This window comes from Nematostella vectensis, chromosome 6 (genome assembly GCF_932526225.1).
Source record: "Nematostella vectensis chromosome 6, jaNemVect1.1, whole genome shotgun sequence".
NCBI lineage: Eukaryota > Metazoa > Cnidaria > Anthozoa > Actiniaria > Edwardsiidae > Nematostella > Nematostella vectensis.
This window is the reverse complement of record NC_064039.1, coordinates 16,288,493-16,360,581: the sequence shown is the minus strand read 5'-3', so window position 1 is coordinate 16,360,581 and position 72,089 is coordinate 16,288,493. Positions and strand designations below refer to the sequence as shown.

The following is a 72,089-nucleotide window of genomic DNA, read 5'->3' as shown; positions in this document are numbered from 1 at the left end:
TCCTCATCTTGCATTCAAGGCCCTAAAGAAAAATAGAGACATGTTTTAGCCGCATCAGAAATGAGTCACTTTGTCTATGAAACAGCTAAACTATAGTTTTCTTAAGGGGTCAAAACCTTCCACTAGCTAATAGCATTCCTGAAAACAAAGGGAGACAGGGTCTCCTTCACCAGATGAGTGGGTCACGATAATGGAATGTGTTTTACCATACCCTGAGAGACCCTGTTTCAGCTTAAGCTTTCATAGGTATCGTCGATGGGCATGGTTGATAGCTTTTACTCCACCTCCTTCCTCCACGTCTCTAAGAGATAATTAAACGTGTGGATCTAGAAAAAAAAACATCTTGTCGGGAATGATTGCAAGGTCTTTGCTAATTACGCTTGTACCTGGTCAAAATGGCCAGAAGCAGTTAAGCAGAGTAAGTATTGCCTTTCTAGCAATGGTAAGCGATGTGGGTGATGTCTCCAATATTCTTAAAAACTAGTTCAAGCGGAAAAAAAAGTAAAGCAAGTCGAGAAACCTATCTATGGATAAAAAAAACTCTCCATCACATAATGAAGTTGTGATAGCATTGAGAAACGCATGTTTATGTATACAATGCTTGTTTGATTGCATAATAAGGCGATGCGTCAGGTTGGCATTTCGTTGTTTGGCCTCGTGAGGGCTAGGAAGGAGAAACATCTATGCTAAATATCTTATTGCCCAAACAAAACGGCTAGGAGGCAGAAAGATGGCTTATGCACTGACCAGCATTGAGAAGAATGGAAGGAAAAAGGAAGAAACAAGAATGGAACAAAGAATACATTACACATTTGGTAATAAAAAGAAAAAGATTAACACAGAAATAAAACACTTGATACCGGTGATTGTTTGAAGTGTAAATAATGGATTTATCAGATAGATTTAACAAAATAATATATTTGTTTAAAAAAGGTTGCTTGATCCTATCAATTCCTAAACGCAGAAGCGGCATACAATGCAGTTATATCTTCAGAGCGTTCATACCTGTACCACATGCGGCAGACAAATGGTTTCTGATACAACATTCGCTTTACTCGTGGAAGTGGGTGAACAATATCGCCATCCGAGTCCCTGCAAGAGAAAAATAAGATAACGGTTACAGAGTGTCAATCAACCACTCATTTGTTACTTTTTACATTTGAAGATAATGACAAAAGCCGAAGATCCCCACTCATATGACATCAATTTATCAAGGACAAAGTCTCCAAAGTCCTGATAAAAGAAGGATATCTGCTAATAAGAACACCTCGTTATCAAGGCCAGTCTCCAAAGTCCTGATAAAAGTAGGATTTCTGCTAATAAGAGCACCCCGTTATCAAGGACAGTCTCCAAAGTCCTGATAAAAGAAGGATTTCTGCTAATAAGAACACCTCGTTATCAAGGCCAGTCTCCAATGTCCTGATAAACTGACATTCTTTTAATCAAGAACAGTCTTGAAACTCCTGATAAAGGAAGATTTCATACATTTTCGTTCAGTCTTAACGCATTTTAAAGAAGGTCAGCCTGTTAAGGTAACGTTTCACCTTCACAACCGTGTAATAAAATATAATGCGCGAAACAAATTTTTGGTAATAACAAAAACCTGCACATACTTAGATTCGTAATATTAAGCATATACTTTTTGAAGCTATTTGCCCATGCTCTAAATAGCTTCTAAGTCGTCGTGAATCGTGGCTAGCTGGCTGGCTTTGCTTCCCAAGTGACCTTTGGACCCTAAATGTACTCGGTACCACCCCTCCCCTGAACGAAGCTCATGAAAAAATCAAACTCGTGCCCCGGTATAACACGAACTTTTCATGCTCGATCGAGACTTTTCTATATCCATGCTACAACTGCAAACCCAACCTCGTCCCCAGGGGTCCCCATTTCCAAGGTAGACTGACACTAGAGTATTTACCGAATCTAACATGGCCGACAGATTGGTGAAATGAGGCATGGAATCTGACAATGAAGGGCCGTTATTATCACTCCCATTCCCAAATTTGAGCGTATAACGCCACTACCGACTGAATCCAGCAAACTTCCCTGGAAACAATTTGACTTGATTCTAGAACTCCTATACGAAGTTAAGAGACTCGACCGAAGTATGTATTGATCCTCTTAAGACTGACATTACTCTGTGAGTAACATCGCCATATTTTATCTGTGTGCAGGCTAAACACTTCTGTTAGATAATAGGAATATTATGGTTGCTTCTCTCAAAAAGGAACTTCAAAGGTTTTTAAAATAATAGTTTTGTCCTTTTAGTTTGATTTATACTGATATGGTTAAGTACATATGATATGATTTTGTCATTTATTCATTATTTTTTATTTCTCAAAATGAGCATATGTTTCAATCTACTAATCAATACCAGCTTCCTTAAAACGTGGATCTCTCTATCTAATTTCAGAAATCTTAGTAAAAAGGCAGTCTAGGTATACTCCCCTGTACTTATAAAGATCAACCAATAAAACATTATCAGCCAGCCATTTTAGTTTGTTATTGGTGTAACTAGACAGACTACAGACTAAAAACTGTAGAAATCCAGGTGGTCTGTGTAGACCTGGTGGAGGAAAGGGCCAAAGCTTGAAACATAAGCGAAACTTGTTTTCACAGAGGCATGCAACATGATATGTAAGCTGTGGTATAATGCAACATGAATTTAAAGTGACTTTCAAAATTATAGGGCGGCACAAGCCCCCTGTGCCCCACCCCCTGCCGAAGGGGAGGGGAGGGAGGAAAAGATCCTGGAAGGTGTGAAGAGAACTTGCTAGTGAACTGGTTTAAGGACACAATTGTCAGGTTCCTCTAAAGGGTCAATTTTAGAAACCATTCAGCATCACACCTGCTCGAGCGACTCAAATGGATAGTGGATGTGACACTTTTAAATAAAACCAAGGGAAAATTACAGATCACGTAAAAAAAATTATCAAAAAACATTCGCTATTTTCTACTGTAATTATTAAGAAAACAAAAAAGATCTACAGTTTTAATTAAAAAAACTATGTGGTCATTTTGAGGATATTTGTTAGAAATAGTTTGCATGCATGGTTGTGAAAATAACAACACATCTCATAACACATTTTTTTTCTGTATGGCTCAAACAAGCAATAAGCAACTGAAGTAATATTGCAAATAGCTTCACGCACGCACTGCGTACCTATGTTTTTCTAAAGGGATTTGTTTTTAGTTAGGGCACAGGTAACCCAAGCATTCGGTTTGTATTCTAGTACGCAAGAGAATTTGTATATACCAGACGGGTGCTGAAAGGGAAACGAGTGAGTAAAATGGGCCCATAATACTTAGGGGAAATCACAAAGAGAAAAGAATATGATGTCTATTTTTTTTAATTTTTTTTTTTTTTACCACTATACAAATTCTCTTGCGTACTAGAATACAAACCGAGTGCTTGGGTTACCTGTGGTTAGGGGCCGAAATACGCAGAACCCTGTCTTTAGCGAAAATGTAAGTACAATAACCGCGCGCCTTGATTAAAGTAAAGTCTTATTTCGGGGGTTAGGGGCCGAAATACGCAGAACCCTGTCTTTAGCGAAAATGTAAGTACAATAACCGCGCGCCTTGATTAAAGTAAAGTCTAATTTCCATCAGCACATGCTCATCTTCAAAAGGATATCTTACTTTATCCATATCGTATTCCACCGAAGAGCTATTTTATTTTAAAGTTGCCGTATGTGAGAGGATAAAAAAAAATGTCACGCATGCGCAGTTGTCAAAGCGCGAATTCGAGCATGGCGGATTTCACGATTGTTGGCCGGAATTTGGCTATTTTTATGCCGATAAAAAGCAAATTAAAACATAAAGAACTAATATTTCCTATGTGATTTAACTAAGAAACGCCTTGGAAGGATTCAAAAGGCAATCTGCTACCGATTCGCTGAACATTTTCCGGATTTTCTGCTATCAATGAGAAGAATGACAGCAACATGGCGTAAAAACAAGCATGAAGACATTGTTCCGTAAAGAAAATCATCTAGATCAGCTTAACTGTTCTTATGAGATCACTCTGAAAATAGTTTAACTTCATTATAGCATGCCGCGCGCGTAGCTCCATAGGCATAGAAAATATGGTATAGGTATGCGACTTGGTTTTTGTGGTCACCGCGCGGGTACCCTGTGGTGTCACTCGCTAGCCAGTCAGTCAGTCAGCCGCGCGACTCCCAGGCCCCACTCGGCCCCGAAATGGCGACTGAATACAAGCACGGAGCAAGAGGAAAGGTTCTTGTCGATTATGCGATGATTATTTATTTTGCCTCAAATTGTGTGACTTAAGGATAAAGTCAACTAGAGGAGATCTACTGACATTCATTCACGCCAAGATTTATCTGGTTTTAGCTAGTAAATTTAAGCAAGTAACAGAGCGAGCACAACCACAAGAAAGCGATCAAAAAAACAATGCAAGGTGAGTTTCGGACGACGATTTGTATTGTCTATTGAGGATATGACAGTTATTGGGCTTTTGTTGCCCTTTTTGTTTGCTTTAAGAATGCGAGTACTTATTTAGTAATCAAATTATTTGAGCATAACAGCTTTTGTTTTGGCATTCTTCGTTTTTATCTATATTCTTGGATGTGTTGAATAAAATACAATACACCAAAAACTGGGATTCGACTCTGCCAAATTTTCGACTTTAATAAGACTTCTTCAGGGCAGATTGATTGTTTTGAGATATTTCATAAAGGCTAACCAATATCGTGTTGCATTTGTCAAATACTGCTAAAAAGAATACCGTTCTTGTATTTATATCCTGTGCTCTTAGTCCTAAGAAGATACATATCCTTAGAAGAATCCCCTGATGAGTGGGCAACCACGAAACAGACCTGTAGGGAAACCTATGTAGTTTGTATTTTTCTCAAACCAACACTATACACCGCTCTACTTTCGAGTATTGAGCACTTTCTATGAAAGCCTTCAACCATCATTTTATCCTTAGAAGATACAGCAACTTATTCAACTTACAAGAGAAATTTTCCTTACCGAGGATAAAAAAAGATCAACCCCTATCGTCAATATGTATTGTTGTTATTGTCTGCATCTTGCATCTCATGTGTTTATTTTTTTCTAATAGTTGTGGAAAATTAGTTAGATTATAAATGGCTTGATCAAAAGATTGTTTTGAAAAATATAATAAATAATTGTTTTCACTCTTTCATGAACCAGGAACTACCTGAGGGCCAAGATGAATGCTAAAGACTGGAAGACATGGGAATTAAAAACCATGTCTTGAAGAGAATAGTAGGGAGTTCTTATTCACTAGTCATTTGGTACCCCACATCCATGGTTCCAGGAAAGGGTGGGGGATTAGACTTTTTTCAAAGCATTTTTCCAAGTTAAGAGTAAAAAAACAGCCAGTACCACCACCCCTCTTGACATATTCTGGTTAAAAAGTGGCCTAAAACCCCACATTAACCCCTGGCTTCTGCTGGACCATGAGGGAGGGGGCTCAAATGACTAGTTCATTACTATGTGATTCAGCAGTACACACTCAATATGTTTTTTTTAGAACAAGATACTTATATAATATAAAACTAAAAACAAACTTTTGCTTTTTAAATAATAAATCTGTAAAGAAAACAGTTTTTTATCAACCTAAAGATAATGGGAAAGGGGATATTTTTTAGGAAAGTACTGAATATAATTATCATATAATTATTATTGTTATATTTTCTTTTCAAACATTTAAAAAAGAGTCATATTTCTTCCTTTTACTTCTCCTATTTTTATGCAATTGATGCTATTTGCTATTTCCCCTCTACACAAAAAATAAATAAATGAACAAATTTGATTTTTAAATTAGAAATTTTCATTTAGTACTTTCACTTATATCTTTTTTAGGATTTCCTTTCCAAGTCAGTCTCTTTCCCATTACATTTATTTTAGAAGTTTAGTTTTATTTTACTGGAATGGATGGATCCAGGGTTTATAAAAACACCAAAATATAATGCTTTACTGGATGTATATTTGTAGATATTAATTCCCATGAGGATGGGAAATCACCACATGGAAACTTCAGTATTGCATCTCATCTAAAACTGTGTCTGACACTATATAATATCTTTGGAATCTTGTTTAATCCATTACTTGTTCTTAAGGACAAAGCTTGTTGGAATGTAGCTTTACAAATGTACATTAATGGGACTTTTATGAGGGGAAGGGTTTTTTTAGGACAAGATACTTATACTATATAACACTAAGCAACAACCATGTTCTTTTTCAATAATAGAATTTGAATGCTATGTTCACATAGCTTGGATAGCATAGGCTTGGCCTCTTTAGAGGCCTGTGGTTGTGGAAGGGTTAAGATAATGGAAAAGGGGAAATGTCAATAATTATTTTCATTATTCTCATATTTTTTTCATCAAACCTTTCAAGTTGAGTCGGTTTCCTTTATTTCTCCTCTCCCGTCGACTATTTTTTTAGTCAATTGATATTCTTTGCTGTTTCCTCTCTACCCCAAATATAGATCAATGAAAGAGTTTGGTTTGAAATTAGAAGTTAGCATTTTAGCACTGTCAGTGATGTCTTAGATGTATTTTTTTAGGGTTTGCTTCCAAAATCAATCGGTTTTTTCTCTATTGCATTCATTTTGGAGTAGGTCACCAACAACAAGGCCACTATATGGTAAAGGGTGGGTGCACCAATATGTAATGCATTGAAGGAGATACATTTGTGGATTTTAATTTCCAGAAATTTTTCTGAATATTCAGTCCAATAAAGGAGAGAATCACCACTAAATTGATACCTTCAAATTACAGTATGGCATTTAAACAGTCTAAATATATTATCTGGAATCTTTGAAATGCTGTTACATCCATGACATATTCTGCACAAGGGCAAAGCTTGTCGGAGTATTGGTTTGATTATAAGAATATTCCTAATGGAACTTCTATGGTGGGGAAATAAGAATTTACCATTAGACTTTTGACAACTTTGACAGCCATATTTACACCAGGAATTGTGTTTGTTAACTTTGATGTACTGCATAATTTAAATTATTGAATAGGGCCTGCATCCATTTGGTTGGTCCAATAAATCTCAGTAAAGAGCAGGATCCTAGATCCCCCCAAAATACTTCGATCAGTCAATACAAAAGGTGTTCAATGCTGGCTCCGCTTTTAGGCAGTGCCTAAATCTATATATTAGCTTAATTACTGACTAGATACTACGGCTATGGAATTTTTTCCTCACCTGTTGGTATCAGATTTTGAAGTGAACAGCGGGTGAGATTTCCGGAACCAGCCGAGGTACATTTCCTTCACATTCCGCTGTGCAAGATACAAAATAGCAAAAGCCATTACTAACAACGTAACTAGATGTTAAAACTACATCATGGGATATCGATTACATACAGAAAACATTGATCAGATACGCAAATGTGTCAATTACATTCGGAAAATATAGATTGTACCAAATTCGGTATTAGCCACTAGTGCTCTTCTATCAGTAAAGTCCGTTCGGGTATTAAATGTTGGATCTAACCTCACCTCGATGAACTTCCCAGATTCTACCGCCCACTTGGCTTGCATGTGTACTGGAAGGCGCATGACAATCTTTTGCGCAGATCATTTGAGCTTTTTGACGACCCTTTGACGACTTGGTTGATTAACGATCTTTTGATCACATTACATAGATCAAAGTTTTCTTCTAAAATCTTTTTTGCAGCTTTATAGACTTGTTCCTCTGGGAGAATCACACAGTTCTCTATAGCTTCTTTCGCCCTTTCCTGGTACGAACTGTAGCTAGCATAAGTGACGCGTTTATTTACAACTAACGGTACTGAAACAAACCAAACCAGTTTGACTAAAACGTGAAGAGATCGAGAGAAGGGAGATTACAAGAAAAATGAAACCAATATTACCTTAACGGTAGCGTACTCCTCTGAGCGCTGGCCAAAACTGACGACATTTACATAAAACCCAATACTAGGTAACAACCAATAGAAAGGACTAATGAGCTAAGTACGATGGAACGCAAAGAACAAAGGACAGTAAAACAATACGCAAAGCAAACAATTGACAAAAAGAAGACCACGAAAAACGAAAACAACATGGGGAATTTTACAAAATATGTAGAAAGAGATCTCGTGAATTTCGTATTAGGATAACAAAATGGAGATTGACAGAAATCCTTATGACTCTTTCAATGTAAAGACAACTCTTTCTGTATGGAAATGCCGTTATTACGGAAGAAATGTGTGACAAAAATGCAAATAAATCAGCGCAAAGTATCTCCTATTATCAAAAATACGTTCATGATTACAGAAAAGACCAAAACGACAGGTGTGGTTGCTTATGTATCACCCGGATATGTAAAAATCAACGTGATATGTAACAACAACGTGAAGAGATCGAGAGAAGGGAGATTACAAGAAAAATGAAACCAATATTACCTTAATGGTAGCGTACTCCTCTGAGCGCTGGCCAAAACTGACGACATTTACATAAAACCCAATACTAGGTAACAACCAATAGAAAGGACTAATGAGCTAAGTACGATGGAACGCAAAGAACAAAGGACAGTAAAACAATACGCAAAGCAAACAATTGACAAAAAGAAGACCACGAAAAACGAAAACAACATGGGGAATTTTACAAAATATGTAGAAAGAGATCTCGTGAATTTCGTATTAGGATAACAAAATGGAGATTGACAGAAATCCTTATGACTCTTTCAATGTAAAGACAACTCTTTCTGTATGGAAATGCCGTTATTACGGAAGAAATGTGTGACAAAAATGCAAATAAATCAGCGCAAAGTATCTCCTATTATCAAAAATACGTTCATGATTACAGAAAAGACCAAAACGACAGGTGTGGTTGCTTATGTATCACCCGGATATGTAAAAATCAACGTGATATGTAACAACAACCGGATTTGTAACAACAATCAACGTGATATGTAACAACAACCGGATTTGTAACAACAATCAACGTGATATGTAACAACAACCGGATTTGTAACAACAATCAACGTGATATGTAACAACAACCGGATTTGTAACAACAATCAACGTGATATGTAACAACAACCGGATTTGTAACAACAATCAACGTGATATGTAACAACAACCGGATTTGTAACAACAATCAACGTGATATGTAACAACAACCGGATTTGTAACAACAATCAACGTGATATGTAACAACAACCGGATTTGTAACAACAATCAACGTGATATGTAACAACAACCGGATTTGTAACAACAATCAACGTGATATGTAACAACAACCGGATTTGTAACAACAATCAACGTGATATGTAACAACAACCGGATTTGTAACAACAATCAACGTGATATGTAACAACAACCGGATTTGTAACAACAATCAACGTGATATGCAACAACAACCGGATTTGTAACAACAACGTGATATGTAACAACAACCGGATGTGTAACAACAATCAACGTGATATGTAACAACAACCGGATTTGTAACAACAATCAACGTGATATGTAACAACAACCGGATTTGTAACAACAATCAACGTGATATGTAACAACAACCGGATTTGTAACAACAATCAACGTGATATGTAACAACAACCGGATTTGTAACAACAATCAACGTGATATGTAACAACAACCGGATTTGTAACAACAATCAACGTGATATGTAACAACAACCGGATTTGTAACAACAATCAACCAGATATGTAACAACAACCGGATTTGTAACAACAATCAACGTGATATGTAACAACAACCGGATTTGTAACAACAATCAACGTGATATGTAACAACAACCGGATTTGTAACAAAAATCAACGTGATATGTAACAACAACCGGATTTGTAACAACAATCAACGTGATATGTAACAACAACCGGATTTGTAACAACAATCAACGTGATATGTAACAACAACCGGATTTGTAACAACAATCAACGTGATATGTAACAACAACCGGATTTGTAACAACAATCAACGTGATATGTAACAACAACCGGATTTGTAACAACAATCAACGTGATATGTAACAACAACCGGATTTGTAACAACAATCAACGTGATATGTAACAACAACCGGATTTGTAACAACAATCAACGTGATATGTAACAACAACCGGATTTGTAACAACAATCAACGTGATATGTAACAACAACCGGATTTGTGACAACAATCAACGTGATATGTAACAACAACCGGATTTGTAACAACAACGTGATATGTAACAACAACCGGATGTGTAACAACAATCAACGTGATATGTAACAACAACCGGATTTGTAACAACAATCAACGTGATATGTAACAACAACCGGATTTGTAACAACAATCAACGTGATATGTAACAACAACCGGATTTGTAACAACAATCAACGTGATATGTAACAACAACCGGATTTGTAACAACAATCAACGTGATATGTAACAACAACCGGATTTGTAACAACAATCAACGTGATATGTAACAACAACCGGATTTGTAACAACAATCAACGTGATATGTAACAACAACCGGATTTGTAACAACAATCAACGTGATATGTAACAACAACCGGATTTGTAACAACAACGTGATATGTAACAACAACCGGATGTGTAACAACAATCAACGTGATATGTAACAACAACCGGATTTGTAACAACAATCAACGTGATATGTAACAACAACCGGATTTGTAACAACAATCAACGTGATATGTAACAACAACCGGATTTGTAACAACAATCAACGTGATATGTAACAACAACCGGATTTGTAACAACAATCAACGTGATATGTAACAACAACCGGATTTGTAACAACAATCAACGTGATATGTAACAACAACCGGATTTGTAACAACAATCAACGTGATATGTAACAACAACCGGATTTGTAACAACAATCAACGTGATATGTAACAACAACCGGATTTGTAACAACAATCAACGTGATATGTAACAACAACCGGATTTGTAACAACAATCAACGTGATATGTAACAACAACCGGATTTGTAACAACAATCAACGTGATATGTAACAACAACCGGATTTGTAACAACAATCAACGTGATATGTAACAACAACCGGATTTGTGACAACAATCAACGTGATATGTAACAACAACCGGATTTGTAACAACAACGTGATATGTAACAACAACCGGATGTGTAACAACAATCAACGTGATATGTAACAACAACCGGATTTGTAACAACAATCAACGTGATATGTAACAACAACCGGATTTGTAACAACAATCAACGTGATATGTAACAACAACCGGATTTGTAACAACAATCAACGTGATATGTAACAACAACCGGATTTGTAACAACAATCAACGTGATATGTAACAACAACCGGATTTGTAACAACAATCAACGTGATATGTAACAACAACCGGATTTGTAACAACAATCAACCAGATATGTAACAACAACCGGATTTGTAACAACAATCAACGTGATATGTAACAACAACCGGATTTGTAACAACAATCAACGTGATATGTAACAACAACCGGATTTGTAACAAAAATCAACGTGATATGTAATAACAACCGGATTTGTAACAACAATCAACGTGATATGTAACAACAACCGGATTTGTAACAACAATCAACGTGATATGTAACAACAACCGGATTTGTAACAACAATCAACGTGATATGTAACAACAACCGGATTTGTAACAACAATCAACGTGATATGTAACAACAACCGGATTTGTAACAACAATCAACGTGATATGTAACAACAACCGGATTTGTAACAACAATCAACGTGATATGTAACAACAACCGGATTTGTAACAACAATCAACGTGATATGTAACAACAACCGGATTTGTAACAACAATCAACGTGATATGTAACAACAACCGGATTTGTAACAACAATTGACGTGATATGTAACAACAACCGGATTTGTAACAACAATCAACCAGATATGTAACAACAACCGGATTTGTAACAACAATCAACGTGATATGTAACAACAACCGGATTTGTAACAACAATAAACCAGATATGTAACAACAACCGGATTTGTAACAAAAATCAACAGGATATGTAACACCTATATCATCACACTATAACAGTCAAACAGTCATAGGGTACCAACTTGGTTGACGTGTCCATGCTGGCAAGAGACCTTCACCACGCTCATTTTACCGTTTCCTCGCATCCTTACTGGGAGCCCCTTACTGCCATGATGTGGTGTTTTTTAATAAGGGTTTGCACAACTCCCCATGTGAAGTCTCCTGTCGCCGAGCCGCCAGACTATCAAGGCTTTACCTCGCTCCAAACACCTAGCTTTCCACTCCTTTTCTCACTTCTACCTTCTCCCTCTTCGTTTCACACAGTTCACCTTTTCTTAGCATTACTTCCCTGCCTCGCACAATAACGTGCTATTTAATTATTAGTATTTGTTCAACAACCTCTATTTTTGTTCCATTAACTTGTCATATCATACTACATTCCTTTACATTACCAGCTGCATCCTTCAGCGCTAACTGTATTCCCCTCAGCAACTTTCCACCACGCCACATCACACAACCATCACCCTTGTTATCTCCCCTTATCACTGTCAATTATTACACTCTCTTCACGTCCTTATACACACACTTCTTACTAGCCACCACTCATCACAATTTAAACCTCCCAAATCATTAACCCTCTTTACAACGCACACAAATCCGTTTACAATCATATTCCGGCAAATTGTCTTGGTAGCCCTATATCCTACATAAAAATAAACCCGCTCTTTCTCCACATCTAAGAGTCTCAATGCTGCCTTCACGCAATCCCGATACCTACCACGACAACGAGAAATATTATTACTACATATTTATTTATTGGTCAAACAAGTTTGGTATCTTAGGAAGGTTTCAGTGGGATGATAAAGGTTATTTTGATTTTGATGATGACGTCATCGATGACGTCACGCCACGTTACTTGGTCAGTGCAACCCCCTTGCTATAGTGCAAGAAAATTGTGCATAAAAAGTGGCGGATCGTTCAAATTTATGGAACATTTATTAAATTTGGCACGGCGATAGAGAAACTCACACTGAGCAATTCTGGGTATGGACCCACCCCCAAAAATGTATACTTACAGTTTTATAGTTACCTGTTACCTGTCCTCTTCGTGCCGTGTGGCACATAAGGGCCTTCACAGTGCTTTTCCCTGTCTGCTGCTTTTGACCGCACCTCGTCCCAGTTCCTCCACCCCGCCTCGCCTCTCTCCCTTTCCACAGTCCTTCGCCATGTTGTTTTGGGTCTTCCCTGTTTCCTTCTGCCTTCTCGTGTCCAAGTTAATGCTACGCTGCAGTCATTTTCTCTTCCTTGTCTCAACACGTGTCCGATCATTTTCCATCGCCGTCTTTTCACTTCACTGCTCAATTGATGTACTCCAGCTCTTTTCTGTACCTCTTCATTGGTTACATGGTCTTCCCAACTAATCTTCAATATCCTTCTCAAACACTTCTGTTGTAATACATCTAGCAATTTATCATCTTTCTTGTTCATCTTCCACGTCTCGCAACCGTACAATAAAACTGAAAGTACCAACGACTTGTAAAGCTTTATCTTTGTCCGTCTCATGATCTTCTTTGAGTTCCATGTACGTTTCAGTCTTGTGTACACACTCCTTGCTTTTGATAATCTATTTCTGAGATCTTTCATTTTACCACCCTCTCTGCAAACTTTTGCTCCTAGGTATGTAATTTCGCTGACGTCTTCGATTTCTTTCCCATTGATCACAATATTTCCATGCTGTTTGGCATTTATCCTTAGCATCTTCGTCTTCTCTAAGTTTTTTTTCAAACCCGCTCGCCTAGCCTCGCCGTCCAGCCTTGCTGTCTTCTCCTGAATATGGTGTTTTGTTGAGGAAAGCAATGCTATGTCGTCCGCAAAGTCTAGATCGTCCAGTATTCCATTTTCTCCTTTTCCAACTGACCTTCGCAATATCCAGTCCATGACCAATAGAAACATAAAGCCCGACATATTACAGCCTTGCTTTACCCCCGTCTTTATGTTGAACCATTCTCCTGTTTCACCCTGATCTTCGACCGCACACTGGAAATCTTCATAAAACAGTCTCACAATGCGTATAATCTTCTCTGGAACTCCATACTTTTCCATAATTACCCACAAACTCTCACGATGGACTGAATCGAAGGCTTTCTCAAAGTCTATGAAATTAACATACAAAGTTGCCTGCCACTCATTCACTTGCTCTATGATGTTTCTCAGTATAAATACTTGCTCCGTAGTTCCTCTCCCTCTTCTATAGCCAGCCTGCTCTTTTCTCAACTTTTTGTCAACTCCGTTTCGTATTCTGTCAATAACAATTCTTCCAAGTATCTTCCCTACGATGGACAATAAGGTGATTCCTCGTGAGTTCTTACATTCTTTCAAATTTCCTTTCTTTGGTAGCTTTATTATAAGCCCTTTCTTCCAGTCATTTGGGATGGTTTTATGCCTCCACACTTTTACAAGTAGCTTATGTACTCGCTCGGCCGAGAATTCTGGGTCTGCCTTCAGCAACTCAGCTGTGATATTATCTATGCCCGGCGATTTTCCATTCTTTAGTGTTGTGATTGTATCTTTTACTTCTCCGAAAGTTGGTTCATTGACGGATATTTCCTCTATCAATTCTCCGAATTCAAATTCAACTTCATCCTCCGGTTCTATGGGGTTATCTGGTTGCTCTCTATTTAATACCTCCCTAAAATGTTCTGTCCATCTCTTCTGTATTTCCTCTTTTTTACTGAGAAGGTTTTATAAAGAGGGAATTAATTTCCCTTTAAACCTGAATAAAACCAATACTTTTCATGTTACGGTCACAAAACTTAACCCAGTGATGGATATTAACATAAACTACAGTTTAACGATAAAATAACCCACGCCCCTTGATACTTACAGTTTTAGGGATGGAATAAATTATTTCCTTTAATCATCATTAAACCCATACCATTTATTGTACAACTTTCAAACTTCACATAATTGTTATACTCTTTACAAAACTTCATTCGAGATATGGACCCACGCCCAGATGTGAGTACTTACAGTTATACTAGAGATGAGAGGCAAATTGCTTATATAAAGATCCTTTTCAATACCAACTGAGAGCTAAGATTACATATACTAACTCATAATGGTATATTGCAAGATATTCCCAACCGTATAGCCACGCCCCTATTGTACTTACAGTTGTACTAGAGATTGCACGAAGGAGGTATATCCCTTATATAAAGTGCCTTTCAATACGACCATACTAGAGACAGCATAAGCGTAATATATACCATACATATAGCACGCTAATAATGATCAATGTGCTATCGACAATGAGATAATTGTTATCATTAGCTGTGAATTGGACTTCTCCGGGTCCAAGTGTGGTGAATAATTGCGACGTTAAAGAAATGGCGAGGGAGGTGTTGATAGAGTAATCGGAGCACTGCATATTCAAAATGGAGCACTATCAACCTGCCAGTCATAACGGTTGGAAGAGCCACTCCCAGTACAAATCAAATGCAGAAAAAAGGCATAACTTCATTGTAAAAAGTTGAAATACCAAGCATGCATGCTGTATGTGCTAGTTGTAAAAAGACCCGATAAAGGCTGCAAAAGGAGATGCAGGTGCATCAAGACGAGGCTTAAATGCACTGCTCTGTGCAGGTGCGGTGGGGACTGTGAGTGGCAATGCAACAGAGACAGGTAAGAATTGAATTGGGTTTTTGAAACTAAAAAAATAAATGGCTCACTGTAACCTTTTTTTTTTTTATCAACAGTGCTTCTCCGGTGGACACGGGAACAGATGTTGAGCATGTGGGTTGAACAACATGCTTATGGGACCCCACCCCAGTAAAGTATTCTTCAGTATATTGCCTATTCTTCGTTTATTATTGGTGTCGCGGCGTTCTTAATGATTATCTTAAATGCAACAGTCTCTATTAATTTCAGCTTCCCAGCTTTTTTAAAAAAAGGTTCAATTTTTTTCATCTCATCTAGAACTGTTAATGCCATATGGGCAATGCCCTGCACGTTTTTTGTATTTTGGTAGACCAAACATTTGTGAAACTGTGTTAGTATGTATTTAAACTCCATCTGTACCATCTCTAGAAGGGCTCGAAGTACTATAAGGGCATGGTTATACATTTAACTATATCCTGCAATATACAAATATCGGCGAGTATATTGTTTTTTAGCTTGAAATGCGTATTGGAAGGCATTTTGTGAAAGTGACAATATACCTTCATTCCCGTCATCTCTAGTATAACTGTAAATACCATAGGGGCGTGGTAATGCAATTGATTATATCCGGTAATATACCAATATAAGTAAGCATGTGGATTTGTAGCTCATAGCTCGTATTGAAAGGCAAACTATATATGCGAGTACCTCTTGCGTGCCATCTATAGTATAATTGTAAGTACAATAGGGGCGTGGCTATTCGTTTGGAAATATCTTGCAATATACCATTATAAGTTAGTATATGGATTCTTAGCTCTCAGTTTGTATTGAAAGGCACTCTAAGCAATATGCCTCTTTGTATCATCTCTAGTATAACTGTAAGTACTCACATTTGGGCGTGGGTCCATATCTCGAATTAAGTTTTGTAAAGAGTACTACAATTATGTGGAGTTTGAAAGTTGTACAATAAATAGTATTGGTTTTAATGCTAATTAAAGGAAATAATTTATTCCACCCCTAAAACTGTAAATATCAAGGGGCGTGGTTTATCTTTTTATTAAACTGTAGCACGTGTTAATATTCATCACTGGACTGAGTTTCGTGACCGTAGCATGAAAAGTAATGGTTTTATTGTGGAAGTAAGGGAAATTGATTCCACCTCTATAAGACTGTAAGTATACATTTTTGGGAGTGGGTCTATATCCAGAATTGCTCAGTGCGAGATTCTCTATCACTGTGCCAAATTTCAAAAATGTTCCACAAATTTGAACGATGCTGCACCATTTTCTTCCACTACTAGCGTGGACACGTCAATCAAGTTTGACCTTCTAACAATTTTTCTGCTAATAGATATGCACGAAACGGTATTTTGATGACGTCGTCGAGGGAGGAAGGGAATAAGTTCTCTGATAAAAATCTGACCATCCCCGAAAGAACAAAAAGGGATTTTTTATGCCTTTGCTGTATCGCCACGGGGGGCGTTTATTGTATTGTCGGATTTGGCTATGTACCAGAGTGATCTAGCTTATGCTTTATAGTTTTGTCTACAAATAGAACGTTGGGAACCGAAAGTGGACCTTCGGCTGTTGGGGGGGGGGGGTGCGTTCGCACCCCCTGTACCCCCCTGAGTACGGGCCTGTATAAGGTTGTATAAGCTGGGTGTTTAAGCTTTAAAAGGGTGTATAAGCTGTGCAAGGGTGTTTAATGCATATAACGCTGTATAATGTCGGTACAATTTAGGAGGAGGTAACGAACAGCATATACGACGAACTCGAGGTCCATTGCACTAGCCCTATGAAGACTTTACAATAAACTAAACACAAAATACTACAAATAGAGAGAATTTGGATGAAGACACAACACTTCAAACACCACAAATAACAGCAAAGAACAACAAACATAAACAACAACTCGGTCTATGTGGGTGCATAGCCATATGAATCCATATCCCCTCCTCCCACCGTAGATCCGCTTGATTGATTTATTAGATCACAGGTAGCCCAGGTAATGTTATCTGTAAACCGATGAGAAATAACAGTGTTTGTAATTGTATGAGAGTGATTCCTAAGCCCGCTATTTGCCGTTGTTTTGTTGTGAATATCAATAACTTGCATACGAACTTACAACATTTAAACACACAACACAGCTTAAAACACACGGCAAATAGCGGGTTTAGGAATCACTCTCATACTATAAGTTTCTAATAGAAAGTGAATGCTCGGAGGACGGGACGAACATGTTTTAGTCAGGGGTTCTTGAAAAAGACCGCTATTCAGCATGATACCAAAATACAAATCAGCCGACTGGGAAGCCTGTGGTTTGGACACAAAAAAAATGGCATCCACTATAAGAAACTTACGCATGCGCTAAAAAGACCGCTGATCGGCATGAAACTAAAAACAAATCAGCCGACTGGAAAACCTGTGGTGTGGACACGAAAAATCGCTTCCACTATATGAAACTTGCGCATTTAATAAAAAACCTCTGATCAGCATGAAATAAAAATAAAATCAGCCGACTGGGAAGCCTGTGGTGTGGACACGAAAAACAGCTTCGCTCGCATATGCGATACCGAGATTAACTTGCTCTCCGGTCGCTGCCCTCCCTCCGAGCAACAAACACTATTATTTCTCATCGGTTTACAGATACTTTGCCTCTGGGCTACCTGTAAAAAGATGAGCATTAACAGCCACACCAAAACAAATCGTAGTTTCGTTTAGTTAGTTAGTCGATTATTAAGTGCAGTCTTTCTAATCCACCATTCAAATTTATGTTTTTCTGATAAAATGTCAAAAAGAGCTCAGCTTTTTTAGATGTATGCCGAGGAATTCTATACACGTCTTCGACCTCTATAATTTTACGGACTCTTCGCGACAGGCGAAGTCCCGACTGGCTGTAAGGGGACCTGCCATCAGCTCGCCGTAAATTCCCTGCTTCCCGGCTCTCCAGAGTTTTCTTCTTCGGATATTTGATTTTCGCGAGCCAAAAAAAAACAAACCCGCACACCCGCGACTTGAAACCCGCACACCTACCAGGAAACCCGCACCTCAAAACCCGCGACCATTACGGAAACTAAAAAAAGCATCATACTGTGTTGTGCTACAAAACGGTGACTCTTTGGAGAAGTGGGCGAGTCAGGGGATGTCCAAATCTGGGGGCCCAATGCTCCCCAGGTCACAGGCGCCCCAGGTGCAGTGGTCTTATCGTATGAAAGCCCTTCGATACTAATAAAGTTTATATAAGTCCGCCCAAGACCCCGACCCCAGCCAACAACGACTCAAATGGTAAAGAAAACGACTCAGAGACTTTTTGTTAGACTTCAGCCTTTATTACACACCAAACTCAACTACAAATTATTTTATTTTTTTTAATACGTTTCTATGTCCATATTAACTTTAGTATCGAAGCGGTTTCATACGAGAAGACAACTGAACTTGGGGCGCCTGTCCTTAGATTGAAACAATTCTCGCCTTCGATCCGATCGCAGATGACCCCTTTTGAATGCTCGAGAAATCCTGGACCTGCACTTAAATAAAACTCACTTACAAGTTAAAAAGTAATTTGGTTTCCAAAGACTACTTGGTTTAATCTTTTGCAAGTCAGAAAATCCCATAATGCACAGGGAGCAAAGATTCGACCTCAGTTGCTGACTTTTTGGCGACACTTTTAAAAGCATTAGAATTTTCTTTACTTCTTCGACACAACCAAAAGTTATCTCTAACTAAAATATGTCATTTATGTCAGACAAACTAGATATACAGCAACTGAGAGAAATATGGAGACAGAACGGCCCAGACGTGAAATTGGCTGGAGAAATATCCAACTTGCTTTTGAATAAGAAATGCTTCTTCGAACTTGAAATGTTTCTAAGTACTTTACCTAATACAGAGAAGTATAAGACAGAAGAAGCTTTGAATAGAAGTAGAGCATACCTGGAGTTCCAAAGAAAGCGCTATGGTAATTTGTATCAACTTTTGAAGGTGATTATGATTGTTTTCAGGCGTGGATATTTCAGCGTTTGAAAAGTGTGTCTGCTCATGCCTCGTGACCGTCTCCGCTACACCAAACCGTAACTTTTATTTTTATTTTTGTTTTGTTTATCTCGTGCACAGGGAAACACATTTACGGATGCGGAAGACCTTGTTAAACTCTGGGATGCTGCTCATTATGAAGAAGAAAGAGCAAAAAAACGGAAACCTCTCACTCCATTGGCAAAATTTCGAATTCGACAAAGGTACTGAAACAGTGGTAATGTTTTTCAAGCTTTAAATCAGAAAGCCTTGTTTCAATTCTTGAATGGTACTTTGACTTAATAAATGAATGAGAAATAGATGCGTTTTGGGCTGGAAGAGTTTACTGGTTTAGAAAATGTTTACATATGGCACAATTTATTTATATTTCCCGCTTGAATTTTAATTAGAACATAAATGGCGACGCGTGCCTTGTCGCCGGCCTCGCAAATTTAAAGCAAAAGGAAACAAGATTTGTATCAATTGCAAGAACAAGTGTGATTTTTAGAATAAAATGCTCTTATTTATAACGCTTTGAAGGATTTTAGCTAGAAATAAATTTCTGAAAAAAGGATCTCTAACGGAAGCCCCTAAACTGCTTGTCAATCTGGCTCGTGGGGCGTTTTTCTTATTGTCAGCCATTTGAGTTCCTGTGAAAATTTCTGAAAACAATCACCGTAACTCAATGCATCGTTAATTATAATTATGGGGGTGGGGTACAAGAGAGGGAAAAGAGAGCAATGTTTTGGAAAGTACAAGTAAAATCGCTTTTACTTTTTGTTTGGTCTTCAGTTTAGGTAGTCAAAATTTAGAAGCCTTGTCATGGTAAATGTTTAAATATTTCTGAGGGGAACCTATACCTACACCCTCTCACTCGTACTCTTCGCGTTTTGGCCGCTTCATAGAAATCTCACTCTTTCAGAAAATTCTAAGTTGAGAGATCTGTAAATATGTTTTGGCCCGACTAAGGTTCATCTTAGCCCGAGCACAGCGAATAATAACTTGATTGAGCATTAAAAAAATTAATAAAGTCTCATTTCATTAAAAAAAGCTCGCTCATCTGTTCATCTTAGCCCGTAAAATGCACAACAATGCCCTATAAAGTCATTATTTAAATATTTTTATCGGTTAGATATTCATCCTTTTGGGTACTTTGCAGTTCAATTTTTTTGCTTCTGTTTTTTTTTTTAGATTCACACCTCCAAAAACAATTTGCCCAAAAGGCCGACTCCGTTTGGGTACTTTGCAGTTCAATTTTTTTGCATCTGTTTTTTTTTTTTTTAGATTCACACCTCCAAAAACAATTTGCCCAAAAGGCCGACAAAAGTCAACACTACCAAAAGAGGCCACGCGAATTTTACAATCGTGGCTCAATGATAATCTGGGAAAACCTTACCCCGATGCAGAAACAAAGGAAAGACTGCAACAATTGACCAAACTCAGCAAAACACAGGTCAGTGTCGACGCAAATGGACGAATAACTCGGGTCGGTAATTATCCCATAGGAGACCCTTTGATGGGATTCACAGTGCCCGCCTCAAACATACAGCCGTACGCATATACACCTAGAGGTTACATTCATTTATATTTTGTCGAAGCTCTAGAAGACACTCCATGACTTACCGGCAATTGCAGGCTATTGGCCTTTAATTCTGGTAGCATCCGTACCGCCTGCCGCCTGAAACCTTCTACCTGCCGAGGGCTTCCGACCTGCGACGAGGGAGCTCACGTATCCAGTCACCCACAGGCTTAGACTAGTACTGACTGTGTCCATCCAGTAATTAGTGAAAGCTTAGGGAGTATCTATTCTAAGTTCTAAGTAACTAAACACATATTATAATGTACCATAATGACAAGACTCCTTCGCCGTAGCAGAGTGTCGTATGATGGGGGTCGGTGACGGGGGAGGGAGGGCTAACTGGCAGACCCGTCATACCTACAGAGTAGGGTTGATTTTGTGTTTTTGCGAGGGTACGCAAAGAGTAACTTTTCCCTCCCATTACTTGTAGGTAAACACGTGGTTCGCAAACGCTCGACGCCGACTGAACCGAAACCGACAACAAGAAGATACCAAAAAGCCAACAAGAGAAAGGTCAGCAGACATTCGCACCGCCTACAAAAAAACCCGCAACAGCTTGACAAAGCGCACCACTAACACTGCATGAGTTTCATGTACCAATATTCGCTCTTCAAGTCCTTATTTGGTTCAGGTTGTTGAAATATGAAGTAGTTGATTCTCTTATGATTCTCAGTAACGTGACAGCTATGAGTTTAATGTCATGCCCTCTAAAGTAACGCTATATCTCCGACACTTGTATTTCAGCAAACCAAAACCTCGCTCCTCGCTGTGCACGCCGACGAGCCCTCCGCCTAATGCTTGCCCTTGGGCGCTCGGTGGAATTCACGAGTTGGCCCCAATGACTCATGGGATACCTTTCCTTTGTCAAGAAATGCGACATTATTATACGCATGGCATAGAGCCGCATACCGCTGCCCAAATACTACTGAACTTACACCAAAATTGATTATGTGATGATTGTTTAGAACAACAGCCCAGGACTTGCTGTGAATGAATATTTTGTTTCTATAATACTAACACATTGTTTCACGTGGTAATTAGACGGTCACGTATTGTTGCGTTATCAGTTGTTGCGTTATTCCATGTTGACGTTAAATGGTCACGTCATTTTTATCTATTTATTTTGTTGTCTTAAATCACCATGGCGCTGTTCATAATGTTGTGTTATTGGAGAATTTCCGAAATGGGGTTCTATTTTAGAATGAAATTTTAAACCCCCGTTTTTCAAGGTTTTGTTTGATAATGTATAATTATCCCAATGTTCTACAAAATGTTAAATAAAGCATTTGATCGTATCATTTAGCTATTCTCGTAATTTCTCAACAAATCCATGCATCGAATATAAACTCTGTTTCGTCATATGTGTAACACTCTCGGCCACTATAGTTTTTCACTCAGTGTACAGTGTGGATTTACTTATGAATGTCACATCAGCAGCATTGTCTTTTATAGATTCACACACTTTTAGCTACTATACGTATTTTTTGTTAATTCCTTGCAACACGTTTAAATTGGCCAGGCGCTTATTCGGGGGAGGTGTTTATTTTCATAATTTTTCTCTTAGGCGAGGCGCTTACTGTATTCTGGAAACGTGCTTCATCAAGGGGGGGGGAGGGGGAGGGTATCCGAGCTTGTAGTAGGGGAAAAGCTCGTTTTGACAATAAAGCCACGAATTTCATTCGAAATTGTTCCGCCTTGTTCCGCGACACTCGCGCTGGCTGTGCCCAGCGGCACATTTCAGCCAATTTAGAGATTCGACAAACTCTATTACTCCTACCCGTGGAGACGCGCTGTTCAGGAATGTACCTTATTAAATACGTCTAACCGATTCTCTATCTCTTGGTCTAACAATTTTAAAATTTACTGCAGTTTCAGCAGTTTCAATTCATCGCAAATAAAGCTTTGTTCGCAATCGATTCAGAAGCTGATACTTTCCGCCGAAATGAAATAAGCGCCCCCTCCCCAATAAGCGCGTTTTCCGTTAATAAAAATCATCGGATATTGTAACGTAATCGGCCGGAAGACAACTAGTGAAATTTGCTTTCTTTACTTCCGGTACTTCCGGTTGGGTATCGATCACGTGACTCGCCGTCATGTGACTTGTGTATAGTCAATCACATAACAAAACAGAACACCGAAGCAATATGGCCGTGTTGAGAAGTTTTCTTTTGTTGACAGCGATTCTGTTTGCTGCAGACTTCGCCTATGCGAAGAATAAGTACCACCCGACAGTTACTTACTTTAGGCGTAAACTTGCGGATGGAAGCGATGCTGATGCCCAGGTTCGCGTCAAGTTCCCGGATAAAGTTATCAAAGATTTTGACGAGAGAGCAACCCTTTATGTTAAACCAAGTTACATAAACAACGGCGAAGAAGTAACAGTTGTTTGGGCAGGGGTTGTAAACGCTACAAAAGATGATATCATTGGGTTTTACTGCCCTAAAACAGACCCAGCAAAACATTATCTCGACTACATCGACGTGACAGCCTGCCCTACTTGGGCCAAAGGCTTTGGAAATTACACGGTCAAGTTGTATAACATGCGTAGTGTGTGCGAATTTCGTTACTACAGGAAGAGATCGACCTGGACTGCTGTTAGCAATGAAGTTGTTTTCAAGGGTGGAGTCGACGAGCCGCTCATGGGACATCTGTCATTGACGGGAGATCCTACCGAGATGAGGGTCATGTGGATTTCTGGGACAGGTATAAAGTAGTGTTTGTTAAGGAAATAAGCTGTTAGGAGTTTGGTAAAAACTTGTCAACCAGACACAACTTTTACGACACACAAAAGAATAAAAAGCTTTAAATAAAACGCATGAAACAACCATTTCTGCATGTTCATTGTAACTAAATGTTCCTTATGAATATGCACATTTATTTAAATGTTCATTTCTCATTTTTTTGCAAAACAAATGTTCCAAAGATATTGAAAATTAACATATCAAAAATCTCCCTGGGATAGTGGTTGAATCCTGGAGGGAATATTTTGCCGTCTTATCAAGTACTCACCGTACACTGAACTCACTTGAGATAATGCCTGTGTGTTCAATAGATAGAACCAATAATTAGTATAAATCGATACTTCTTGATAAAATTTACTAATTGTATTTGTAATTGCTACGGAAATTGTGAGGTCAATACATAATAATCAATTTCTTAATTAACACAATCAATATCGTTCTTTTTATTGATAATAATAGGTGCATGCGACAAGTGATTTTCTAAAGGTAGAATAGAGTATCAGCAAAATGCATACAATCAAGGTTAATATGCAAGACTACAGTAGGTGCTAAGTCACTGCTGACAAGTTCTGCTGCCCGCTTCCACTGCTATCAAGTAAACCATGGAACCATCTTATGTGGGAAGCCTCTTCAAAATTTCCCTGAATTGTCTTTTTGAATGTGTAATAGAACAGTGGCACTTTTTATTCAAGTGACACTTCTTTAAGGCTGTGATAGCAATTGAATATTGTTATTCTTGGTTTTCAGCTGAAAAGCCATTAGTGTTGTATGGGGAAGGGCCCTCAGTCCCTCTAGAAGCAACAGGCACTACCAGGACCTACAATGCAAGTAACATGTGTGGCCCCCCCGCCTCCACTGATGGTTATTGGGACCCTGGATATATACACGACGTCTTGCTGACTGGACTGAAGCCAAGTACTCGTTACTACTACACATATGGCTCCTATAAGGTAAGGGAATGTTTATATCTGGCTTTCTGATACTAGGACTGCGATTCCCTTGTCTTCTTCATTGAGGGTCGTCATCAATAAGGACTGGAGGCTCTGACTGTTATGCTAGGAATACTGGTCTGTAGAACCATCCTCAATGACAGGGTTCACACTCTAGCTCACAATACAAATTAAATCAGAGGATTCCATGGGTAACACTCGTAGATATGGGATGTACAGTAATTTGAAGTAGTAGTACCGCAGGGTCCATGCTCAAACTCGTGATGTCATAACGATCACATTTGAGTCTAACATAAAGCAGTGTGATTGCAGGAGTTATGCTCTAGCTCATATATACAGTATGAATCAAGGCTGTAATTTTAAAATTATAGGGAAATGTCCATAAGAGGCATGGCTCTGCCTCCCCCCCCCCCCCCCAAGTTATTATTATGCTCTTGTATTGTGCCCCTGGTATTTTGCTTTATACCATGCCCCTGTAAATCTAACAAAAAGAAGCTCCTGCAACCTCACCTAGCTCCCCAAAAGAGAACATTTCTTAACTATAAGAATAGCCAGATGTTAGACTTCTTGCATAACATTTAAGTCTGTGTAGCCCCCCCTCATCAGTTTTGCCATACTAGGAAAAATTTGATTCTGTATTGGGTCTAGCATCAGTTTATAACCTGTTTTTATATTAGGTGTTGTTAGTAGAGAAGCACAGCTTATAACCTGTTTTTATATTAGATGTTGTTAGTAGAGAAGCACGGCTTATAACCTGTTTTTATATTAGATGTTGTTAGTAGAGAAGCACAGCTTATAGCTTGTTTATATCTTAGATGTTGGCAGTTGAGAAGCACTGTTTATAACTTGTTTTTTTCTTAGATGTTGGCAGAGAAGCACAGCTTTCGCACAGGGCCACCCATTGGTCCAGATGCCTCTTACAGGTTCAACGTGTTTGGTGACATGGGGATCCTTCCTGCTGCAACTCCAATTGCTAATGAAATGGTGAAAGAAGCAAAAAATGGCTCATCATTTCTGTTCCATAATGGAGATCTTGGATATGGCTTGGGATATGTAAGTTTACCATCATTAGTACACAGAGTTTTCTTGTTACAGGAGTTACACTGCCTTTTTAAAGCAGCCGCACCCATTTGATTATGCTGAATTATAAACAGCCTCACATAGAAATTGCGTTGGAAGAAAATGATATAAGCTTAAGGGGTATTGAAATTTCGAAAGTGTCACAAAAATTTCGCAAAATCTTGAAATATCAGCATTGTTTACACAAGTTTCGAGTCTCATTTTTTAAAATATTTTAGCAGTCTTGGAGCATCATGTTTTTCTACCACGGTCTCGAAGTCTTGGATTTTTTATGATATCTCAAGAAAGTTATCAGAAAGCAAGCTCGGAAAAGCTCAGCTTGGATTCCAAAATTTGACAAAAGTGTCAATCAAAAATCTCAAATGCTTTCTATAAAGCTGTTGCAATTTCCCTCAAAGAGAAGGACCCTTATACTAACGATGGATTAGTCCAAGAATCGCTGAGGCACCAAGACACACATTTTCAGAATCTGAAATTGCAACAGCTTTATAGAAAGCGTTTGAGATTTTTGATTGCATAGGCCCTTCGACAGGCATATAACCAGGATTTGCTGATGGGCTCGGCACACAATTCACATAGTGAAATGTGGCAATTCTTTATTAGAAATAGTGTACTACCTCATTTTTGTGGTTACGAGGGAGGGGAGGGGTGTGCACATATTCAATGCATTTTTACTGCAGCACAAATATACTTTCAAATTCATAACCCCTGGGGGTCAGGGAGGGTAAAATCTCTGATTCTGACTTTTTTGTCTCAAGCTTGAGCTAATGATTAGTGATGATTATTTTGGTTGCAGCTGCATGTGTGGGAGCAGTGGCAGAACTTGATTGAGCCCTTTGTCACCCTCATGCCGCACATGATTGGTGTCGGCAACCATGAGTATGACCACGCCTTTGGAGGGAAGAACGACCCAAGCGGTGCACCAGGGAATGGTTTCCATCCCTGGTGGGCGGGCCCAAATGAGTACGGAAACGATTCCTATGGTGAATGCGGGGTCCCTACCAACATGAGGTTTCATATGCCAGACAATGGAAACTCTGTTTTCTGGTAAATATCTAAGTCAGAGTGCACCATAAAAGGCAGCGCTGGATCCATGCGCACCATAAAAGGCAGGGTTGGATCCATGTGCATCATATAAGGCAGCGCTGGATACATGTGCACCATATAAGGCAGTGCTGGATCTTTTTGCACCATAAAACGCAGGGTGTTATCCATGTGCACCATAAAAGGCAGGGTGTTATCCATGTGCACCATATAAGGCAGCACTGGATTCCTTTGCACCATATAAGGACCAGTTTATTTTGGTGGTTTGAAGTCCTTTTGCTGTGAAAACAAGTTCGAAAATTATCGTCAGTTCTACCTTGTGGCTTTCTTCAGTTCATGTATTGCCTAAGTCATTTCACACCGCAATGCATAGCATTTTTTTATCTACATTCTCTCATCTTTTTTGCTCCCTTTCATTATTTATATCCCATTTTCTGCTATTTTGTTTAAATAAAAGCAGGTGCTTCACATCAAAAATACCAACAAGCCCTTTTCTCATATTTTCAGTGTTTGGAAACGTGTGCATGTATACTGAAAAGAAAATTGCACGCACGTAGCAACCAAGTTGCATAGCAATGAGATTACGTCCATGGGCCCTTAACACAACATTTAAACATTGTTATATTTTTATAATTATTTGGAATAAATTGTACTCCTATTGTAGGTTGAACATATTTGGAATAAGAACCTGCCTCATATAAGTGCCTTTTTTGTTTGTTTTCAGGTACAGCTTTAACTATGGTAGTATGCATTTGATTATGATGAGCACAGAGCACGACTTCACAAAGGGCTCTCCTCAGTATCAATGGCTTCAAAAGGACTTAGCAGATATTGATCGCTCTGTTACTCCCTGGGTAGTAATTGGTGGCCACCGTCCAATGTACACCTCACAACAGATCATTGGTGAGTAGATAGTGTCCTTACTGTAGCAATGTACACCTCACAACAGATCATTGGTGAGTAGATAGTGTCCTTACTGTAGCAATGTACACCTCACAACAGATCATTGGTGAGTAGATAGTGTCCTTACTGTAGCAATGTACACCTCACAACAGATCATTGGTGAGTAGATGGTGTCCTTACTGTAGCAATGTACACCTCACAACAGATCATTGGTGAGTAGATAGTGTCCTTACTGTAGCAATGTACACCTCACAACAGATCATTGGTGAGTAGATAGTGTCCTTACTGTAGCAATGTACACCTCACAACAGATCATTGGTGAGTAGATGGTGTCCTTACTGTAGCAATGTACACCTCACAACAGATCATTGGTGAGTAGATGGTGTCCTTACTGTAGCAATGTACACCTCACAACAGATCATTGGTGAGTAGATGGTGTCCTTACTGTAGCAATGTACACCTCACAACAGATCATTGGCGAGTAGATGGTGTCCTTACTGTAGCAATGTACACCTCACAACAGATCATTGGTGAGTAGATGGTGTCCTTACTGTAGCAATGTACACCTCACAACAGATCATTGGTGAGTAGATGGTGTCCTTACTGTAGCAATGTACACCTCACAACAGATCATTGGTGAGTAGATGGTGTCCTTACTGTAGCAATGTACACCTCACAACAGATCATTGGCGAGTAGATAGTGTCCTTACTGTAGCAATGTACACCTCACAACAGATCATTGGTGAGTAGATAGTGTCCTTACTGTAGCAATGTACACCTCACAACAGATCATTGGTGAGTAGATAGTGTCCTTACTGTAGCAATGTACACCTCACAACAGATCATTGGTGAGTAGATGGTGTCCTTACTGTAGCAATGTACACCTCACAACAGATCATTGGTGAGTAGATGGTGTCCTTACTGTAGCAATGTACACCTCACAACAGATCATTGGTGAGTAGATGGTTTCCTTACTGTAGCAATGTACACCTCACAACAGATCATTGGTGAGTAGATAGTGTCCTTACTGTAGCAATGTACACCTCACAACAGATCATTGGTGAGTAGATGGTGTCCTTACTGTAGCAATGTACACCTCACAACAGATCATTGGTGAGTAGATAGTGTCCTTACTGTAGCAATGTACACCTCACAACAGATCATTGGTGAGTAGATGGTGTCCTTACTGTAGCAATGTACACCTCACAACAGATCATTGGTGAGTAGATGGTGTCCTTACTGTAGCAATGTACACCTCACAACAGATCATTGGTGAGTAGATGGTTTCCTTACTGTAGCAATGTACACCTCACAACAGATCATTGGTGAGTAGATAGTGTCCTTACTGTAGCAATGTACACCTCACAACAGATCATTGGTGAGTAGATGGTGTCCTTACTGTAGCAATGTACACCTCACAACAGATCATTGGTGAGTAGATAGTGTCCTTACTGTAGCAATGTACACCTCACAACAGATCATTGGTGAGTAGATGGTGTCCTTACTGTAGCAATGTACACCTCACAACAGATCATTGGTGAGTAGATGGTGTCCTTACTGTAGCAATGTACACCTCACAACAGATCATTGGTGAGTAGATAGTGTCCTTACTGTAGCAATGTACACCTCACAACAGATCATTGGTGAGTAGATAGTGTCCTTACTGTAGCAATGTACACCTCACAACAGATCATTGGTGAGTAGATGGTGTCCTTACTGTAGCAATGTACACCTCACAACAGATCATTGGTGAGTAGATGGTGTCCTTACTGTAGCAATGTACACCTCACAACAGATCATTGGCGAGTAGATGGTGTCCTTACTGTAGCAATGTACACCTCACAACAGATCATTGGTGAGTAGATGGTGTCCTTACTGTAGCAATGTACACCTCACAACAGATCATTGGTGAGTAGATGGTGTCCTTACTGTAGCAATGTACACCTCACAACAGATCATTGGTGAGTAGATGGTGTCCTTACTGTAGCAATGTACACCTCACAACAGATCATTGGCGAGTAGATAGTGTCCTTACTGTAGCAATGTACACCTCACAACAGATCATTGGTGAGTAGATAGTGTCCTTACTGTAGCAATGTACACCTCACAACAGATCATTGGTGAGTAGATAGTGTCCTTACTGTAGCAATGTACACCTCACAACAGATCATTGGTGAGTAGATGGTGTCCTTACTGTAGCAATGTACACCTCACAACAGATCATTGGTGAGTAGATGGTGTCCTTACTGTAGCAATGTACACCTCACAACAGATCATTGGTGAGTAGATGGTTTCCTTACTGTAGCAATGTACACCTCACAACAGATCATTGGTGAGTAGATAGTGTCCTTACTGTAGCAATGTACACCTCACAACAGATCATTGGTGAGTAGATGGTGTCCTTACTGTAGCAATGTACACCTCACAACAGATCATTGGTGAGTAGATAGTGTCCTTACTGTAGCAATGTACACCTCACAACAGATCATTGGTGAGTAGATAGTGTCCTTACTGTAGCAATGTACACCTCACAACAGATCATTGGTGAGTAGATGGTGTCCTTACTGTAGCAATGTACACCTCACAACAGATCATTGGTGAGTAGATGGTGTCCTTACTGTAGCAATGTACACCTCACAACAGATCATTGGTGAGTAGATGGTGTCCTTACTGTAGCAATGTACACCTCACAACAGATCATTGGTGAGTAGATGGTGTCCTTACTGTAGCAATGTACACCTCACAACAGATCATTGGTGAGTAGATGGTGTCCTTACTGTAGCAATGTACACCTCACAACAGATCATTGGCGAGTAGATAGTGTCCTTACTGTAGCAATGTACACCTCACAACAGATCATTGGTGAGTAGATAGTGTCCTTACTGTAGCAATGTACACCTCACAACAGATCATTGGTGAGTAGATGGTGTCCTTACTGTAGCAATGTACACCTCACAACAGATCATTGGTGAGTAGATGGTGTCCTTACTGTAGCAATGTACACCTCACAACAGATCATTGGTGAGTAGATGGTGTCCTTACTGTAGCAATGTACACCTCACAACAGATCATTGGTGAGTAGATGGTGTCCTTACTGTAGCAATGTACACCTCACAACAGATCATTGGTGAGTAGATGGTGTCCTTACTGTAGCAATGTACACCTCACAACAGATCATTGGTGAGTAGATGGTTTCCTTACTGTAGCAATGTACACCTCACAACAGATCATTGGTGAGTAGATAGTGTCCTTACTGTAGCAATGTACACCTCACAACAGATCATTGGTGAGTAGATGGTGTCCTTACTGTAGCAATGTACACCTCACAACAGATCATTGGTGAGTAGATGTTGTCCTTACTGTAGCAATGTACACCTCACAACAGATCATTGGCGAGTAGATAGTGTCCTTACTGTAGCAATGTACACCTCACAACAGATCATTGGTGAGTAGATAGTGTCCTTACTGTAGCAATGTACACCTCACAACAGATCATTGGTGAGTAGATGGTGTCCTTACTTTAGCAATGTACACCTCACAACAGATCATTGGTGAGTAGATGGTGTCCTTACTGTAGCAATGTACACCTCACAACAGATCATTGGTGAGTAGATGGTGTCCTTACTGTAGCAATGTACACCTCACAACAGATCATTGGTGAGTAGATAGTGTCCTTACTGTAGCAATGTACACCTCACAACAGATCATTGGTGAGTAGATGGTGTCCTTACTGTAGCAATGTACACCTCACAACAGATCATTGGTGAGTAGATGGTGTCCTTACTGTAGCAATGTACACCTCACAACAGATTATTGGTGAGTAGATGGTGTCCTTACTGTAGCAATGTACACCTCACAACAGATCATTGGTGAGTAGATAGTGTCCTTACTGTAGCAATGTACACCTCACAACAGATCATTGGTGAGTAGATGGTGTCCTTACTGTAGCAATGTACACCTCACAACAGATCATTGGTGAGTAGATAGTGTCCTTACTGTAGCAATGTACACCTCACAACAGATCATTGGTGAGTAGATAGTGTCCTTACTGTAGCAATGTACACCTCACAACAGATCATTGGTGAGTAGATAGTGTCCTTACTGTAGCAATGTACACCTCACAACAGATCATTGGTGAGTAGATGGTGTCCTTACTGTAGCAATGTACACCTCACAACAGATCATTGGTGAGTAGATGGTGTCCTTACTGTAGCAATGTACACCTCACAACAGATCATTGGTGAGTAGATGGTGTCCTTACTGTAGCAATGTACACCTCACAACAGATCATTGGTGAGTAGATGGTGTCCTTACTGTAGCAATGTACACCTCACAACAGATCATTGGTGAGTAGATGGTGTCCTTACTGTAGCAATGTACACCTCACAACAGATCATTGGTGAGTAGATGGTGTCCTTACTGTAGCAATGTACACCTCACAACAGATCATTGGTGAGTAGATGGTGTCCTTACTGTAGCAATGTACACCTCACAACAGATCATTGGTAAGTAGATAGTGTCCTTACTGTAGCAATGTACACCTCACAACAGATCATTGGTGAGTAGATAGTGTCCTTACTGTAGCAATGTGGCAACTCCTCAAATATTTCTTTGCAACATTTGGGGGGGGGGCTTCCTCCATTGATATATTTCAGTAGATTTTATTCGAATGTGTTCTGTATTGTGGTGGGTTTTGGGTTATGTAGGGGTGGGATGGGGTTGGTTATTGAATATGTTGTGTGTGTGGGTGTTAGATTGAATGTGTTTTTTGGATGGGTAGTTACTCAAGGTATTAAATGTGTTCTGTGTGTGGGTGGATGTTGGGTTAAGGGAAAGTTCATTATTTATCAGGGGGTAGGGCTGCTAAGTTGAATTTTTTTCTGGTTCAAATATTTTGACCCTCCCCCAGTCTAAAGCACAAAAATAGTGACCCTCCTCAAAAAAGGCGACCAAAAATTAAGGCCCTCCCCAGAACAAAAAAAGGCTAAAAAAGCGTATTGGTAAGCTTAGAGTTAATTATTCTCTAGTTTTTAGATGCCCATATAACTGTATGATTGCAGAGCCCTCAAATATGTAATAAACATCCACAAATGTAATAAACACCCACAATTGTAATAATGAGCAACCTGTGCAGTACAAACGGGATTGGGCACTTTGCTAAGAAGAAAAATACATGCTTTATAATTTGTTATCCTGAATATGACCTGAATGTCGCTGTTTCAAATTCAAAATGCCAAATTGTTGTGTGTGAGGGAGCGCACTGACTTAGGCATGCCCATGAAGGGGTGGCGGTGCTGGCCTAAAACGCCACCATGCCTGGAGGTGTCGTTTTTCACGGTGTTAATGCTATTGTATAGGGGTCTGGGGGCATTTCCCCCATGAAAACTTTGCTATTTCCAAATATATAAAATGCCCATTATTATTAAAATACAATGTTATTAATATAAATTACTGAAATCTTATTTACATGTCTTTTCATACCACCAATCTGAAAAGATAGTTGGGGGGGGCTTTGACATGAATTTGAAATTTAATAAAGCTAATAAAGCCAAAACTGCGAAAGATAACAAAAAGCCACACTTTAGGGGATAATGGTTTTCAATTTGAGCGAAACGCAAGACATGAATGTGTAAGCAGGTGCTTCACATTCGTTTTTTTATTTTGTTGGCGGTTTGGGGTTCTCCCCAGAAAAAAAATTTGAAATTCCAGACTTTAAGGTGGCTCGGAAATTGATCAGAATACCTGTTAAAAAATAAGGCCCTCCCCTAAACCCTGTATTAAAAGTTGAGGCCCTCTCCCAAACCGACTCTCAAAAAATCACAACCCTTTCCACAAACATAGCAGCCCTCCTGTTAAATAATGGCCCTTCTGTAAATGTTTTGTGTGTGTGTGTCGGGGGTGGGATGGTCGGTGTTTATCTGTTTGAGTGGATCTTGATTTGAATGTGTTCTGTGTGTGTGTTGGGGGGGGTGAGATTGTAAGGTGTTTATCTGTTTGAGTGGATGTTGGTTTGAGGTTTGAATGTGTTGTGTGTGTGTGTGTGTGTGTTGGGGGGGGGGGGATTTCTGGTGTGTATGTGTTGCTTTATAAAGAAATATATCATTTTTTATGGGGGGGTATTGGGGGTACTGAATGTGTTTTGCTCAATATACATTGATGCTCAATGTATGTGTTGTGTGGGTGTTAGGTTATTGTGGGTGTGTGGTTGTTTTTTTGAGAGGGGGGCTAGCTGTCGATATTCCATTGCTGGTGACCATCCCATCTGCCTTTTGCCTGTCTGTTCTTAACCCTGTGTAACCTCAGGTGATTACATGATCTCTATTGGAATGCGGCACTACTTTGAGGACCTGCTCCTGCAATATAAAGTGGACATGGCGTTCTGGGCTCATTACCACAGTTATGAGCGCACATGCCAAGTCAACAACACCATCTGCCAGAAAGGTGCTCCTATACACATTGTTGTTGGTACTGCTGGCAAGGAGCTGGATACAGAACCTCACTGGAAGTTCAGCTGGTCGGAGTTCTACATGAATGCATATGGTTATGGAAGGGTGACTGTACATGACCGCCACTCACTCTTATGGGAATGGATTAAAGTAGATGAAGAGGGAGCAAGACTTGTAGACAGTGTGTTGCTTGAAAAGTGAAACTATCCACCTAGTTTTGGAGACGACTTCAGTGAATTTTGAATTATAACTCATGAATGGGTAAGACATACCCAGCCAGAGAAGGCGATTTGATGGAGACTTTCTAGCTTAATTCAAATAGGGAGCTGACACTCGTTCACATTTATTATTTATAATAAGATTTGCTAGCATTGCCACCCTCCTTACAACTTCCTAAATAAAAACCATACCCTGTTGAAGGAAGAATTAATATACTTGCAAATGATAAGTTTTGTATGCATCAACCCTTTGTGATTCCTGTATATAATATCATAAATGATCATACATTATTGAAAATGAATCTTGCCTCTGACCAGGAATGTTATTGCTTTGATTGGAGGAAATTTAAATTTCTACAACACTTGTGTGTTATCTTGCTTTCTGATTGGTTGTTACTATTGTAAATGAGAGGACATACCACAGGTTTTGTCCTTCACACAATCCTTGCAGGTTCACTTGAAGTGAAAGAGACGAATACCCTTGATCCAACTTTGCGATATTTGGCTCTCGACATTTTTTAGTAAAAGTATTTTCCATCCTTAGAAAAGGACAAAAGTAACAAAGACTGTAGGGTTTTAAAGCTGACTTTGTCCATTTTCGCTAATCTACCCATTCTGAAAACACCAGTCATGCACCATTTCAAATGAGCATGCAGAGTTTTGGTTTTTCCAAAATAATATTTTCGTTGTTTGTTGTAGAAAACAAATTTCCCATAGTTTTCTGTGGTATTTGCTCTTATAAACCATGACATTTGTCGCCACCAAAATTCTTCATGCTATGTGCCTCTTGACTGCACAACATTTTGATCATGAGTTGATGAATATCGTGGTGTATAAGAGTACTTACCATGAAAAACTATGAGAAATTTGTTAAGTATTCACAATGATTCTAAACTTTTTTACAATGATCTTTGGGAGTAAAATATTGCTTTGTTAGCCTAATGCCTTCAAAAATGCAGAATCGAATTGTGTTCATGGTAACAGCCTTAAATATTATGCTATTGATCATTTATGTAATTCTATTTGTAATAATTTACTGGGACGGTTCCTAGAAGGCCAGATTTAAGTTATCTGTAGATAAATGCTTATCCCTGGTATCATTGGGTTTCTATAGGAGAAAAGAGGGTCATAAATTAATTTAAAATACAACAATAATAAATCCATACTATGTAAACAACATCCAGCACTATTCACATTTGTTTATCAAATAAAGTTAAAAACCCAGTTTTCTGTTATTTGTCAATAATTTTCATTTGGTGCGACGACATGCGAATGTGTGAATGACTCAGCAATGTTCGGTCCATGACACTGCAAAACTGCGGTACTCGTGAGAAAGATCACGGATATTTCCTTGACGTCGCCAATGAATCCAATAACGCAATGAGATTCAATCCACACCATACATCGACTTTAGTAGGCTGGACATTTAGTATACTACTATTTATTATGTAACCTGTTTTAGAGCTTCACGCAATAGACTGCGACTATAAGAAACCCTTCCGACCTCCACTTGGCCGTACGTAATCCCGCACTGAGTTCCATTCTTCCAAATGCAAAATCTAGAGTCGATGTTAAACTTGACTATATGTTAAATCCCTGGTCTCTCATACACTGTTTGTGAGCCTCGATAAGATAGCTGCATTTTTCCTCGCCGTGTTCTACGATGCAAGCATCGCGGGCCTTCTTCGTGACTGGGCACGCGCAACATGCCTTCAACTTTTTCTTTTCTCCTGGTTTTTCCTCTGACGCGTTGACTTGATTCTTTTGACTCGACATCTCTTCGTTAACAACTTACTCTCTTTTTAATAGTGTAACAGCGTCGGCTGGTAGTCTGGAGATGAAAGAATGATTTTTCAAACAAGCTTGCCGCACTTCGTGTGTTTTGGCGATCGGCTTCTTGCATAAGACCACTAAGGCAAGGTATCATGGGATATAACGAAGAGGTCGACTAGTGACTAGTTTCTACACAGACAACCCAGAACTCGTGAATCATCATTTTATCTTTTCGACATTTTTCCAACTATTTTTCGTATTGTGAGGCTGCTGCTAAAGCTATAGCTGCTAGGCTAGATTCCCGGACGAAAGATGATGAAAGATTACACGACCTTGAGTTATTGTCAACTTTTTATTTTATTACAATTTATGCAATTTTCTAAAAAAAATCAGTAAGAGGTATTAATAAATCTCCGACCTTTGACACAGGCCTGCCTTAAAAAATTCAAAACATGAATCAAAATCTCAAAATTTCGATTGCGATAGCATTTGATAATAAAAAATAAAGAGAAAAAATGTTTGGGAGCGGGGCGCAGAACACCCGACCGCGCATGCGTAGTTGCGACCTGGAGGGTTCAAGATGGCGGCTGTTTTGGTGCACAAGGACATTGAGAGGATAACTTGAGCATTTTCTCACTGCTGGGGCATTCTCTTTGGCTGGAATGGCGGCAGACCCGCCGGTCACAAGCTCGCATATTGAGCACCTTTTAGCTGAAGTTGAATCCAGTGACGGTCTTCTAGGGCCGACTTTGAGGTAGTAACTTAAAATTAGTTGTCAAAATTGCTGCAGTGAATCGCAACCGGAACACAACTTTTAATTAGAAGCTAAAGACCGTTTTTTTTGTCTGTACCATTTTTTAGGGCTGTATATGATGGTGAAAATCCTCAAGAGTTTTTGGTCAAGCTCGAAGAAAGAATCAAAGTCCACGATAAAGATATCGAGCGAATGTGTAACTACCACTACCAAGGGTTTATCGAGTCTGTGAATGAATTACTCAAAGTTAGGGGCGAAGCACGCAAACTAAAGGTATGTCTGTGTTTCCACGGCACCATACCAGACTACTCGTGATTTCATTTGAGTTTTAATCTATTGCGATTTATTTCTGTAGATTAAAGTCAAGGAGACAAATGAGACACTTCAAGATTCCGGAAGAGAGGTATGCTTTATTAAAGACTGGACATGTGAGTTATTTGGTATGTACCAATAAATAATTCACATTGTTTTTTGCAGTTTTGCTAAATGAGCTTTTCAATACCCCTATTATAGGATGTTATTACTATATTTTTAGATCTTTTGTTTGATTTCAGGCAAATAAATTTGACTGCAATGTAGAATATCCCATTTGGATACCTGTGAACCCCAAAATTTCTATAACCTGGAGATTGCTAGGGGGGGGAGGCGGGGGGGAGGCTGGGGTCAGGGAACTTATAAGTGATTGGTTGTGGTTTCTGTGGTATACACAACTTCAGGCCTAAAAAGAGACATGCGTGCAAATTCATTATTAGGGTTATGCTAATCTATTTTGCTACAACTCTAATAACAATACAAACAGTTTTACTTTACCATATAACCATAAGTTATCCAATAAAGGTACCCTATCTAGAGAACGCCTCCTATCTAATGAAGCCTCCCCCCCATGCTTACAAGTTTAACAAACGTCCCCCTCTATTTTTTGCCTCCCTACCCTCCCTCCCAGCTTAGAAACAAACCGCATAGTAGTTTGGCTTCTACTGGGTGAGACTTGCTTAATGTCAAGATACACCCCGGGCGTTTATTAGATCATTTATGGTATACTCATTTTCATAAATGCACCAGTTTCCTGTTGTTGTATGTTAGATTGATTTTCTTCAAAGCCATTGGACACCAAGAGGGGGGGTACTCTGTCATGTTGACTATACAGGGATGCTACACCCGAAAGGAGTCAGTTTCATGTTTGAACTTGAAGTGTATTAGCACACTTTACTTAGTATCATAACTGAGATGACGTTATTGATAATGATTACTTGTAATACCATATAAGGTCATGGCGTATGCCATAAGTTGTAAATACTGTGATTAAAGATCAGTCTATATTCGCAAACCAAAGCGTGCGGTTGTGTTAACTGACTCCAATGAATATATAGCGAAAGACACTAAAGAACTATATGAAAGGGTTGCAATTTTGAGATTAGTTCACTATATAACAGGATAGCAAATTCGCAATTCATTTATCTATGCTTCAGCTAATGCAAAAGACAAAATAAGTGAAAAAAATGTTGGAAAGCTTCAATGCTACTAAAAAATGTTGGGAGTTTTATGAATTGCTGTCGCAATGCAAAAAATCAATTTTACTCATTTGGCCAATCAAATGTTTGCGTCAAATGGTCAACGTCTGATTGAGGGATATCATTCACCTTTTTCTTTACTAGTCTTTTTATTCCTTCGAATCCCGAAGGAAGTGCCCCAAAAACTCTCTTTGGATTGCACCAAAATCTATGGATTGTGCCATGTTCACACATGGCTTGGCACAGTGACTGGCTTTTGGAAAAAACCTGTGTACTACTTCACGTGTGTGACCTATGAGACAAGGCATGCAATTGGCTAATAACTAACCAATGAACGCAGCTGATATATTTTCTATTTCTATTACGGTCTTACATCCCTTGTCTGGCGGTTTCAAAACATTTTATTCATCATCACTAAGTTTTCAGGCAATTACAACTCCTAGAGTCTCCAAGAATATCACATAACCTTGAGATTTAGCGTTTAACCTGGAGACCTGGAGATTTGCTGCAAAACCTGGAGACTTAGAGTTTATCCATGAGAAATGATAGATCTGCATTTGACTGTTTTGACTACCAAATATTGGGGCACAGTCCATTATTTAATTTCCTGCTAAAGAGATGCAATATTGGTTTGAATAGTATAATAGAGAACATTGTGAATTTTTTGTAGCATATATTTCTTTTTTTATAATTCCATACAAATGGCAAAGAGAAATACCTCTGTAGTAATACACTAGTCATTTGGAACCCCCACCCCTAAGGTCCTGGGGAAGAGGGCAGTTAACTTGGGGTTTACAGACGGGTTCCCAGGATTGGCTGAGGGGGGGGGGGGGGGGGGGGTTTGCCCTGTCATAGGTATCATATGAAAAAAGCATAGTACTTGAAAGTTCCTTAATAAGAAATGACCCACTGTTTGGCCGCCAAGGGTGAGGGAGGGGAGGTGCGCGCCCCCTGCTCACATGCCTGGTTAAGAGCACTTTAGAAAATATATCTGTCCTAAAGGGGTGTTGGAATCCACCATTTTTTTGCTTTTAGACTTGTCACCACCTGGGGGAAGTGGGGACAAACAAGAAGGCAAACAACAAGAGGGAAGAGGGGAAAAGCAGGGGGGCTTTTGCTCATTTCACATGACTTGTTGACTAATGCATAAAATGGAGACTGCCTCCCTCCCCCTTTCCCCCCTGGAGTCAGGGCTCAGTCCCCCCTCCCCCCTGGAGTCAGGGCTCAGTCCCCCCTCCCCCCTGGAGTCAGGGCTCAGCCCCCCCTCCCCCCTGGAGTCAGGGCTCAGTCCCCCCTCCCCCTGGAGTCAGGGCTCAGTCCCCCCTCCCCTGTGCTACTCCTGTGCTTATTTCAAGCAAACAATAATTTGGATATCCTACACCAACTATACATAGTGTAAGACTATTTTTCAATGTACAAAATCTCCCTTGTTTAGATGTTTGGGCAAAGGAGTTATTTTTTAGTCAAAAATTGAAAATAAGCCTATCTTAAAAATATTTGAAAAAAATGTATTGGAAAAAAACTGTGGCGAAATTTCACGATGTTTTTTTGTTCTTTAGCTTGTCAGTAGATGTGAGGAGTTGATCCAATGCAGAGTAAAACAAAGAAACATTGCATCAGCAATCGAGACACTTAGTTTGTGCCTACCAGGTCAGGGGTTTGATTTTGCTTTGCCTTTTTTGATGATATAATATGTTTTTTCTTGGCATTTACTTCAAGTGCTTCTTACTTTATTTTTTTAAAGTTCTTGAAATGCATGCCAAACTCAAAGAACAGATGAAAAATCAAAGGTAAGAAACTACAAAACTATACCCCTCAAGACCATTTGTGAAAACCACTGCTGTTTAAACCAGTCTTATACAGAATAGTGTAAGTGTAATTGTGACCATGCTTACGCGGTAAAGTGTAAAGCCCTAGCCAAACGAAACGCAGCCTAGGTTGTTGCAAGTTTTGCAAGCAAGAGATAACTTAAAAACACATTATCATTCCCTGTGCCATATAAAGGGGAACTGTTCATAATGGTTTGGTCACTGTCAAAATTAAAAAAAAATAGTTTTTAACTCTCTTTTATCTTGTCTATTGGTAGCTTGGATGGATGTATGAAATCAAATACAGTCATGTTTTTATTATTTCTAATATTATTAGGTATTACCCTGCCCTGAAGACCTTGGAACAACTAGAACATACATACCTGCCAAGGATAAAAAGGTATAGTTTAGCTATGCTATTATGTAGTTGTTTTTTTTTTTTTTCAAAGTAATAAAGTGGTCTGCATTGTGAAAACAGCTAGGTGAATCAAATATACACACTCTAAACAACTCTGTATAGTGTGCAACCTTAAACCCAGTTGTGATTTTCTTTATTTCATTGATGGAAGGTTTTTTTTTTTCAGATTCAGATTTGCTGAAATTATGAAAAATAGCATACCAGTCCTAAGGGAGAACATCAAAGATGCATCAATGTCAGACCTTAGGGTGAGTCCATGTCAGACTTTAGGGTGAGTCCATGTCAGACCTTAGAGTGAGTGCATGTCAGACCTTAGAGTGAGTCCATGTCAGACCTTAGGGTGAGTCCATGTCAGACCTTAGAGTGAGTCCATGTCAGACCTTAGAGTGAGTCCATGTCAGACCTTAGAGTGAGTCCATGTCAGACCTTAGGGTGAGTCCATGTCAGACCTTAGAGTGAGTCCATGTCAGACCTTAGGGTGAGTCCATGTCACACCTTAGAGTGAGTGCATGTCAGACCTTAGGGTGAGTCCATGTCAGACCTCATGGTGAGTCCATGTCAGACCTTAGTGTGAGTCCATGTCAGACCTTAGGGTGAGTCCATGTCAGACCTTAGGGAGAGTCCATGTCAGACCTTAGGGAGAGTCCATGTCAGACCTTAGGGTGAGTCCATGTCAGACCTTAGAGTGAGTCCATGTCAGACCTTAGGGTGAGTTTATGTCAGACCTTAGGGTGAGTCCATGTCAGACCTTAGGGTGAGTCCATGTCAGACCTTAGGGTGAGTCCATGCCAGACCTTAGGGTGAGTCCTAGGCAGACCTTAGAGTGAGTCCATGTCAGACCTTAGGGTGAGTCCATGTCAGACCTTAGAGTGAGTCCATGTCACACCTTAGGATGAGTCTATGTCAGACTTTAGGGTGAGTCCATGTCAGACCTTAGGGTGAGTCCATGTCAGACCTTAGAGTGAGTCCATGTCACACCTTAGGATGAGTCTATGTCAGACTTTAGGGTGAGTCCATGTCAGACCTTAGGGTGAGTCCATGTCAGACCTTAGGGTGAGTCCATGTCAGACCTTAGGGTGAGTCCATGTCAGACCTTAGAGTGAGTCCATGTCAGACCTTAGAGTGAGTCCATGTCAGACCTTAGAGTGAGTCCATGTCAGACCTTAGAGTGAGTCCATGTCAGACCTTAGGGTGAGTCCATGTCAGACCTTAGAGTGAGTCCATGTCAGACCTTAGGGTGAGTCCATGTCACACCTTAGGGTGAGTCCTAGGCAGACCTTAGAGTGAGTCCATGTCAGACCTTAGGTTGAGTCCATGTCAGACCTTAGAGTGAGTCCATGTCACACCTTAGGATGAGTCTATGTCAGACTTTAGGGTGAGTCCATGTCAGACCTTAGGGTGAGTCCATGTCAGACCTTAGAGTGAGTCCATGTCACACCTTAGGATGAGTCTATGTCAGACTTTAGGGTGAGTCCATGTCAGACCTTAGGGTGAGTCCATGTCAGACCTTAGGGTGAGTCCATGTCAGACCTTAGGGTGAGTCCTAGGCAGACCTTAGAGTGAATCCATGTCAGACCTTAGGGTGAGTCCATGTCACACCTAAGGATGAGTCTATGTCACACCTTAGGATGAGTCTATGTCAGACTTTAGGGTGAGTCCATGTCAGACCTTAGGGTGAGTCCATGTCAGACCTTAGGGTGAGTCCATGTCAGACCTTAGGGTGAGTCCTAGGCAGACCTTAGAGTGAGTCCATGTCAGACCTTAGGATGAGTCCATGTCAGACCTTAGAGTGAGTCCATGTCAGACCTTAGGATGAGTCCATGTCAGACTTTAGGGTGAGTCCATGTCAGACCTTAGGGTGAGTCCATGTCAGACCTTAGGGTGAGTCCATGTCAGACCTTAGGATGAGTCCATGTCAGACTTTAGGGTGAGTCCATGTCAGACCTTAGAGTGAGTACATGTCAGGCCTTAGAGTGAGTCCATGTCAGACCTTAGGGTGAGTCCATGTCACACCTTAGGGTGAGTCCTAGGCAGACCTTAGAGTGAGTCCATGTCAGACCTTAGGTTGAGTCCATGTCAGACCTTAGAGTGAGTCCATGTCACACCTTAGGATGAGTCTATGTCAGACTTTAGGGTGAGTCCATGTCAGACCTTAGGGTGAGTCCATGTCAGACCTTAGAGTGAGTCCATGTCACACCTTAGGATGAGTCTATGTCAGACTTTAGGGTGAGTCCATGTCAGACCTTAGGGTGAGTCCATGTCAGACCTTAGGGTGAGTCCATGTCAGACCTTAGGGTGAGTCCTAGGCAGACCTTAGAGTGAATCCATGTCAGACCTTAGGGTGAGTCCATGTCACACCTAAGGATGAGTCTATGTCACACCTTAGGATGAGTCTATGTCAGACTTTAGGGTGAGTCCATGTCAGACCTTAGGGTGAGTCCATGTCAGACCTTAGGGTGAGTCCATGTCAGACCTTAGGGTGAGTCCTAGGCAGACCTTAGAGTGAGTCCATGTCAGACCTTAGGATGAGTCCATGTCAGACCTTAGAGTGAGTCCATGTCAGACCTTAGGATGAGTCCATGTCAGACTTTAGGGTGAGTCCATGTCAGACCTTAGGGTGAGTCCATGTCAGACCTTAGGGTGAGTCCATGTCAGACCTTAGGATGAGTCCATGTCAGACTTTAGGGTGAGTCCATGTCAGACCTTAGAGTGAGTACATGTCAGGCCTTAGAGTGAGTCCAAGTCAGACCAAGTCAGATTTAAGATTTCACAGTCATTGTTACATGGTGTTTTACAATTTGTGTGCTCTAACTGTCTAGGACTTTCTTGAAAAAATCAGAAAAGTCTCTGAGAAGCTGGGAGCTATTGCTATGAAACAGGTTCGTAACTAGTCAAAAAAGATGAGGATTTGTGTAGTTAGGAAGAGTCTTGTGGGTTGAACCTCTTGTGGACAGCGTCAGCACCACCCAATAATGTTGAAGTGTACCACACATCCTCATCACAATGGCATCATGATAAAGTGTACCACACATCCTCATCATAATGGCATCATGATAAAGTGTACCACACATCCTCATCATAATGGCATCATGATAAAGTGTACCACACATCCTCATCCTAATGGCGGACAAACAGCAATTATTTGCTGGTCCCACATGATTAGCAGTGTTACTAAATTCAGATAAAATCAAAAGCCATTTGATTGTTTTAGTTAAATCAGCAACTAAACATTACACTGGTTTTTTTTTTTTTTTTTTTACTTCATACAAAGCTAGACAAAGCAGGAACCCAGAGTTCATTATTTGTTTTGACTTTGCAAAGAGCAGTCATACTCAAACACAAACCTCTTACTAAAACCAGATTTATTTACTGTATATCAGTAGACAATAGTTACATTTGAGACAGAGATACTGGGCTAGTAATTTACCTAAATACTATCTAAGTCCAATGAAATGCCTTGAAAACTACCATATTGCAGTTTTTTTACTTTTTCCTATGCTTTCTATGCTATGCGTATTCACAACTACATGTATTAAGTGCTTATTTTTTGCCTTACCACACCTATTGCTTGATACTGTATCTCTTTAAAGGCTTTTCATAGAAGCAACCTGACTCTCTCCCATGCTGTTGGTGCCAAGAAAAAAGCAGATGATGAGGTAAGTGGTACAAACCACACACCATGTAATATAGAGGGATACTTCAGTAGGCAGATAATGAGGCTAGTAGTAGGTAGGTGATGAGGCGAGCAGTACAAACCACACACCATGTAAAATAGAGGGATACTTCAGTATGCAGATAATGAGGCTAGTAGAAGGCAGGTGATGAGGCGAGCAGTACAAACCACACACCATGTAATATAGAGGGATACTTCAGTAGGCAGATAATGAGGCTGTTAGTAGGCAGGTCATGAATATTGTACAAATGCTATTCATTTACCGTCATGAATATTGTACAAATGCTATTCATTTACCATCATGAATGTAGTACAAATGCTATTCATCTACCATCATGAATATTGTACAAGTGCTATTCATTTACTGTCATGAATATTGTTACACAGGAGCTTGACCAGTCAGCAATGGACATCGTCGACTTTTCTCCAGTCTACAGGTGTCATCATATCTACACTGTTGTGGTAAGTGGTGCATAACCAGGCTCAAAGCTTGGGATGGTAAAAGATACCCAGTCTGCAGGTGTCATCATACACTGTAGGTGGTAAGTAGCATATACTTTACTTGAGCAAATTATTTTTAACAAGAATTCTGGTAATGCACCTGGCCAGATTTTAAATATGGAACATAAACATTTCATAAATATCATATTACAGAAACCATAAAAAATGTATATAGGGTTTGCATTGCATAGGTAAAATGTGGCCTAGACTTCTGGATTGTGCATGCCAAAAAAAACTGCCCTGAAACGGAGACTCGTTGAACCAAGTCTGACTTGACACTTGGTCAAATTAAAAAAAAGAAATCAATGACCCCCTTTTTAAATTCCTACACTTTCGACGCCGCCCCATTAGACCACAGAAATTTCTTGAGCCCCACCCCCCCCCCCCCCCCCACAGAGTATCTTCACGCCCCCCCTCGGGATGATAAATGAAATTTCCCTGACTCAACAGTGGTGACCCATTGTTTGGGGTAAAATTGCCTGATAATCCAACTATTTTTTTTCTGGGTTTTAGCTCACTGTAGTTAGTAATGTTTTCATTGATATACAGTGCTGTTTTACCTTTTATTCCTTACAAAATTCTTACACCATACCTTAACCAGGGCGAGCGGGAGACATTTGAGGCTTACTACCGAAAGCAGAGGCGAAAGCAGGCAAGACTGGCCTTACAGCCCAACCATGGCACCATGGTGAGGACTCGGACCATTTTTTGGTTCTCGTTCTTGTAAAAGGGCTGCCACATTTTTCAGTCATTTAGTTTCTTTCTCAACTCAGGAGAAAAATATGTATTATGCTACTGTAAACGCAACTCAAAAGCCCCAAAGTTCTTGTGCATATCCCTAGCTAACATTATATGTCTGTTGACATTTACCTCTTTGTTTTCCTCTCTAGGATGAGTCTTTAGAAGCATACCGAGCTTACTTTCACCAGATTGTTGGGTGAGATTTGATTCCTACATTCCCCTCATGTGTAAAGCTACAGTTTGACCCTCCATATCTGATACATTCCCCTCGTGTGTAAAGCTACAGTATACAGTATGAACTCCCATCTCTGATACATTCCCCTCATGTGTACAGTATAAAGTATGACCTCCCATCTCTGATACATTCCCCTCATGTGTAAAGCTACAATATACAGTCTGACGTCCCATCTCTGATATATCCCCCTCGTGTGTAAAGCTACAGTATACAGTATGACCTTCCATCTATGATACATTTCTCTTATGTGTAAAGCTATAGTATACAGTATGACCTCCCATCTCTGATATATTCCCCTCGTATGTAAAGCTACAGTATACAGTATGACGTCCCATCTCTGATACATTCCCCTCATGTGTAAAGCTACAGTATACAGTATGACCTCCCATCTCTGATATATTCCCCTCGTATGTAAAGCTACAGTATACAGTATGACGTCCCATCTCTGATACATTCCCCTCATGTGTAAAGCTACAGTATACAGTATGACCTTCCATCTATGATACATTCCCCTCGTGTGTAAAGCTATAGTATACAGTATGACGTCCCATCTCTGATACATTCCCCTCATGTGTAAAGCTACAGTATACAGTATGACCTTCCATCTATGATACATTCCCCTCATGTGTAAAGCTATAGTATACAGTATGACGTCCCATCTCTGATACATTCCCCTCATGTGTAAAGCTACAGTATACAGTATGACCTTCCATCTATGATACATTCCCCTCGTGTGTAAAGCTACAGTATACAGTATGACCTCCCATCTATGATTGCCATCTCCAGTTCAGGTCAGCTCCTTATATTATCTACTTTTTACAGGTTTTTTGTTGTGGAGGACACCATTTGGCACACAACAAAAGGTTTAGTGACAAGGTAAGACATTTTATTGTATTGGGATTTCAAAAGTTCATGCATTAATAAAATAGGCTTCTGGAGAAGTATGAAGGGGGATTTTAAATGTTGGAAGGGCGTTTGATGGTTCAGCATCATGAATCCAGGTGTAAAGTAGATAAAGACAATCATCAGTGTACAGGCAAGTGTCACCAGGGGCTTATCCATGTCCCAAGACACTCAAATGTGATAAAAGATGGGACAAAGTGTGCAAAATCAAGGACATCTGGCTTGAAAAGTAGATCCCTTACCATTGCATTGTTTTAAGGTTACTCATCCCTACAGGTTTAAATAAATGGTGCATCAGGCCACTTTATGGTCTCTTAGATATCCAAACAACCCCTCCCCCCTCACCTCGCTTGAAACCCTGTTACCTGTAAGGCACAAACATACTGTTCCAAAACTGTACAGTAATAAATTAACCCAGAAGTTACCTCTTAACATTAAACATTGATCAATGCTTTTAGAGCCACAGTGGATGATCTTTGGGAAATGGCATCTTCAAAAATTGCTGCAGTGCTGCGAACACAATCTGTGAGTAACCTGTATTAGAAACCTTCAACTGTTAGAAAATGTAGCATGTTATCCACTGTTTTTGGCCTACTCTCTTAGCATACTATCCATTCTTATAAGGCCTACTATAAGCATATTATCCATTGTTATTAGGCCTACTGTAAGCATGTTATCCATTGTTATTAGGCCTACTATAAGCATGTTATCCATTGTTATTAGGCCTACTATAAGCATGTTATCCATTGTTATTAGGCCTACTGTAAACATGTTATCCATTGTTATTAGGCCTACTGTAAGCATGTTATCCATTCTTATTAGGCCTACTGTAAGCATGTTATCCATTGTTATTAGGCCTACTGTAAGCATGTTATCCATTGTTATTAGGCCTACTGTAAGCATGTCATCGATTGTTATTAGGCCTACTGTAAGCATGTTATCCATTGTTATAAGGCCTACTGTAAGCATGTCATCCATTGTTATTAGGCCTACTGTAAGCATGTTATCCATTGTTATTAGGCCTACTGTAAGCATGTTATCCATTGTTATTAGGCCTACTGTAAGCATGTTATCCATTGTTATTAGGCCTACTATAAGAGTGTTATCCATTTTTATAGGCCTACAATAAGCATGTTATCCATTTTTATAGGCCTACTGTAAGCATATCCATTTTTATAGGCCTACTGTAAGCATGTTATCCATGGTTATTAGGCCTACTGTAAGCATGTCATCATTGTTATTAGGCCTACTGTAAGCATGTTATCCATTGTTATTAGGCCTACTGTAAGCATGTTATCCATTGTTATTAGGCCTACTGTAAGCATGTTATCCATTGTTATTAGGCCTACTATAAGCATGTTATCCATTTTTATAGGCCTACAATAAGCATGTTATCCATTTTTATAGGCCTACTGTAAGCATATCCATTTTTATAGGCCTACTGTAAGCATGTTATCCATTGTTATTAGGCCTACTATAAGCATGTTATCCATTGTTATTAGGCCTACTGTAAGCATATTATCCATTGTTATTAGGCCTACTGTAAGCATGTTATCTATTGTTATTAGGCCTACTGTAAGCATGTTATCCATTTTTATAGGCCTACAATAAGCATGTTATCCATTTTTATTAGGCCTACTGTAAGCATGTTATCCATTGTTTTTAGGCCTACTGTAAGCATGTTATCCATTTTTATTAGGCCTACTGTAAGCATGTTATCCATTGTTTTTAGGCCTACTGTAAGCATGTTATCCATTGTTATTAGGCTTACTGTAAGCATGTCATCCATTGTTATTAGGCCTACTGTAAGGAGGCCTCCCTTCTTCTGCAAGTCAAGGAGCTGATTGTATGGTTTTGCCACACTCTTTCAGTAAGTGGTATGGTACATCTAGTAGAATAATTTTCATCATTCACTATCACACCCAGGATATCAGTGGGACATTAACCTTGCTCAGCCCATTTGCTCAATCCATAATTCACTATCACACCCAGGATATCAGTGGGACATTAACCTTGCTCAGCCCATTTGGATTGTTACCTTGATTAACCCTTTTAGAGTGTTACCTTGCTCAGCCCATTTCAAGGTATTGCCTTGCTCAGCCCATTTAGATTGTTACCTTTCTCACTCCATTTGGATTGTTACCTTGCTCAGCCCTTTTAGATTGTCACCTTGCTCACCCCATTTGGTTTTTTACCTTGCTCACCCCATTTGGATTGTTACCTTGTTCACCATTTGGATTGTTACCTTGCTCAGCCCATTTAGAGTATTACCTTGCTCAGCCCATTTAGATTGTTACCTTCCTCACCCCATTTGGATTGTTACCTTGCTCGCCATTTGGATTGTTACCTTGCTCAGCCCATTTAGAGTATTACCTTGCTCAGCCCATTTAGATTATTACCTTGCTCACCCCATTTGGTTTGTTACCTTGCCCACCCCATTTGGATTGTTACCTTGCTCACCATTTGGATTGTTACCTTGCTCAGCCCATTTAGAGTATTACCTTGCTCAGCCCATTCAGATTGTTACCTTGCTCACCCCATTTGGATTATTACCTTCCTCACCCCATTTGGATTGTTACCTTGCTCGCCATTTGGATTGTTACCTTGCTCAGCCCATTTAGGGTATTACCTTGCTCAGCCCTTTTAGATTGTTACCTTGCTCACCCCATTTGGTTTGTTACCTTGCTCACCCCATTTGGATTGTTACCTTGCTCACCATTTAGATTGTTACCTTGCTCAGCCCATTTAGATTGTTACCTTGCTCAGCCCATTTGGATTGTTACCTTGCTCACCATTTGGATTGTTACCTTGCTCAGCCCATTTAGAGTATTACCTTGCTCAGCCCATTTAGATTGTTACCTTCCTCACTCCATTTGGATTGTTACCTTGCTCAGCCCATTTAGATTGTTACCTTGCTCAGCCCATTTAGCTTGTTACCTTCCTCACTCCATTTGGATTGTTACTTTGCTCACCATTTGGATTGTTACCTTGCTCAGCCCATTTAGAGTGTTACCTTGCTCACCCCATTTGGATTGTTACCTTGCTCACCATTTGGATTGTTACCTTGCTCACCATTTGGATTGTTACCTTGCTCAGCCCATTTAGATTGTTACCTTGCTCAGCCCATTTGGATTGTACCTTGCTCAGCCCATTTAGATTGTTACCTTGCTCAGCCCATTTAGATTGTTACCTTGCTCAGCCCATTTAGAGTATTACCTTGCTCGGCCCATTTAGATCGTTACCTTGCTCACCCCATTTGGATTGTTACCTTGCTCACCCATTTGGATTGTTACCTTGCTCACCTATTTGGATTGTTACCTTGCTCAGCCCATTTAGATTGTTACCTTGCTCCGCCCATTTAGATTGTTACCTTGCTTAGCCCATTTAGATTGTTACCTTGCTCACCCCATTTGGATTGTTACCTTGCTCACCATTTGGATTGTTACCTTGCTCACCATTTGGATTGTTACCTTGCTCAGCCCATTTAGATTGTTACCTTGCTTAGCCCATTTGGATTGTTACCTTGCTTAGCGCATTTAGATTGTTACCTCGCTCAGCCCATTTAGATTGTTACCTTGCTCAGCCCATTTAGATTGTTACCTTGCTCAGCCCATTTAGATTGTTACCTTGCTCAGCCCATTTAGAGTATTACCTTGCTCGGCCCATTTAGATCGTTACCTTGCTCACCCCATTTGGATTGTTACCTTGCTCACCCATTTGGATTGTTACCTTGCTCACCTATTTGGATTGTTACCTTGCTCAGCCCATTTAGATTGTTACCTTGCTCCGCCCATTTAGATTGTTACCTTGCTTAGCCCATTTAGATTGTTACCTTGCTCACCCCATTTGGATTGTTACCTTGCTCACCATTTGGATTGTTACCTTGCTCACCATTTGGATTGTTACCTTGCTCAGCCCATTTAGATTGTTACCTTGCTTAGCCCATTTGGATTGTTACCTTGCTTAGCGCATTTAGATTGTTACCTCGCTCAGCCCATTTAGATTGTTACCTTGCTCAGCCCATTTAGAGTATTACCTTGCTCGGCCCATTTAGATCGTTACCTTGCTCACCCCATTTGGATTGTTACCTTGCTCACCCATTTGCTCAGCCCATTTAGATTGTTACCTTGCTCAGCCCATTTGGATTGTTACCTTGCTCAGCGCATTTAGATTGTTACCTTGCTCAGCCCATTTAGATTGTTACCTTGCTCAGCCCATTTAGAGTATTACCTTGCTCGGCCCATTTAGATTGTTACCTTGCTCACCCCATTTGTATTGTTACCTTGCTCACCCATTTGGATTGTTACCTTGCTCACCTATTTGGATTGTTACCTTGCTCAGCCCATTTAGATTGTTACCTTGCTCCGCCCATTTAGATTGTTACTTTGCTTAGCCCATTTAGATTGTTACCTTCCTCACCCCATTTGGATTGTTACCTTGCTTAGCCCATTTAGATTGTTACATACCTTGCTTAGCCCATTTGTATTGTTACCTTGCTCAGTCCATTTAGATTGTTACCTTGCTCAGCGCATTTAGATTGTTACCTTATGCCTTATCTGTGTTTTGCCATTTCAACAGGGTTATGGTCTAAATGTAAATCCCATCTACGATGTCCTCTTAGAAATGAGGTAAAATCAGTGTTAGCTGAAGCAATCACTGTTAGCTGGGTTTTTCTATGTTACTAGATGTAGCTGTTCTTATTTTGTCTCTTTTTCAGAAATCAGTACAATGAGACATTGAGCAAGGATTGGGAGAGTGTTTTCAAGTAAGTACTTATTGGATAGAACAATGGAAATACCATATTTAAAATTCAGGTGTTTCCTTGTTTGGAGAAGTTTGTGTCATTGCTGCTTGTTGTTAGACAAAATAATAACAAATAACAATGAAAATAACAATTGCTGCTTGTTGTTAGACAAAATAATAACACATAACAATGAAAATAACGACAAGCATGTGAACTGAATTTTGAAAACTGGTCAACATAATTGCCCTTTAATTTATAGATAGAAACTTATCTTGCTTTACATTTTCTTTAGCAAAAGCAATTTACCATAATATTAGTGACCTGAGCTATGGTAGCTTGACAGATGCAGATTTACATAATGATTGTTATTTGTGATTAAGCAAGCGTGTGGAGACCTTTTTTTATATGCATTAACTGTTTTGCTTTACTTTGTCAAATCTACAGAAAGATTCTTGAAGAAGACAATTATACACCCATCCACTGTGATGATAAAGATGTGTACTATCGAATACTTGCAGATTTTCCACACGCTGATGAGAAATTAAGAGAGGTAGACCAACTGCATATGTACAGTAAATATGTAGGAACCAGGGGGGACTCCCATGGAAACAGGGGGGATCATTGGCAAAATCAATTTTTACCTCAGGGATAGCACTTTGGGTGTGGTCAACAGCAATTCTTACACCTGAAAGATCCCTTTTCTGAAATAATTGAGTTGCAGCTCTGTAAAAAGTACACAGTTTATAATAAAAAGTACATAGTTTCTTATAAAAAAGTACACAGTTTCTGATAAAAAAGTGCACAATTTCTAATAAAAAGTACACAGTTTCTAATAAAAAAGTACACAGTTTCTAATAGAAAGTGCACAATTTCTAATAAAAAGTACACAGTTTCTAATAAAAAGTACACAGTTTCTAATAAAAAAATACACAGTTTCTAATTAAAAGTACACAGTTTTTAATAAAAAGCACATAGTTTCTAATAAAAAGTGCACAATTCCTAATAAAATATGCCCATTTTCTAATAAAAAGTACACAGTTTCTAAAAAAGTACACAGTTTCTAATAAAAAGTGCACAATTTCTCATAAAAGAATTCACGTTTCTGATAAAAAAGGCAACATTTTTAAGAAAAAGTAGAAAATTTCGAATAAAAAGTACACAGTTTCTAATAAAAGGTACACAGTTTCTAATAAAAAATACACAGTTTCTAATTAAAAGTACACAGTTTTTTAATAAAAAGCACATAGTTTCTAATAAAAAGTGCACAATTCCTAATAAAAAAATGCCCATTTTCTAATTAAAAGTACAAAGTTTCTAAAAAAATATACAGTTTCTAATAAAAAGTGCACAATTTCTCATAAAAGAATTCACGTTTCTGATAAAAAAGGCAACATTTTTAATAAAAAGTAGAAAATTTCGAATAAAAAGTACACAGTTTCTAATAAAAGGTACACAGTTCTAATAAAAATACACAGTTTCTAATTAAAAGTACACAGTTTTTAATAAAAAGCACATAGTTTCTAATAAAAAGTGCACAATTCCTAATAAAAAAATGCCCATTTTCTAATTAAAAGTACAAAGTTTCTAAAAAAATATACAGTTTCTAATAAAAAGTGCACAATTTCTCATAAAAGAATTCACGTTTCTGATAAAAAAGGCAACATTTTTAATAAAAAGTAGAAAATTTCGAATAAAAAGTACACAGTTTCTAATAAAAGGTACACAGTTCTAATAAAAATTTCAAAGTTTTTAATAAGTAAAAGAGGTGGACAGCATCTTCTTTGAGTGCAATTTCAGAGGAGGATCAATATATTATCAAGATTGAAAAAGGGCTTTGGATCCTTAAAGTCCTTATAACCCTTCAGAATTGTTAGGTTTTTTTTGCTTCTTTGTAGGTGGCATAGCAATACAAAACTCTTCGTCAATATTTTGTGGTATTGACGTCTCTGAATTTTAACCGGTTAAAGGAAAATGTGTTGTTGTAGCTACTGCGCATGTGCAAGTAGCTACTATGTCATCACGCAGAAAAAATGTGTAAAATTGACCACAATGAGTGGCCGCTTTTGCGAGGTTTGTTCAGATATACTTCGGGCTTTGGTCATTATGATGCGCTAGTTTAGAATCACTTATAAAGAAGAAAATATCTAAATAAACAAACAGTTTTGGGATTTGTTAAACAATAAATAAGATGTGATTGTTCAACTTTACGTCAAGTTACTGATTTATAAAGTGTTTGCAATACGTGATCCGATTCCTTTAAACGGGAAATCAAGTTGCAACAGTTTCAAAAGCTTTATTGTGGTAGGGTCAAGCATATTCAAAGTAACTTACTTATTATTTTGTACAAAAGTGGCCCTGCTAATTTATAGAATGACACTTTTTTTTAGATTCATTGTGCAAAACATATTGTACAACAGTAACATGTTCAATTGTGGTGGGTATTTTTGTTTTATGACATGAAAAAGTTGCTCAAATTATCCTGCTAGCAGAGGCCTCTTTTCTCTGGATTTCGCTGGGCTGACATTCAAATTTGATATGCCCAAATTCGACATGCTGGACAAAACTTTTCGAAGGGCAAGTAGGGTTCAATACAAGGCAGTAATAAAAACAATTTTAGTACTTCACCCTTTGGTAGTGACCTGTGTGGCCAAGTGGTTAGCACATTGGACTAGGGTGTGAGACAGAGGTCAAGGGTTCGAATCCCTCTTGGAAGAATTTTTTTCTTTTTCTTTTCCAATGTTTTTAAATTCTTATCAGTCTTATACCGTTTATCAACAGTTTTTATAGTACGATAATACTAAAAAAATGATTTATAGATATACGATAAGCATTATACACTTGCCGTAAATAATTTTTGTTCAGTAGCTACATATACGTAAGGGCCTATTTGTTTAGATTTTCCTGCCAAAAAAGGAAATTAATGCCTCGATTCAATCTCCTTTCATGCGGGCAAGAAAATTTTCAAAGCTCTGTAGAAAATTCAAAATTTCAATCAAACTTGCCTATCTATTTTTTCTTTTGGCTATATTACTATAAGTGTAAGGTTATAAGAACTTAAAAAGAAAAGCGCTATATAAATTTGCTTATTATTAAGATTGGATATTTTAGTTAGGGAAGACTAAAATATTTCATGATCATGTTTAAAAAAACACTTGATAATACCACACTCAAATTGACTAGTTACATAGTAATCTTGGAGGGTTTGGTTTGAAGTCTTTATATCTGTATCATTTTCAGACTCAAGTTTTGACAAATTAATTAGTTACATAATAATCTTGGAGGGTTCAGTTTGAAGTCATTTATATCATTTTCAGTCCCATATTAATCTGGGGGATTCTATGGGTTAGGGTTAGTGTTAACCCTAACCTTGTTTCTGGGGGCTTCTGCAAGCCTGTGTCACGCAGGCAATAATAGCTGAAGCCAGGAAATTCATTTCTATGTCACATTATATTATTTTTTTCTAGGGGTTCTCAAGGGTTCTTCCGTTCTCTGAATGTGCTGTAAAGCTGTACAAGGAGGTGGGTGTACATGATGTGATGAACTGCAGTTATCATTAGAATTTGGGTGTTTATTTAATGATGTGATGAGTTAGAGTTATCATTAGGAGGTACAGTAGATGTATATGTTATGAGAACAGGACTTATCATTAGGAGGTAGGTGTTATGATGAGTTAGAGTTTTCATTAGGAAAGGTGTGTATATATGTAATGATGTACTAGGGTTTCCATTAGGAGAGGTGTGTATATATGTAATGATGTACTAGGGTTTTCATTAGGAGAGGTGTGTATATGTAATGATGTATTAGGGTTATCATTCATGTCTTTGATTAAGCTAAACTATCAAAGCACAGTGCTCACAAATAATTCTTGTTGAATTCTTGTTTATTGTATTTACTCTCCTTTTTTAGTTCAAGACATTCATCAGTGCATGCCTGCGATTTAATGAGCACCTCAATGTCAGGTGAGTAAAGGAAAGATCTAGAATAAATCCTCACCCTGGATTCCATAGCAACGCTAGGTGAAGGAATGATCTAGAATTTCCCACCCTCCTCGTACTCTTGTCGCCAGTTCCACTTGACTTCTGTCCTTGTGAATGACCCTGTTCACCCTCATAGTAGCTTAAAACGACTCTAAAAGTGGACAGTCTCACAATCAGAACTCTTATAAGAAAAGGCTAGGAAAAAGGCTTCACAATAGGAAAGAAAACACCGGTCAAGTCATATTGTTGTCTTTGTATCTCTAACCCCCCTCCTTCTCTCCCTTTCCTCTATTTCTGATCTTGTTAGCTGTTGCTCTTGTATTATAGCAAATAGATTTGTTTTCCTAGTCAAACAGAGATAGGGGATTCAGTGCGGAAATCAACAAATCTTCTTCTTACAAGGACCCTTAATGGTAAATATCTTTCTGTAGCCATTTGTTTCTATATACGTGCAAAAGAGATACTCCTGAACTTCAATCTTTTCTTTGTAAAAAACATGACTTTCACTGTTTGTGATAGGATGCATAAATTCGCTGATCAAAAGAAGAGAGATTTCAATACCACAGGTAAGTTAAATATTCAAATAGCTGTATTTTTTATGAAAAATACAAGCAACCATTAACTTGTGCTCACATCAGCACAGCAACAAGGGATTAGAGATGGGACCACAAAGCACTGTTGGAAAGCTTGGATACTGCTGACTATTTGGCCGGCTGTAAAAAAAGAATAAAAAGGGGGGACATCTACCCCCCCCCCTTTTCTTTTTGAAAATTTCATCTAAAAATAGCCAAGGGCCAATGGGTCAATCTCCAAAATGATGCATGGCTGGTAGGTCTTTGCTATAATTTATTGCAAAGTGCATACCCCTATACCCCTGATACATACCTTTATTAAGATCTATCAATCTTTTGTTACTTGATTTTTCAGCTGGCTCAAGTATCAGTCAATACAGTACATCTAGAGTACGCTTGCTTACATTTGGAGGAGTATGTTTCTCAAGTCACAGGGTATGATAAACATCATAACAATTGCCAAAGGGGATTGATAAACAACAAAGCAATCAACAAATGATATGTTCAACAACAAAGCAATCAACAAATGGTATGATAACCAACAAAGCAATGACCACAGGGTGCGATAAACATAGAAATCACCACAGAGTATGATAAACAACAAAGCAATCAACACAGGGTATGATAAACAACAAAGCAATCACCACGTGGTATGATAAACATCATAGCAATCACCACAGGGTATGATAAACAACAAAGCAATCACCACATGGTATGATAAACATCATAGCAATCACCACAGAGTATGATAAACATCATAGCAATCAACACAGGGTATGATAAACAACAAAGCAATCAACACAGGGTATGATAAACATCATAGCAACCACTAGAGGGTATGATAAACAACAAAGCAATTAACACAGGGTATGATAAACGCCATAGCAATCACCACAGGGTATGATAAACAACAAAGCAATCACCACAGGGTATGATAAACAACAAAGCAATCAACACAGGGTATGATAAACATCATAGCAATCAACACAGGGTATGATAAACATCATAGCAACCACCACAGGGTATGATAAACATAGAAATCACCACAGGGTATGATAAACGCCATAGCAGTCACCACAGGGTATGATAAACATCATAGCAACCACCACAGGGTATGATGGACAACAAAGCAATCAATACAGGGTATGATAAACATCATAGCAGCCACCACAGGGTGTGATAAACAACAAAGCAATCAACACAGGGTATGATAAACATCAGAGTAATCACCACAGGGTATAATAAACAACAAAGCAATCACCACATGGTATGATAAACATCATAGCAATCACCACAGGGTATGATAAACATCATAGCAATCAACACAGGGTATGATAAACAACAAAGCAATCAACACAGGGTATGATAAACGCCATAGCAATCAACACAGGGTATGATAAACAACAAAGCAATCACCACAGGGTATGATAAACAACAAAGCAATCAACACAGGGTATGATAAACGCCATAGCAATCAACACAGGGTATGATAAACGCCATAGCAATCAACACAGGGTATGATAAACAACAAAGCAATCACCACAGGGTATGATAAACAACAAAGCAATCAACACAGGGTATGATAAACATCATAGCAACCACCACAGGGTATGATAAACAACAAAGCAATCACCACAGGGTATGATAAACAACAAAGCAATCACCACCTGGTATGATAAACATCATAGCAATCAACACAGGGTATGATAAACATCATAGCAACCACTACAGGGTATGATAAACAACAAAGCAATCAACACAGGGTATGATAAACATCATAGCAATCAACACAGGGTATGATAAACAACAAAGCAATCAACACAGGGTATGATAAACATCATAGCAACCACTAGAGGGTATGATAAACAACAAAGCAATCAACACAGGGTATGATAAACACCATAGCAATCAACACAGGGTATGATAAACAACAAAGCAATCACCACAGGGTATGATAAACAACAAAGCAATCAACACAGGGTATGATAAACAACAAAGCAACCACCACAGGGTATGATAAACAACAAAGCAATCACCACAGGGTATGATAAACAACAAAGCAATCACCACCTGGTATGATAAACATCATAGCAATCAACACAGGGTATGATAAACATCATAGCAACCACTACAGGGTATGATAAACAACAAAGCAATCAACACAGGGTATGATAAACATCATAGCAATCAACACAGGGTATGATAAACAACAAAGCAATCAACACAGGGTATGATAAACATCATAGCAACCACTAGAGGGTATGATAAACAACAAAGCAATCAACACAGGGTATGATAAACACCATAGCAATCAACACAGGGTATGATAAACAACAAAGCAATCACCACAGGGTATGATAAACAACAAAGCAATCAACACAGGGTATGATAAACAACAAAGCAATCAACACAGGGTATGATGAACATCATAGCAACCACCACAGGGTATGATAAACATCATAGCAATCACCACAGGGTATGATAAACGCCATAGCAATCACCACAGGGTATGATAAACATCATAGCAACCACCACAGGGTATGATAAACAACAAAGCAATCAATACAGGGTATGATAAACATCATAGCAGCCACCACAGGGTATGATAAACAACAAAGCAATCAACACAGGGTATGATAAACATCAGAGTAATCACCACAGGGTATGATAAACAACATAGCAACCACCACAGGGTATGATTATCACTACAATGCCTAAGTACATGCCCGAGATGAACTACCTCCAAACATACCCAGGATATATCGTTGATAGAAATGTTTTATACAACATGCTTCTTTTCGTGCATTCATTTCAACAGACGTGGCTCAAGTCTATACGCATTTCTTTCAGGACCGCTAATGATGGTGTGAATGTCACGAGGGTATATGGATTATCCACATTCAAGGTACAGAATATCTTACACATATCTGATAAGGATGCAACAGCCCTGCAACTCCGTCTCCCTGGTTAACAGAGTTCCACCACATCCATTGCACAGTAGTCTCTCCCATTTTTTAAAAAGGTTTCTGTTTTGAATTTGGGGTTATTTTTATCAATTCGCTAAAAAAAATTTGATGTCAGGATATGAGAGCAGAAGTGGAACAACAGATGTACGAGAGACTAAACATGAAGATAGAAGACTTTTTACAACTGGGTGAGAACGAGAGATTATCAAATAAGGCCTCGTTTGTACTTGTTTGACTACTCTAAAGTGCATTATGATAATGATGATAAAGATGATGATAATGGTGGTGGTGGTGGTGTTGATGATGGTGATGGTGATGAAGATGATAATGATAATGTTGGTGGTATTGGTGATGGTGATGGTGATGGTGATGAAGATGATAATGATAATGTTGGTGGTGATGGTGATGGTGATGATGATAATGATGGTGGTGGTGTTGATGATGGTGATGAAGATGATAATGATGGTGGTGGTGGTGCTGATGATGGTGATGAAGATGATAATGTTGTTGTTGGTGGTGGTGTTGGTGATGGTGGTGTTGATGGTGATGGTGATAAAGATGATGATAATGATTGTGGTGGTGGTGGTGGTGGTGGTGTTGATGGTGGTGATGATGATGAAGATGAAGATGATGATGTGACGATGTGGTGGTGTCTTTAGCTACCTATAACTGGGTGTCTGTAGCTACCTATAACTGGGTGTCTGTAGCCACCTATAGCTGGGTGTCTGTAGCCACCTATAGCTGGGTGTCTGTAGCCACCTATAGCTGGGTGTCTGTAGCCACCTATAGCTGGGTGTCTGTAGCCACCTACAACTGGGTGTCTGTAGCTACCTATAGCTGGGTGTCTGTAGCTACCTATAGTTGGGTGTCTCTAGCTACCTATAGCTGGGTGTCTCTAGCTATCTATAACTGGGTGTCTGTAGCTACCTATAGCTGGGTGTCTGTAGCCACCTATAGCTGGGTGTCTGTAGCTACCTATAGCTGGGTGTCTGTAGCTACCTATAACTGGGTGTCTGTAGCTACCTATAACTGGGTGTCTGTAGCCACCTATAACTGGGTGTCTGTAGCCACCTATAACTGGGTGTCTGTAGCTACCTATAACTGGGTGTCTGTAGCCACCTATAGCTGGGTGTCTGTAGCCACCTATAACGGGGTGTCTGTAGCCACCACCTATAACTGGGTGTCTGTAGCTACCTATAGCTGGGTGTCTGTAGCCACCTATAACGGGGTGTCTGTAGCCACCTATAACTGGGTGTCTGTAGCTACCTATAACTGGGTGTCTGTAGCTACCTATAACTGGGTGTCTGTAGCTACCTATAACTGGGTGTCTGTAGCTACCTATAACTGGGTGTCTGTAGCTACCTATAACTGGGTGTCTGTAGCCACCTATAGCTGGGTGTCTGTAGCCACCTATAGCTGGGTGTCTGTAGCCACCTTTAACTGGGTGTCTGTAGCTACCTATAGCTGGGTGTCTGTAGCCACCTATAACTGGGTGTATGTAGCTACCTATAACTGGGTATCTGTAGCTACCCATAGCTGGGTGTCTGTAGCCACCTATAACTGGGTGTCTGTAGCTACCTATAACTGGGTGTCTGTAGCTACCTATAACTGGGTGTCTGTAGCCACCTATAACTGGGTGTCTGTAGCTACCTATAGTTGGGTGTCTGTAGCCACCTATAACTGGGTGTCTGTAGCTACCTATAACTGGGTGTCTGTAGCTACCTATAACTGGGTGTCTGTAGCCACCTATAACTGGGTGTCTGTAGCTACCTATAACTGGGTGTCTGTAGCCACCTATAACTGGGTGTCTGTAGCTACCTATAACTGGGTGTCTGTAGCTACCTATAGCTGGGTGTCTGTAGCTATCTATAACTGGGTGTCTGTAGCCACCTATAACTGGGTGTCTGTAGCCACCTATAACTGGGTGTCTGTAGCTACCTATAACTGGGTGTCTGTAGCTACCTATAACTGGGTGTCTGTAGCCACCTATAACTGGGTGTCTGTAGCTACCTATAACTGGGTGTCTGTAGCTACCTATAACTGGGTGTCTGTAGCCACCTATAGCTGGGTGTCTGTAGCCACCTTTAACTGGGTGTCTGTAGCAACCCATAGCTGGGTGTCTGTAGCCACCTATAACTGGGTGTCTCTAGGCACCTATAGCTGGGTGTCTCTAGCTACCCATAGTTGGGTGTCTCTAGCTACCTATAGCTGGGTGTCTCTAGCTATCTATAACTGGGTGTCTGTAGCTACCTATAGCTGGGTGTCTGTAGCCACCTATAGCTGGGTGTCTGTAGCTACCTATAGCTGGGTGTCTGTAGCTACCTATAACTGGGTGTCTGTAGCTACCTATAACTGGGTGTCTGTAGCCACCTATAACTGGGTGTCTGTAGCCACCTATAACTGGGTGTCTGTAGCTACCTATAACTGGGTGTCTGTAGCCACCTATAGCTGGGTGTCTGTAGCTACCTATAACTGGGTGTCTGTAGCTACCCATAGCTGGGTGTCTGTAGCTACCTATAGTTGGGTGTCTCTAGCTACCTATAGTCGGGTGTCTGTAGCTACCTATAACTGGGTGTCTGTAGCTACCTATAACTGGGTGTCTGTAGCTACCTATAACTGGGTGTCTGTAGCTACCTATAACTGGGTGTCTGTAGCCACCTATAACTGGGTGTCTGTAGCTACCTATAACTGGGTGTCTGTAGCTACCTATAACTGGGTGTCTGTAGCTACCTATAACTGGGTGTCTGTAGCTACCTATAACTGGGTGTCTGTAGCTACCTATAACTGGGTGTCTGTAGCTACCTATAACTGGGTGTCTGTAGCCACCTATAGCTGGGTGTCTGTAGCCACCTATAACTGGGTGTCTGTAGCAACCCATAGCTGGGTGTCTGTAGCCACCTATAGCTGGGTGTATGTAGCTACCTATAACTGGGTGTCTGTAGCTACCTATAGCTGGGTGTCTGTAGCCACCTATAACTGGGTGTCTCTAGGCACCTATAGCTGGGTGTCTGTAGCCACCTATAGCTGGGTGTCTCTAGCTACCCATAGCTGGGTGTCTGTAGCCACCTATAACTGGGTGTCTGTAGCTACCTATAGCTGGGTGTCTGTAGCCACCTATAACTGGGTGTCTGTAGCTACCTATAGCTGGGTGTCTGTAGCTACCTATAACTGGGTGTCTGTAGCTACCTATAGCTGGGTGTCTGTAGCTACCTATAACTGGGTGTCTGTAGCCACCTATAACTGGGTGTCTGTAGCTACCTATAACTGGGTGTCTGTAGCTACCTATAACTGGGTGTCTGTAGCTACCTATAACTGGGTGTCTGTAGCTACCTATAACTGGGTGTCTGTAGCTACCTATAACTGGGTGTCTGTAGCTACCTATAACTGGGTGTCTGTAGCCACCTATAACTGGGTGTCTGTAGCTACCTATAACTGGGTGTCTGTAGCCACCTATAACTGGGTGTCTGTAGCTACCTATAACTGGATGTCTGTAGCTACCTATAACTGGGTGTCTGTAGCCACCTATAACTGGGTGTCTGTAGCTACCTATAGCTGGGTGTCTGTAGCTACCTATAACTGGGTGTCTGTAGCCACCTATAGCTGGGTGTCTGTAGCCACCTATAACTGGGTGTCTGTAGCAACCCATAGCTGGGTGTCTGTAGCCACCTATAACTGGGTGTCTCTAGGCACCTATAGCTGGGTGTCTGTAGCCACCTATAGCTGGGTGTCTCTAGCTACCCATAGTTGGGTGTCTGTAGCTACCTATAACTGGGTGTCTGTAGCCACATATAGCTGGGTGTCTGAAGCTACCTATAGCTGGGTGTCTGTAGCTACCTATAACTGGGTGTCTGTAGCTACCTATAACTGGGTGTCTGTAGCTACCTATAACTGGGTGTCTGTAGCTACCCATAGCTGGGTGTCTGTAGCTACCTATAGTTGGGTGTCTCTAGCTACCTATAGTCGGGTGTCTGTAGCTACCTATAACTGGGTGTCTGTAGCTACCTATAACTGGGTGTCTGTAGCTACCTATAACTGGGTGTCTGTAGCTACCTATAACTGGGTGTCTGTAGCCACCTATAACTGGGTGTCTGTAGCTACCTATAACTGGGTGTCTGTAGCTACCTATAACTGGGTGTCTGTAGCTACCTATAACTGGGTGTCTGTAGCTACCTATAACTGGGTGTCTGTAGCTACCTATAACTGGGTGTCTGTAGCTACCTATAACTGGGTGTCTGTAGCCACCTATAGCTGGGTGTCTGTAGCCACCTATAACTGGGTGTCTGTAGCAACCCATAGCTGGGTGTCTGTAGCCACCTATAACTGGGTGTCTCTAGGCACCTATAGCTGGGTGTCTGTAGCCACCTATAGCTGGGTGTCTCTAGCTACCCATAGCTGGGTGTCTGTAGCCACCTATGACTGGGTGTCTGTAGCTACCTATAGCTGGGTGTCTGTAGCTACCTATAACTGGGTGTCTGTAGCTACCTATAGCTGGGTGTCTGTAGCTACCTATAACTGGGTGTCTGTAGCCACCTATAACTGGGTGTCTGTAGCTACCTATAACTGGGTGTCTGTAGCCACCTATAACTGGGTGTCTGTAGCCACCTATAGCTGGGTGTCTGTAGCTACCTATAGCTGGGTGTCTGTAGCTACCTATAGCTGGGTGTCTGTAGCTACCTATAACTGGGTGTCTGTAGCTACCGATAACTGGGTGTCTGTAGCCACCTATAGCTGGGTGTCTTTTGTATCTGGCTATAACTGGGTGTCTTTTGTATGGTGTCTTTGTTCTTTTGTAGCTAACTATAACTGGGTGTCAGACGCGCCACATAAGCACCCAAGTAGCTACATGGTGGATCTACTGGCCTATCTACGGAGTACATTTTTAAACTTTGCTGTTTTACCGGTGAGTTTTCAAATCACAGTTGTCAAAAAATAATCTTAAAAGTGGACTTGGCGTTTAGTTTTATATTCTGATAGTGGATTGTTGAGTAGACCGTGACTCGCGAATACCACAATCGCGGCAGAAGGTATGCCTTGAAATTTTAAGCATCTTGTGGGGTGACATCATCAGTGGTCGTGTAAGCATCTCGCGGGGTGATACCTGTCTTTTTATTGTTCAGGGTAACGTGACGCAGACTGCATGTCTGTCGTTGTGTAAGCATGTCGCTGAACGATACCTGTCGTTTTATTGTTCAGGGTAACGTGGCGCAGACGGCATGTCTGTCGTCTTGTAAGCACCTTGCAGGCAGCATGAGAACACTACTACTGGACGATGATGTAAGTACTTCAACCCTTAGCTCGAAATACTAAATCTCCTTAATGTGACCCTATACTCTCCAATGATAAGGAAGGGAAAAATGAAGTAATTAGATCATTCATTTGATTACTTTGTTGATCGCTTGAACACTGTCTCGTGTGGTAAAGATTTTCTCTTTGCAGGTGAAGCAGATGAATGAACATGGATTGAATTGGTTCAATCAGGATCTAAGAGAATGCGAAGGTGAGGGTCTCACAATACTAGAAAAACTGGCAAAACTCAGCCATAAAGACGCGGTAGCGGCACCGCACGACACTGTCACGAGAAATTACGACACGGTCACGGGACAATTACGACACGGTCATGGGACAATTATGACACGGTCACGGGACAATTATGACACGGTCACGGGACAATCACGACACGGTCACGAGACAATGACGACACGTTCACGAGACAATAACTACACGGTCACGGGACAATCACGACACGGTCACGGGAGAATCACGACACGGTCTCGGGACAATCACGACACGGTCTCGAGACAATCACCATCATTGTCACGTAACAGTCACGCAACATTTTTTTAATGACCATAATCATAGGGCGATAGGGACTTTACACAGCAACGACGGCGGAATCAAGAACGGTGCGCGCTATCGTGAATTACTCTGAAAAAACGTTTTGCGAACATTAAATGGCACGCGCTGCACATTCGCCTCACGCTCTTGTAGCAGTCACGGCTCCCTTGGTGTGTTCATGGTCACGTAGGATATTCACCATGTGATTAGGATCGCTTTAACTGACTGCGCATTCTACAGAATTCGCCAACTCCAGTCCAGTAGAAGGCATAAGCGACGGTACACTTCAGATGACCTTCCTAGAGCTAAGACAGGTAAAACACCCACCTCATTTTTCTTTCCACGCCCCTTACAAGCTAAGTCACGCAAGCTAAGTCACTCAAGTTAAATCACGCGAGTTAAGTCAAGCCGGATCTTTTTTGTAGATTTTAAAATGTTCACCCAAAGCTCACTTTCTTATGCAATTTGCTAGTTTTTTACTAGAATCCACGTAATATAGCATTCCTTAAACCCCAGCAGTCCGTTGGGAGACATTAAAATATAGAGCGGTCATGTTTCTTGAAGCATGGCGAAAGGAGTGCTTCGTTGTTGTTGTTGTTGTTGTTGTTGTTGTTGTTTTTTCCTATACAATGTGCAATGAACACGTGAACAAATTGTTTCAAGTTCGGGTATTGATGTCCGAAGGTCTAAAATTAGTTTGTTTGCCTTACTCATTTTCAGCTGGTGGATTTGTTGTTGGGCTGCGATTGGTCCACGTACTTGAAGGACCATGGGTCCACCACAAGTAAATACAACAGAGTCAACCCACAGATAGCTGCTAGACTTCTGGAAAAGTAAGCCCCTGCGCCCTACCCGCTGATGCCTCTCACGAGTGTAAAGCCTTCACTCACAATACGGTCCCTACACGCCCCAGGGATTCCCACGGAATTTATTATTGCATTGCAATCGTTCCGTTTTGTCAAATTGTCTCTGTATTTAAAATGATCGTCCCTTTATTCAAGTTTTCTCTGTATTTAAAATTTTCGTCCCTTTATTCAAGTCTTCTCTGTATTGAAATTGATCATCCCTTTATTCAAATTTTCTCTGTATTTAAAATAATCGTCCTTTTATTCAAGTCTTCTCTGTATTGAAAATGATCTTCCCTTTATTCATGATCTCTGTCTTGAAAATAATCGTTCCGTTCATGGAGTGCTTCTCTATATTTGCTCTTCAGGTTGATGGAGTCGGAAAAGAAGCGCGGATTCACGATTCGCAAGTCCGAGCGCGAGAAGAAGAAACTGATGGAGACAATCATCAAGAAGCTGCGAGCACTTGACGGCGATGTGTCTGGGAACTCCATACTCCACGCTCGAGAATAGCACAAAAACAGTAGATGTAAGCTATCCACGCTTGAGAATAGCACAAAAACAGGAGATGTAACAAATCTGGACAACGATGCTAGATGTACTACTCCAATTTTACGGTTCTCTACAACAATATTATAGGAAAAATTCAGAAGATGTATGGTACAACTACTGGGCAAAGATACCATGTTATATCTTGTAATGGCTTTCTACCATCCAGGCGCTAAATGTACAAGAGAGCATATAGTTACCCTTTATCTCTTTCGATGGCATAGACATGCCTGGAAACACAATGCATCATGGTTAGGGTGAACTTGCCCATTCCATGCTAAGCTTGAGCACCAGCGTCTTTCCCGGGAAGGGAATGGGCCCGTCCCAGATAATGGGGGCCTGTGGACGTCATTCCCGGGAAAGGGAATGGGCCCGTCCCAGATAATGGGGGCCCTGTGGAATTTGAGCGCGAGAGTAAGACTTGAGTTAGACTGACTTGCTGGTCCTTGTTTACCCCTCCCCCCCCCAAAAAAAAAAAAATCAAATAAATAATTACAATACGATAAAAAATAAATGAATGAAATAAGCATTTCAACCTCTTTTATCCGGAAGTTTAGCATCAAGTTCTAAAGAGAGGCTGACAGCTGCAAACTCCCCCTGTTCAAGCCTCGTTTTCGCGTTCAAATTACCTGGGAAAGGGCCCTTTGTTTAATTTTAATTCTTTTCAAACAAATGCCCGCTTTTTGCATGTTTTAGTTAATAAATGCCCACTTTATGCAGGTTTTAAACAATAAATGCCCGACTTATGCAGGTTTTAGTCGGCACGATTTTATTTCCATTTCCGTTCATGCATAATCCTTGAAATTATTGAAGAATATTGATGTCATTTACAAAGATAGACTTTCTGATAATAAAGATAAATAGCTGCGGAAAGTGGGATGGGAAAGACTTATAGAAATCCACGATTAGTCCCAGACTTCAACCCCCTAATCTATATTGTTGAAAACAATACAGCGCTTCAAAATGCGCGATTGCTAGTGTAATATTGCGATGGCCGAAGCAGCGCATTCCATCTTCTTTCCAGGTTTTATTTGATTTTTTTGTGAGTTTTATTGTTTGACTCGTCGGCAAGTGGATCGGCAAAACGAATGGAAGTCATACATTGCTGGTATACAACCGTGACCTTAAGTTAGACAAGTAATACGAATATCCCTGCCTAGTGTTATAAAAGCGTAGATTTTTTTAAGGCCTCTCAGGGTTAATTGTTTCCAAAAATTTTGCGTATATGAGGTCAGTTCCACTAGATGTCTTAAATGATAAGCGGACAACCGAATCGATTTCTTGGAAATATGGAAGAGCAAATTAGATTTTTTTTGGTGTTTCTAAGGAATCGATTCGGTTGTCCGCTTGTCATATGAGACATCAAGTGGAACTGAATATACGCAAAATGGAGTGGTTTACAACTATAGTTTTTTTAATTTTGTACCAAACTCCCAAAACTGCGATTTCATTTGCACGTGCGTCGCGCCTCGCCTATTATTAATATCTAATTTTTATTTCCGAATTTGCAAACTACTAGAAGCATTGGTGATTATGTTCGTCAAAGATCAGATCGATCGCACGCTTTGAGAGGGCTACTTAACGGATTTCAATTTCAACGAATTTTTTCAAGCAATTACCCGCGAGAGGCCTTAAAGAAATAAAACCCCATCCTTCTCTGGTTTATAAAGACACATTCTAAATTATAGTAGTTCGACACAAGGCCTTTAACCTACCTCTTTGAAATGATCGAAGATTTTTTGGACAATCTATTTAGGTAATTATCCTTACTTTAGTTACCCTGGTCCCAGGGTAAACTTTAGTTAAAACCCTTCCACATTTTGAGTTTGTGTTAATTTTGTAACAAGAATATTACCCCCCTCCCAAGACCGCGCTAAAAGGGGTTTACTTGCGCGCTCGTTTGGATGGCACGCGCATTAGACTCATTATTACGTCGCTCGCGTAACCATGGCAACAATAAACAGATTGACTCGGAAACGACTTTTTCGTGAGCAGGAAAAAGTTTCACAAAAACGTTTCCAAAAAAGTGCTCAAAATCATCTCAAATCCTTGAAATAGCATCAAATACGCATGTGGCAGGTGAGATGAGAAGTTTGTCGATTGAATAAAGTGATTTGTATGATTTTCCGACTATTAAACCATAGATCAAAACCTTGATCTTCTTTGTAAAATAACCAGCGACTTTGATATCCTCAAAGCCATAACTATTGCCTGAAGTGCTTTATTGTATGCGAATACCTCCATACTATATCAACATGATACAAAGAGTACCAATGGTGTTTTTCTTTCAAATTTTAAAAGTGTGATCCCCCTCCCTACTGTCAGCAAAGTGATCTCGCTCCTCCCTACTGTCAGCAAAGTGAGATCGCTCCTCCCTACTGTCAGCAAAGTGAGATCGCTCCTCCCTACTGTCAGCAAAGTGAGATCGCTCCTCCCTACTGTCAGCAAAGTGATCTCGCTCCTCCCTACTGTCAGCAAAGTGATCTCACTCCTCCCTACTGTCAGCAAAGTGATCTCACTCCTCCCTACTGTCAGCAAAGTGATCTCACTCCTCCCTACTGTCAGCAAAGTGAGATCGCTCCTCCCTACTGTCAGCAAAGTGAGATCGCTCCTCCCTACTGTCAGCAAAGTGAGATCGCTCCTCCCTACTGTCAGCAAAGTGATCTCACTCCTCCCTACTGTCAGCAAAGTGATCTCGCTCCTCCCTACTGTCAGCAAAGTGATCTCACTCCTCCCTACTGTCAGCAAAGTGATCTCACTCCTCCCTACTGTCAGCAAAGTGATCTCACTCCTCCCTACTGTCAGCAAAGTGAGATCGCTCCTCCCTACTGTCAGCAAAGTGAGATCGCTCCTCCCTACTGTCAGCAAAGTGAGATCGCTCCTCCCTACTGTCAGCAAAGTGAGATCGCTCCTCCCTACTGTCAGCAAAGTGAGATCGCTCCTCCCTACTGTCAGCAAAGTGAGATCGCTCCTCCCTACTGTCAGCAAAGTGAGATCGCTCCTATCTATTATCAGCAAATTGTTGTGTAAACACTCGCCTTTACAGTCTTCCCTGAAACACGCCTCAAACACCGAGTTCCTGGCAATATTATAAGCCTGGTAATCTAATAAGCCTCTGGAGTCGGCCTTTCCTATATATCTGTATATCTCTGAAAGTCCAATAAAGATTGATTGAATCTTCATAACCGGTTGTCAGGGCGTTAGGGTGTTAATAACTTTTCAAATCGTGGATAGTGCAACATCACAGTTGTCTCCTGTTCCGTTTGGTCTTTCACAAGGAAGTATTCTAGGACCTCTACTCTTCACACTCTTCATCAAGGACATCATATGTGAAGAGAGGGGTTGGGAGCCTCGGACGACACCCGTATTACACCCACCGTGACTGGGCTTCCCTGCAATCCACAATTTCTAATATAAACGACTCGTCAATCAGAAATAACAGCCTTCTATCAGTGCTTCTTAGTGTTAATATGTGACCGTAACACGAAAGAAAAGCCCTCCGTGACTAATGTCGAAATCCATTAATCATCGTGTAAAAGAGAACAGACAACCTGTCGTTGGGCGAACACGTTGCAGCCGTCACAGCAAAAGCTAACCAGCTCCTTGGGCTATAGACGAACAGGAGTCTGCGTGTAACACGCACCATGTCCCTCGTAAAATCCCAGCTAAGCTACGCCTCACAAGTGTGGTAACCTATGCCTATGACTAAGTATCCTCTAAGCAGACGATAAGAGAATGCAAAGGAGGGCCACAAGATGGATAATGGAATCGAAGATACCTTACAGGGGACGATTTAATAATATTAAACGTGGCTCTGCTTCTGCCCCTGTTTTATGACAGAGAGAACAAAGACTTGGTGTAGGGTTGTTTTACCCATCTTAAAATTCCTAATTTTGTATATTTTGATACCCATGGCCGCAATAGGCGTACCACATCTTTAAACTACAGTGTACCCATATGTAAGATCATCACTTTTCATCTTACATTAATATAATAGATAACCCATGGAATCACATCTGTACCCTAGATGATTCGATTAAATTGTCAACTCCCTTCGCTTTCTAAAGATTTCTAAAATATATTTTTTTTCAACCGCCTCATCACAGCATTTGTCACTGAATGTCCTTGCACGTGGACTCATTGATTTGTTAAATTAGTTTAGTTCATTAATCCTAAAAATGGTGTCGCTCACGGTGTCCCGTTACACTTTCCCTTTTGGGTTAACTTCTCGTTTTGTTTGTTTTAGTATTGTGTTGTCTCTGATTTTAGTAAATGTTATTGACTCAATAATGTTGAAAAAATGTTTTTCCATTTTGTGTCTTTCTACTGGTGGCTCTAGAAATAGATGCAGTACATTGCAAGAATCTTCGTCAACAGCGCTCTAGATCTTCACTTCTTCAACAGCGCTCTAGATCTTCACTTTTTCGGGATTCGTATCTCTTCCGGTAGCGGATCTATGGGAGGGGTTCAACACCCCCTTCGGGCTGCCAGAAAGCCATATGTAACAAAAAATATTAGCCCCTCTTTGTCACTGAGCCAAACCCCCCTTTGTCACTGAGCCAAACCTCCCTTTGTCACTGAGCCAACCCCCCCCTTTGTCACTGAGCCAAACCCCCCCTTTGTCACTGAGCCAAACCCCCCCTTTAGCGAAAAGGTAGATCCGCCCCTGTCTTCCGTATTGTTGTCAACGAAGATTCTAACTCCATAATAAGTAATTTCACATTTAACTTGTATTTTGGACTGTTTAAAACCTCCTTTGACTTTTATCTATGCGTAGCTGGAAAACAGTATGTCCACAATACAGATAGACATTTAGATTTTTGACGAATGTAGTGTTTTCATAGTTCTAAACAATGATAAATTTTACAAACGTTTCGAGGCTCATGTCTCTTTATCAGTGTTGCCAACAGACGTCTGTTATACTACCCTTTTTAGCTCTTCACAAATCTCTTATCATACTACTCCGTATTACCAAGCGCTACCAGCCACCAACAACACATCGTTACCCTTTTTACAATTTTTACAACTGATGTTTGTAATTCTAATTTTAATTTAGTGTTGCAGATTGTTTATAAAAAAATATGGCGCTTTTTTGTGACCTCGAATCCGCTAAACATCCCTCGTGATCAATAGTTTCTTTACCGTTTTATTGATTAGTCGTTATAATATCGATTAGCCGATAAGACATCGATCAATCGGTAAAATACCGATTAACCGTTAGAAAATCGATTGGCGCGCGCGTTTTCGTGCCACACACATTATTACGTCGCGCGAGTAACCATGGAAAAAATAAACAGATTGGCTTAGAAACGACTTTCTCTTTAGTAGGAAAAAGTTTCGCCAAAACACGCTCTCAAAAAGTTCACAAAATCATCTCAAATCCTTGAAAAAGCATCAAATAGGCCATGTGGCAGGTGAGATGAGAAGTTTGTCGATTGAATAAAGTGATTTGGTTGATATCTCGACTATTAAATCATCGATTTATACCTTGTTAAATTTGTAATCATCGTATGAGCGAAAAAAAAAACAGTTAGGCGCTAAAAACGTTGCATAAAAGGTTGCATTTAGTGAACGGTCTCGAAACTCGGCCTAAAAACTTACCATTCCATTATATTGGGAGGGGCTCATGTAACAGCAGGTCAATTATGCTGCAATCTACAACGA

The 72,089-nt window shown here is 40.0% G+C and overlaps 5 protein-coding genes across 11 annotated transcripts in view; 4 read left to right on the top strand and 1 right to left on the bottom strand.

Moving 5' to 3' along the window:
• The window catches only part of LOC116617331, a 9,569-nt gene extending 1,660 nt beyond the window's left edge, over positions 1-7,909 (bottom strand). For 3 of the 6 annotated variants that reach the window (XR_007312053.1, XR_007312050.1, XR_007312054.1), the window contains exons 1-5: positions 7,506-7,901; positions 7,210-7,286; positions 1,006-1,092; positions 212-326; positions 1-22 (exon numbers count right to left, since the gene is read on the bottom strand). The exon at positions 1-22 is cut by the window's left edge. Coding sequence is in view for 1 of the 6 variants with exons in the window: in XM_048729381.1 (XP_048585338.1) it covers positions 241-301; positions 1,006-1,092; positions 7,210-7,286; positions 7,501-7,587 (312 nt within the window). In the remaining 5 variants the exon portion in view is untranslated. Of the gene's footprint in view, positions 23-211; positions 327-1,005; positions 1,093-7,209; positions 7,287-7,500 lie in introns of all 6 variants that reach the window. The other 3 variants (XR_007312051.1, XR_007312052.1, XM_048729381.1) reach the window with 3 other exon arrangements.
• Positions 7,910-19,284: 11,375 nt separating this feature from the next.
• On the top strand, positions 19,285-22,533 carry LOC5513304 (homeobox protein SIX6). The gene is made up of 5 exons (XM_001633541.3): positions 19,285-19,629; positions 19,762-19,883; positions 20,944-21,112; positions 21,669-21,751; positions 21,983-22,533. Exons 1-5 carry the CDS (start codon positions 19,378-19,380, stop codon positions 22,182-22,184), a joined length of 828 nt encoding a protein of 275 aa, XP_001633591.2. The 5' UTR covers positions 19,285-19,377; the 3' UTR covers positions 22,185-22,533.
• Positions 22,534-23,345: 812 nt separating this feature from the next.
• On the top strand, positions 23,346-35,844 carry LOC5513294 (probable inactive purple acid phosphatase 2). Of its 2 annotated transcripts, XR_007311907.1 has the most exons (7): positions 23,346-23,941; positions 24,727-24,929; positions 25,791-25,982; positions 26,806-27,056; positions 27,778-27,956; positions 28,010-32,461; positions 34,260-34,395. XR_007311907.1 is itself a non-coding variant. In XM_048728983.1 (6 exons), the coding sequence occupies exons 1-6, from the start codon at positions 23,383-23,385 to the stop codon at positions 34,601-34,603; spliced, it is 1,728 nt and encodes a 575-aa protein (XP_048584940.1). In that variant the 5' UTR covers positions 23,346-23,382; the 3' UTR covers positions 34,604-35,844. The 2 variants fall into 2 exon arrangements, 1 of the variants encoding a protein (XP_048584940.1); XM_048728983.1 differs by lacking the exon at positions 28,010-32,461 and having other exon boundaries at positions 34,260-35,844.
• Positions 35,845-36,948: 1,104 nt separating this feature from the next.
• On the top strand, positions 36,949-67,298 carry LOC116618751 (exocyst complex component 6B). Its single transcript, XM_048729095.1, has 31 exons — positions 36,949-37,147; positions 37,255-37,420; positions 37,503-37,550; positions 40,218-40,308; positions 40,403-40,448; positions 40,804-40,866; positions 41,051-41,132; positions 43,704-43,763; positions 44,475-44,540; positions 44,945-45,019; positions 45,660-45,746; positions 45,949-45,995; positions 46,857-46,910; positions 47,396-47,462; positions 48,736-48,807; positions 51,516-51,565; positions 51,655-51,702; positions 52,126-52,231; positions 55,146-55,199; positions 55,588-55,640; positions 56,007-56,071; positions 56,178-56,224; positions 56,586-56,665; positions 59,081-59,135; positions 59,312-59,384; positions 63,990-64,096; positions 64,390-64,470; positions 64,633-64,693; positions 65,272-65,345; positions 65,752-65,864; positions 66,245-67,298. The coding sequence occupies exons 1-31, from the start codon at positions 37,056-37,058 to the stop codon at positions 66,387-66,389; spliced, it is 2,328 nt and encodes a 775-aa protein (XP_048585052.1). The 5' UTR covers positions 36,949-37,055; the 3' UTR covers positions 66,390-67,298.
• Positions 67,299-68,495: 1,197 nt separating this feature from the next.
• Positions 68,496-69,455, top strand: LOC125568049 (keratin-associated protein 10-9-like). Its single transcript, XM_048729360.1, has 2 exons — positions 68,496-68,504; positions 68,727-69,455. Exons 1-2 carry the CDS (start codon positions 68,496-68,498, stop codon positions 69,453-69,455), a joined length of 738 nt encoding a protein of 245 aa, XP_048585317.1.
• Positions 69,456-72,089: the final 2,634 nt, after the last annotated feature.

Coding starts and splice junctions, on each gene's coding strand:
- LOC116618751 (XM_048729095.1), top strand. CDS start 37,056: ATGGCGGCAGACCCGCCGGTCACAAGCTCGCATATTGAGCACCTTTTA. Junction 47,463..48,735: donor CAGTGCTGCGAACACAATCT/GTGAGTAACCTG, acceptor CATTGTTATTAG/GCCTACTGTAAGGAGGCCTC. Junction 51,566..51,654: donor GATGTCCTCTTAGAAATGAG/GTAAAATCAGTG, acceptor TCTCTTTTTCAG/AAATCAGTACAATGAGACAT.
- LOC5513304 (XM_001633541.3), top strand. CDS start 19,378: ATGTCATTTATGTCAGACAAACTAGATATACAGCAACTGAGAGAAATA. Junction 19,630..19,761: donor ATTTGTATCAACTTTTGAAG/GTGATTATGATT, acceptor TCTCGTGCACAG/GGAAACACATTTACGGATGC. Junction 19,884..20,943: donor AAATTTCGAATTCGACAAAG/GTACTGAAACAG, acceptor TTTTTTTTTTAG/ATTCACACCTCCAAAAACAA.
- LOC5513294 (XM_048728983.1), top strand. CDS start 23,383: ATGGCCGTGTTGAGAAGTTTTCTTTTGTTGACAGCGATTCTGTTTGCT. Junction 27,057..27,777: donor AATGGAAACTCTGTTTTCTG/GTAAATATCTAA, acceptor GTTTGTTTTCAG/GTACAGCTTTAACTATGGTA. Junction 27,957..34,259: donor CACCTCACAACAGATCATTG/GTGAGTAGATAG, acceptor GTGTAACCTCAG/GTGATTACATGATCTCTATT.